We start from the raw sequence: 72,089 nt of genomic DNA, 5'->3' as shown, positions 1-72,089 counted from the left end.
AGACACCAATGATAGCAGCCGGGTCCGGTCTACTGAAGGGGGTGGCTCTCCCATATACACCAATGATAGCAGCTGGGTCCGGTCTACTGAAGGGGTTTGGCTCTCCCATAGACACCAATGATAGCAGCCGGGTCCGATCTACTGAAGGGGGTGGCTCTCCCATAGACACCAATGATAGCAGCTGGGTCCGGTCTACTGAAGGGGTTTGGCTCTCCCATAGACACCAATGATAGCAGCCGGGTCCGATCTACTGAAGGGGGTGGCTCTCCCATAGACACCAATGATAGCAGCCGGGTCCGGTCTACTGAAGGGGGTGGCTCTCCCATAGACACCAATGATAGCAGCTGGGTCCGTTCTACTTAGTTCATTGAGGTTTCACTTCCGTTTCCTTTTCTGTCTCTCTCTTTATCAGCTCACCACTCCCCGCCCCTCCCGCTCAGAGAAAAGGGGTGTATTCATTAGTCTGACAAACCTTTTTTCATCAAAAAAATAATAAGAATTGGCTATGAAAATAGGAGTATCTATTAGACAAATTCAGATAGTTCCCTCCCTGTTCCGATTGGCTCTGTTTTGGTTCTGTTAGGTTCCTAGTGACTACACACCAGAACAGAAGGATCCGGGTGTCTGGCAGGTTCAACTAAATAAAAACTAAATTCAGGGCAGCAGGTAGCTTAGTGGTTAAGAGCGTTGTGCCAGTAACCGAAAGGTCGCTGGTTCTAATCCCCGAGCCGACTAGGAGAAAAATCTGTCGATGTGCCCTTGAGCAAGGCACTTAACCCTAATTGCTCCTGTAAGTCGCTCTGGATAAGAGGGTCTGCTAAATGACCAATTATTTATTACACCATTCTGTACATATGTATAACATTTGCATGTAGCTGTTATGAATGCATAGAGCTGTTATGAATGCATGGAGCTGTTAGGAATGCATGGAGCTGTTAGGAATGCATGGAGCTGTTAGGAATGCATGGAGGTGTTAGGAATGCATGGAGGTGTTAGGAATGCATGGAGCTGTTAGGAATGCATGGAGCTGTTAGGAATGCATGGAGCTGTTAGGAATGCATGGAGCTCTAATGAATTCTTATAGCAAGTTATGATACGCTTTAGGGGCAATTATCACATCATGTTGTCATGGATATATATCAACGTTAGCTGTGCATTGATGAGACGTTACGCCTAAATAGACAGACCAGACAGACAGTTCAGTACCTACATGAATCATTTATTGACCATTTTGATACCTTCTGGAAACAAAGCTTGTATTATAAGGAGGATGGGATCCATCCAAATCATTTGGGTTCCTGGATCATTTCACAGCATTATAAGGCTGCGTTGAGACAATGACTTATCAATGACCCAAGTCCAGCTCATTTAATCAAATCAAATCAAATCAAATCAAATCAAATCAAATTTTATTGGTCACATGCGCCGAATACAACAGGTGCACACATTACAGTGAAATGCTTACTTACAGCCCTTAACCAACAGTGCATTTATTTTAAACAAAAAAAGTAAGAATAAAACAACAACAAAAAAGTGTTGAGAAAAAAAGAGCAGAAGTAAAATAAAGTGACAGTAGGGAGGCTATATATACAGTAAAATAAAATGACAGTAGGGAGGCTATATATACAGGGGGGTACCGTTGCATAGTCAATGTGCGGGGGCACCGGCTAGTTGAGGTAGTTGAGGTAATATGTACATGTGGGTCGCTGAGTTGTCATAATGCTTCAGGAAATGTACATTATCCTAGGGACATTGGAAGACACAATGTAAATAACCTAATTTATGTCCCTCTTACTGCCCGGAATGCCTCTGCTGATCCTACAGCTATTGTATGCAGTACTCATATGCCTATGAACCAGAGTAATACTGTTGCCACTGAGGTGGTGTGCCCTAGTAGGAAGTCCACTGTGTGCAGCTCACCCTGCACTAATAAAAATAACCAGAATATGTCTACCTCTGCTAAGCTTCCCAGTAAAGCAAGAAAAAGAATGAAGCATTCCAGAAAAGTGTTAAAAATAGCCCAAGTTAACATATGTAGCTTAAGAAACAAGGTTCATGAAATCAATAATTTGCTAGTAACAGATGACATTCATATTCTGACAATCTCTGAAACTCACTTAGATAATACCTTTGAGTGTTAGCAACACAGGGTTATTACATTTACAGAAAATACAGAAATGCTAACGGGGCGGTGTTGCTGTCTATATTCAGAACCACATTCCTGTAAAGCTTAGAGAGGATCTGATGTTAAATACTGTTGAAGTAATATGGCTACAGGTTCACCTGCCTAGACCACCAAATGCTAACAGTCAGTATCTGCTATAGACCACCAAATGCTAACAGTCAGTATCTGGATAACATGTGTGAAATGCTTGATAATGTATGTGATATCAATAGAGAGGTATACTTTCTGGGTGATTTAAATATTGACTGGCTTTCATCAGGCTGCCCACTCAAGAGAAAGCTTCAAACTGTAAACTAGTGCCTGCAACCTGGTTCAGGTTATCAATCAACCTACCAGGGTAGTTACAAACAGTACAGGAACTGAAATCATCAACATGTATTGATCACATCTTTACTAATGCTGCAGACATTTGTTTGAAAGCAGTATCCAAAATCCATCGGATGTAGTGATCACAATATATTAGCCATATCTAGGAAAACCAAAGTTCCAAAGGCTGGGCCTAATATAGTGTGTAAGAGGTCATACAATAAGTTTTGTAGTGATTCCTATGTTGCTGATGTAAATAATATTTGTTGGTTCGTGGTGTGTACTGAGGAGCAAACAGACACTGCACTTGACACATTTTTGAAATTGCTTATCCCAGTTACTAATAAGAATGCACCCATTAAGAAAATGACTGTAAAAACTGTTAAATCCCCGTGGATTGATGAGGAATTGAAAAATTATATAATTTAGAGGGATGAGGCAAAAGATATGGCAAATAGGTCTGGCTGTACAACCGATTGGCAAACATACTGCAAATTGAGAAATCATGTGACTGAACTGAATAAAAAGAAGAAACTACACTATGAAACAAAGATAAATGACATTGAATTATAGTAAAAAGCTTTGGAGCACCTTAAATGACATTTTGGGCAAAAAGGCAAACTCCGCTCCCTTCATTGAATCAATGGCTCATTCATCACAAAACCCACTGATATTGCCAACTACTTTAATTATTAGCAAACTTAGGCATGACATGCCAACAACAAACGCTGACACTATACATCCAAGTATATCTGACCAAATTTGAAAGACAAGCATTGTAATTTTGAATTCCGTAAAGTAAGTGTGGAAAAGTATTATTGTCTATCAACAATGACAAGCCACCGGGGTCTGACAACTTGGATGGAAAATTACTGAGGATAATAGAGGTCGATATTGCCGCTCCTATTTTCCATATCTTCAATTTAAGCCTACTAGAAAGTGTGTGCCCTCAGGCCTGGAGGGAAGCAACATTTATACCCCTACCTGAGAATAGTAAAGCCCCCTTAACTGGCTCAAATAGCCGACCAATCAGCCTGTTCCCAACTCTTAGTAAACTTTTGGAAAAAAATGGTAATTGACCAGATAAAATGCTATTTTACAGTAAACAAATTGACAACAAACTTTCAGCACGCTTATAGGGAAGGACATTCAACAAACACAGCACTTACACAAATGACTGAAATTGATGATAAAAAGATTGTGGGGGCTGTTTTGTTTGACTTCAGTGCGGCTTTTGACGTTATCGATCATAGTCTGCTGCTGGAAAAACGTATGTGTTATGGCTTTACACCCCCTGTTATATTGTGGATGAAGAGTTACCTGTCTAACAGAACACAGAGGGTGTTCTTTAATGGAAGCCTCTTCAACATAATCCAGGTAGAATCAGGAATTCCCCAGGGCAGCTGTCTAGGCCCCTTACTTTTTTCAATCTTTAGTAAAGCCAGTGTGTCTGTGTATACGAATGACTCAACACTATACACGTCAGCTACCACAGTGACTGAAATGACAGCAACACTTAACAAAGAGCTGCAGTTAGTTTCAGAATGGGTGGCAAGGAATAAGTTAGTCCTAAATATTTCAAAAATTAAAAGCATTGTATTTGGGACAAATCATTCACTAAACCCTAAACCTCAACTAAATATTGTAAGGAATTATGTGGAAATTGAGCAAGTTGAGGAGACTAAACTGCTTGGAGTAACCCTGGATTGTAAACTGTCATGGTCAAAGCATATTGATACAACAGTAGCTAAGATGGGGAGAACTATGTCCATAATTAAGCGCTGCTCTGCCTTCTTAACAGCACCATCAACAAGGCAGGTCCTACAGGCCCTAGTTTTGTCGCACCTGGACTACTGTTCAGTCATGCGGTCAGGTGCCACAAAGAGGCACTTAGGAAAATTGCAATTGGCTCAGAACAGGGCAGCACGGCTGGCCCTGGATGTAAACAGAGAGCTAACATTAATAAAATGCATGTCAATCTCTCCTGGCTCAAAGTGGAGGAGAGATTGACTTCATCACTACTTGTATTTGTGAGAGGTATTGACATGGCATCGGACACCCATGCATACCCCACAAGACATGCCACCAGAGGTCTCTTCACAGTCCCCAAGTCCAGAACAGACTATGGGAGGAGCACAGTACTATATAGAGCCATGACTACATGGAACTCTATTCCACATCAAGTACCTCATGCCAGCAGTCAAATTAGATTTAAAAACGGATAAAAAATACACCTTATGGAACAGCGGGGACTGTGAAGCAACACAAACATAGACACATGCACACAAACTCATGATAACGTACGCACTATACACACATGTACACATGGATTTTGTGTTCTAGATATGTGGTAGTAGAGTAGAGGCCTGAGGGCACACACTTAATATGTTGTGAAATCTGTTATGAATGCATTGTAAAGTTTGTTGTCATGTTTTTAAAATGTATAACTGCCTTTATTTTGCTGGACCCCAGGAAGAGTAGCTGCTGCCTATGGGGAATCCATAATAAATATAAATGACCATGCTACCAATGGATCTTCATCTGTCATTCATGAACTAAGATACCGAAGGACAATGAAGTCAGGTTACAACAGCAGCCAAACCCCTTCAGTAGAAAACCAGAGGTCCCCCTAAACCTACACAATGTCATTAGTAGAAGATATAATCACAGTCATTTCTTCTAAACCTTGACATGGCCCTAAATGAACGTTACAACAATCTGATGGACCCCTCCTTCTCCTCTTCTGTGTGAATATTGTAGGGCCTTAATGAACATTACAACAATCTGATGGACCCCTCCTTCTCCTCTTCAGTGTGAATATTGAAGGGCCTTAATGAACGTCACAACAATCTGATGGACCCCTCCTTCTCCTCTTCAGTGTGAATATTGAAGGGCCTTAATGAACGTTACAACAATCTGATGGACCCCTCCTGCTCCTCTTCAGTGTGAATATTGAATGCAGGGTAAAGGGGTCCAGTGAACAAGTCATTGTACGTGTGCAGGTGTGTCATAGCGTCAGAGGAGACGCTGTAAAAGGACAGCGTGCTGGCCGGCCAGTCCAGAAACACCCCAATGCAATTAGTGGTAGTGGTGCCTTCTCCTGAATATGCAACTTCATCTATAGCAAACGCGCATTCTTCATTCAAGTCAATCAATATTTTTTATTGTTCTCAGTAAGGTAAGTAGGTCTTCCCATAATGAGAATGACCGATATTGCACGCATTCGACATTTGAGAAAAATAACGTTACTTGGATCATATCGAATCTATTAGATATACAACCAATTTATCGACAATCTAAGATGACTTGCTTCCTCATCATAATTAAGATCTCATTAATCTCATCTGCATTTTCATTGTTTATATTGCATGGTCTTGTTCTATGTAAGGTATAATGTATATTCTTCCCATTTAGATAACTTTTACCAGCATGAATTAATAAAAGATAGATGTACTGCTGTAGACATCTGGTGTTGGGCACTGTGCTCAGTAACCCTCGCTCTTTCTGCAGGGTTTTGGCCAACAAACATTTATAATCAATAAGGCCTCATCACTCTCCATGGAGGAGCAGTACGTTTTTGCCATGAACCAATTCATATCACTCTCTGATTGCCACATTCTAACTGGTTTAGTCACTAATTGAAGACTCTATTGCAGAAAATGCTCAAGAGGCAATTCTGTATGCTGAAAGCCCAGGGAAGGCTCCCACTGGACCTCCCTCTGAGACCAATGAAGGACTGGCTCCTGGCAGGGAAAAGAGTCTTCCTGGAGTAAGTGCAGTGTTCTCTGACTATTTTTAAATACGAAGTACGAAACTTTATACTTCATTTAGGTAACTTGAGTTTATCACATCAGTACACAAGGCCAAATAATAACCTGAATGTATCAAAATATATTAGATGATAGCAATAGTTTGATGGATAGTGTAGACAGACACAGTCTGATACATTTCCATATTCACATGAAGGCGTGAGGCAGAGACATGGAAGAGATGGAGGAAGGTCTCTGTAGCTGAATTGGTGAGGACTCTGTAGAGCAAACAGTACACCCACTGTAAAGCACTTCAAATATCAGCAAGCTCATTTTTGTACCCAGAGAAAAGCAATAGCTATCAGTTCAAATTCATAATTTCCCCCATCATTTCAATGATGGACCAGTGTCCAGTCTCACCTGGTACATCAACAGTCTTTTAATGACATATTATGTTGTTACATAGACTTGGGATGCAAAGAGGGGCCTGGAATTACAGGAAACAGAGACAGAGATAGTTATCCTGCTCAGTGGCCAGAGAGTTCAGGATGAATTAAGGATACCAAATGTCATCGTGGACACTGCGCCCGACAGAGACATCCAGCTTCTGAAAGAGGAGCGTTGGAAGTTGAACTTCTTGCACCTAAAGGATGAGACATGCCTGGCCACTGAGGTAAGACATAAGAGCCATCTACAATGCCAATATTGTTTCTTTGAATAAAATGTCAAGCATCTTTGTCGTTTCTGTGTATAATATGGTGGTAAAAGTTGGTCAATATTACATAGGAGTTACTATCAACGTTGGATGTCTTTGGTTTGTTTTATTTGTGAAACAGCTATAGGATATCAATCAATCACATTTATTTATAAATCCCTTTTTACATCAGCAGATGTCACAAAGTGCTATACAGATAGTTATGTATGTCTCTGTCCATTTACAGCTCTCTGAGCTTTATGGACATTCTGAGACCTCTTCAAAGGAAACTCTAATTGAAGAGAAAAGACCAAAGACCAAGTGCCCGGCCAGTGTCGCTGGGGCTGCTGACATTGACAACACCAACGAGGAGGCTTCAGTGGAGTCTGAACCGCTGAACCGCTGGCCCTGGTCGGTGTGGAGAAAGAGGCTGCTGGAGATGGAAAGGTCCTCAGCAAGGTGGTGAAGCCCAAAGTGTGGCTGAAGGAGGGTTGTAAAGTTCAGCTAACCCGAAAATTCTATGATATGATTGCGGAACTACCAAAGGTAAGGAACAAGAAGCCTGTTTCGTAAGTGTCTTTCCAAGTTGGGTGTATCAGAGTTGTCTCAAACTGGACAATATTACAAATTAGCTTCTATACATTTTGACTTTAGATGTCTGTGGTATGTTTTGTGAAAAAGGACAGATATTGTTTTGTTCTTACTCTTTCATTGCTCTGCATTGTCTATTTAGTCCTATTTCGGATCCACTGAGAGCCTTCCTGAGATGTGTGGCAGAGGTCCTGAGGTGTGTAGCAGAGTGCCTGAGGTGTGCAGCAGAGGTCCTGAGGTGTGCAGAAGAGGTCCTGAAGTGTGGTGAAGAGTTCCTGATGTGAGGTGCAGAGGTCCTGAGGTGAGGTGCAGAGGTGCAGAGGTCCTGAGGTGAGAAGCGGAGGTCCTGAGGTGAGCAGCAGAGGTCCTGAGGTGAGCAGCAGAGGTCCTGAGGTGTGCAGCATAAGTTCACAGGTGTGCAGCACAGGTCCTGAGGTGTGCAGTGGAGTGCCTGAGGTGTCAAATGCAGTGGGAGAGGTGTCAATTGACACAAAGAAGACAGAGGCTACTGGAGCCCTTCGGAACACTGGAAATGGCCTGAGAAAGGTGGTGCAGCTATCCAATGAGAGCCGTCCTGAGGTGTGCAGCAGTCCTGAGGTGTGCATCAGAGTGCCTGAGGTGTTCAGTGGAGGTCCCGAGGTATGAAGTGGAGTGCCTGACATGTGCAGTGGAGTGCCTGAAGTGTTCAATGGAGGTCCTGAGGTGTGCAGGGGAAGTCCTGAGGTGTTCAGTGAGGTGCCTGAGGCACCAAACGCAGTGGAAGAGGTGTCCAGCGACAAAAATAAGACAGCGGCTGCTGAAAACCTTCTGGACACTGAAAATGTCCTTAGCAAGGTGGTGAACCCCAAAGGGTGGCTGAAGGAGGGCTGGGAAGATCAGCTGCACCGAGACTTCAATAATATGATTACAAAACTCCCAAAGGTAATGAACAAGAAGCCTGTTTTGTAAATGAAAGGTCAAGCATCTTTGTAAATTGGGTGTATCAGGGTTGTCTCAATCTGGACAATATTTTAAATTAGCTACTATAATCTTTGACTTTGGATGTCTGTGGTATGTTTTTTGAAAAGCGACAGATGTGTTGTTCTTGCTCTTTCATTACGCTGCATTGTCTGTTTAGTCCTATTTCAGATCCACCGAGAGCCTTCCTGAGGTGTGCAGCAGAGGTCCTGAGGCCTCAAACGCAGTGGAAGAGGTGTGCAGTGACACAAAGAAGACAGAGTCTACTGGAAACCATCTGAAAACGGGAAATGGCCTAAGCAAGGTGGTGCAGCTATCCACTGAGAGCCGTCCTGAGGTGTGCAGCAGTCCTGAGGTGTGCATTAGAGTGCCTGAGGTGTTCAGTGGAGGTCCCGAGGCCTCATACACAGTGGAAGAGGTTCGCAGTGACACAAAGAAGACAGAGGCTACTGTAAACCTTCTGAAAACAGGAAATGGCCTATGCAGGGTTGTGCAGCTATCCACTGAGAACTGTCCTGAGGTGTGCAGCAGACCTGAGGTGTGCATCAGAGTGCCTGAGGTGTTCAGTGGAGGACCCGAGGTATGCAGTGGAGTGCCTGACATGTGCAGTGGAGTGCCTGAAGTGTTCAATGGAGGTCCTGAGGTGTGCAGGGGAAGTCCTGAGGTGTTCAGTGAGGTGCCTGAGGCACCAAACGCAGTGGAAGAGGTGTCCAGTGACAAAAAGAAGACAGCGGCTGCTGAAAACCGTCTGAACACTGGAAATGGCCTCAGCAAGGTGATGCAGCTATCTACTGAGAGCTGTCCTGAGGTGAGCAGCGGAGTGACCGAGGCGTTGAACTCAGTGGCAAAGGTGTCCAGCGAAACAAAGAAGCGGAAGAAAAATGGCGTTCTGCGATTCTTCCGACGTGTGTTGAAGTTCTTCACATGCACCATCAGCCTCCCCAAAGAGGAGTGACTCAAGCACAAACACACACACACACAACTCTGGGCCACACTCTGCATCTGAAAGTCTCCACCATCTCCACCTTTCCTTTGAACTGCCTATTTTTAATAATAAAAATAAAGGGGATCTGAACCCCAACAAAAAAACTGGTTTCATTAGTGTTTTTCATATAACTTGAAATTCATAATGCTTGAAATAACATTTTTATTAATTAATTATCCAGACTATTAAGCTGTTTGAGAAGTACTTATTAAGTACTTATTAATCACAGTATTACTGCATTACACACTAGTAAATATGTACGAAATCTTTTGAGACACTTTGCATATTAATGTAAGTTTGTGGTTGAATGGCTCTACTGTGGGATATGTTCCTGATCAAAACCAAATCAAACTTTATTTTCAGAGCACATTTCTTACAGATTATGCATTTCAAAGTGCTTAGCAAATAAAATAAAAGGTTAGAAAGACACAAATAGGTTTTATAAATTAGACAAATTAAAATAGTAAAACAATAACAGTGGACATGAGAGACTAATGCATTAAAATAAATGAAAATAAATAAGATATATACAACAGATAGTATGACTAAGCAGAAGCATGGCTAAAAAGGTATGTCTTAAGCTCTTCAAACTGTCTACAGTTTCTGAGGCCCTCAGATCCTCCGGCAGGCTGTTCCAAAGGCCAGGACCATAGTGGCTGAAGGCAGCCTCACCAAACGTTTTGGTTCTCAACTTTGGAACAACTAAAAGAGGATCTGAGGGACCGACCGGGCACATACAGTATCTTAAAAGCATATCAGACATGTATTCAGGTGCAGGGCTTTAAAAATCAATACAGCTATTTTAAAATAAATTATAAAACTACAGGCAAGATTTACATTTAAATTTACGTCATTTAGCAGACACTCTTATCCAGAGCGATTTACAAATTGCTGCATTCAACTTGGGATAGCAAGTGGGACAACCACTTTTTATTTTTATTTTTATGGGGTGGGTGGGGGGGGGGGGGGGGTAGAAGGATTACTTTTATACTATTCCAGGTTGTTATGATGAGTTTCTCAGGTATCAAAGAATCAAGGATGCAAGGATATTCTTAGACATTCTGTGGAGATTTAATACCAAGTATTTATTGAATCACAAGCTTGTGGGTTCATCTAACAAACGGACATGGCTTTGCCCTTCGTCAGTTGAACTAACTAGACAAAAAAGACCCTCTGTCTTATATAGCCTTTTGGTTCTCATTCCTTTCACATACATCTGGCAAGTCTCCATGGGCACTCCCTGTCTTTGATGTTCATCACTTTTTACCCCAAGTCAGTATACTAAACATCACTCATGCTATCCTAAACATCACTAATCTACCTTAACATAATGGAATGTAGACTTTATGGCCCCAAACCACTCATTTCTTAATTCTTCCTCTGTCCTCACAACACTATGGCATGACATCATTATACCATAAAAACATCATATCAATCCACTCTTTTTTTTTTCTTTTTTTCTTTGTGGTATGTGACACGACTTAACCCCAACAATGCACATATAACTGTATATAAAATACAATATTCTCCCATTAGTAGTACACACATCTCTGACTAGATCCTAAACTATGCTAGATAACTGAGAATTGATTGCTTCCACCATTCATACCTGAATCCAACTCCATTCTCAATATATTTAATCAACAAAGGTATAAATTCTCAGTCATCTATCTTATGCGATATCAAACCTCTCAAACCTCTATAAACTCAGTCTGAGTAAAAAATAAACACATAATTAACTACTATATATTCATGATAATAATCTATGTAGTCAAAACCCCATTTTTACATATATAAGGAAAAATCCCACATAGATCATTATCCCCCCTTTTAAAATAACCCCTATTTCTGAGACATGCAATCAAAAAAAACATACATAGAAATAAATTGTGACCATCATGACATCATCCCCACAAATACAAAGATCCGTGACACTTTGTAAATTACATGGATATTACAATATATGCAAATGAATATATCAAAAATAGAAATAACTTCAGTCTTCTTACTTTTACTTATTTTTAGGTTCACACCATTCTATGCCAAATTATCCCTTATTATGCATTAAGATACCATCTGTATTTACCTCACTAGAAGACAAAAACACAACAGTTTAATTAATTTCATTTCTAAACCAATAAATCCCTATAAACATTCACCATATGACAAATTATTATGGTTTAACAATTATTCCTAATACCAATTCCTAATATACCTCCCAATTTCTATTATATAAACCCTTTAAATACATATAACCGAATGGAATGACAGTCAGTTGATTGCTGAAAAATCTGAAAAATCTTGAAATTATTGGAGGTATATAACTCTGTTTCTCCACTCAGGTACTCAGCCATAACCCACATCTCATCATTGTCATTCCTCAAACGTCGTCCTCTATCACCTGATAATTGTCATCAACAGTATCCTCATCTCTAATCGTCAATTTCATCGTAGCCTTCTGTATCATTGGTTGACATGATACCTGTTCAATCTCCCCTCTATCCATACCTCCTTTGTGTTAGAAAAGTCCTACAATGTTACATATAGATCTAGGAATCTCTCTTTCTTACTTGCCCCTCCATCAAGGTAGCCATTAACACCTATTACTAACCTTCCCACTTGGGTGTTGTCCATCAATGACTTCATTAATCCTTTACCACCACATAGTCTCCAAGTTGCAAAAAATGTCCAGATTCTCCCGGTAGGTCTGTCAGAGAAGCCATCACCTTTTCTAAAGAAAGTCTGGATAACATTGTTAGTTGAGACACAGCATGCTACTTCAACCTTTCTTCTTATCCTTCCTGATAAGCCTTTTAGATTAGGAAGTTCACATTCTTGCATCTTGTTATAGTCACTAATGTCATAGAAAGGCCTCCTCTAAATTCTGCCTTATACCACAAATACATTTTCCCTTAAAACATTTAATCTAACCCATAACACATGACTTTCTACTGCTCATATTCTTAATACAATATGCAAATATACCAAGAAATCCTCATACCATCAATACTACCCCCTTTTTTGAACACATGAGTCACAACGTGATTCATGCTTTCGAAAACAAAACACCAACATTGTTAATTAAACCCTAAAAAAATGAAATTAAAAAGACAACCTTTGATAATACCTCCATTTACTTCTATCCCGTAAAGTAATCCAAGATTAGTATACATAACTATCAACAGTTATCCCTCATTCAGGATAGCTCTCTCTCTCCCTTGTTATTATCTAGCCCAAATCATATATATTAAAATCAAATTATAAACCACAATCAGTTATAATAAATTACCCTCAACTCAGTAAAATTAACTATCTTACATTTCTCAGCCCTTGTTTCTCGGATTACTAGTGTGGATGATCAGATCACACAAGCACGTCAGAACAGAGTTCAGAGGTCATTGAAATCATTCAACGAATTGATAGTATACTAATCATTACCAACATTCAAAACATCTAATAAATGTTATGTACCCCAAGTTTACATAAAATCCTCATGACATTTATTCTCATAAGAAATCATGTATACCCAAAACTCAGTCAAAAATAAAAATAAAAAGTCATTGTGTGTGCTCCTTTAAGACGTATCACCTTTGACCTGTTGAAATCCCCTTAAATAAAAATAACAACCTTTTATAACATCATCCTAGGTGAGTTGTGTGTTTATTTGAAAAACCCATTTGGAAAACAAATAAAACAAACATGGCCAGGCTTTATTTAATTTGGTAGCTCCCTATTACAACCTAAAAACAAGACTACTTAATTTTACTAACTAGTTCCACCCTAGCTCTGGGCAATATTCCAATGAGATAAAGAAATGCCCTTTCTCCTGGAATAGAAAGTATACATGTTGTTAACATATAATCAACATTCCAAAGATAGTAATTACACACAAAACATGATACATACATCCACAGTCCTATCTCATCAATAATCATTTGTATCAATCTCACTCCTCATAACTACTCAAATAAAAATATTATATAAAACCTTTCACAAAATTAAAACCACTCAAAATTCCTCTGAGTTTACAATGATTCTGTTGAATTGATCACCCTTCAGATCATATCCTCTTTAAATCTCAGCATGATTATTGAACCCCTACATCTGCTCCTTGTGATCCCACATCAAACAAACCGTTATCATTTACTGTATCAACAACATAGGAAATATCAGCTACCCCTTTTAATGTTCCTAACTTCCCTCTAAATGTCCAATTTCATACATTATCCAATACAATCATGTATATAATATAATAATATAATATTATATATAATATAATATATAATATATATAATAATATAATAATATATAATATGCCATTTAGCAGTACTCCTCTTAAGTAAGACTAGATATCTTATCCCCAGCATCGATAAAAAAAAATTGATACGTTGTGTCCGACTTTACCCCTAACATAATATTATAGGAGACTTCCATCAATCCAGGAAAAAAAACTCCCACTTAGAAGACACTAGATAATAACACGTTTTATTAAGTTAAGTACACCTTCCACTATAAACCTACAACCCCTTTTTAGTAATTTAATCATTGCAAACTGTTGCATTGATGTTATTAAAATATAAACCTATTGTTTCATAATCCAAAACCCATAAAAAGATGTCTACTTAATCCATCATGCCAACAACAACAACTATCTCCCATCATTCAACATACCATAAACAGATTATCGTTATCTGAAGTAATGAACCATTTGCATAACACACGGCTTTTTAAACAAACTATATAATGTCATAATAAAATGATCAATTATCAAATATCGTTCCTTATTCAACTATCTAGACATGTTCTTCATTAGTAAATCGTCTCCACAAAGCAATACTACTTAATAACATATTCTCATTCTCCTAAATAGAAATAATTACTTCTATTAAACAATCCAATTCAACATCAAGTCAACCTGTCTCATCAACCAATTAAATTACTTACTTTTTAAACCCTCTACAATATCTATCATACTCTACCGCTAATTTTCCTCATAACGGTACCTCAACAGATGAGACATTAATTTAAAGTTATAGTCAAAACCAATAAAACATCAATTCACCGATATGCAATTTTAATTACTATGTTTTCCTATCTGACATGGATTGGTAGGACAACATCTTTCCTATAATGTTATCAATGAAACCAGTAATTCACGTCAATAGCATCAATGTAAAAGATTAGCTTTCTATCCCTTACTGGATTCGAATCAGGGACCCTCTGCACACATCGACAACAGTCACCCTCGAAGCACCGTTACCCGTCGCTCCACAAAAGCCGCGGCCTTTGCATAGCAACTACTTCCAGTTCATAGAGCAAGTGACGTCACCCAATGAAAACCGCACTAGCTCTCACCGCTAACTAGTTTGCCATTTCCTGCCGATAATATTCAACCTCCTATGACTTCCTACAAAATACGCAATCCTTGTACACCTAACGTAACCCATAATGTCCATTTCAGCGCTCTCGCGTTTCAGCAAGCCCCAATGGTTAATACCCGCAGACAAAAATTGAAATTCTTCCATTTTTACTACCAGTCCTAATAAAACACACTTTCAAACAACGTTCTGCATTTACCTCTATCATAGGGTTTAAAAACTAACTTAACAACATTAACCATCCTAAATTGCCATAGTAACATCATGTTTGGTTCAGTTTATCAACTAAAATCATAGCCACGCAATGAAACCATCACTCCGCCATTTACAGAATGAATGAGATCTAGTCAACTATCCTTTCTAAGTAGGCTACAAGTAACACCAAACACTTGCTGTAGTTTACCATCATATATTGAAATCATCCATTTATCACGATCCAATTTATTTATAGACATATTCCACCATTCTCACTCATTTAATCTATCAAAACCTTATTCAAATGCCAAAAAAATGTACTATCACGCACTCTTCTCTCCATACTCGTTAACATTTTTACATTTTAGTCATTTAGCAGACGCTCGTATCCCAAGCGACCCACAATTAGTAAGCTCTTACATTGTTATACTTATTCCAGCCCACCTTGGGAATAGAACACACAACCCTGGCGTTGCAAGCACCATTCTCCACCAAACGAGCTACAAGAGTCCTGCTATTTAAACCACACACGCTTCAAATCATACATTCAACATCACCAAACCAAATACTCCGTCGTACCCATTCAATCAACACATCAGCAGTGGAATGTACACTCATAAATGCAGATTGATACTCCATGCCTTGAAATGATAAATAGATTTCCACCAATAGCGCCATTACAATGATTTCTCATCTGACCCTCTGATACAAAATGAAGTTCCCTCACTGTACTACGTTAGCTCTACCATGATAATTATTTCAATTGAACCCTCTATTTGCTTTGTACAATATTATACATTACGTCTGAAACAACATTACTTATGGTCAGTTTATTCCACTATCACATGATCCAACAACGGTATAAACTTAGAAAACCCATATTTATTACTTTCTTCACCCACGACGCATGTCTACGTTTGAGTGAAAAAATATAATACAGACATGGCACTCTAATTATGATTTTGTCATTACCATTTCCAAATCGTCACAACTCCTTATAGAACGTTAGAAAGTTCTATATATTCACATGAAATAATCCCTTCAGTTAGTTTAACAATCCTCATTCAACCCAAATTAGCCTCTCCTTCATTCTCTCAGCGGAACCAAAAAAAAACAGACTGTAATTTCCAAGGACACTGCCGTTCCTGTCCCAGAAAACTCAGACTCTTCCACTACTTTCTACAATAACATCAAGCTCTATTTACCCCTTATAAATACTCTTCTGAGGATATTCTTTATCACCCATGCAATGTTAGTAACTTTCAGTGTTAGTAATTTAAATACTTGCATCAAATCCACTTCTGATAATGTTTTTTTTTTAAATGTAGTTCGCCTTTAAATGTCATTTTTGGTGCTATGATTCAATATGTTACCTGTCATTGGCTCCATCTCCTAGCCCTTTTGCGTAATTCATCCACAGTACTTATTGTGACAGGGCTTGTATAACACGGTTGAGGCCTTGAACCTCTTCCCGACTAACACTTAATGATGAATCTTTCACATCAAAGGCCTTAAACCTATTTTATGAACTTTATGGTGATTGTTTCACATCAAAGGCCTTAAACCTATTTTATGAACTTTATTATGATTCTTTCACATCAAAGGCTTTAAACCTATTTTATGAACTTTTTGATGAATATTTCACATCAAAGGCCTCGAACCTATTTTATGAACTTTATGATGATTCTTTCACATCTGTCATGAACCCTGCGTCCTGAGTCGGTTCCTGCCTATGTTGCCATTTTTTCTGCTCTAAATCTCCTGTTCCTGAAGGTTCTTGAACGCTCCCTGCCTGGTTGCCGGGCGACGTTGCTAGGCGGGAGATCTCCCTATTACCCGCACCTGCATCTCATCAGCGATCTGCACACCTGGTCCTGATCATCACCCTTCATAAGCTCTGACCTGACATCCATTCCCTGCCGGATCGTTAGCCATGAACAGTATGTTTGTCAGCGTATCAGCCTTTGAGTTTCTAGCGTTAGTTTTGTTGTTTTGCACCTTGTTGTCTTGCCGTGTACTTACCTCCGTTTTGTTTCTATCTACAGTCAATCTCCCGGAACCTTCACCCAACCCCTGCCTGGTTGTCGGCGGCTGCCGAGCCATTATTGGATCTGCCACTGCACCTCCACCAACTCATCTCCGCCGCCCGCTCTGTCCCCTGGATTATTCTGCATCGTTTTTTTGAATCTGTTAAATAAATACTCACCTTCGTTTCAACTCACCTTGTCCTGGTCTGCTTCTGGGTTCTGGCTTAGTAAACCGTGACAACATCAAAGGCCTCAAAACTATTTTATGAACTTTATGATGAATCTTTCACATCAAAGGCCTCGAACCTATAGCAAGGATTCAATTTTATAATCTCGTCATGTTGAGGACTCGACCCCCGCATCTTCCTACGTTCGTCTACCAAAGACGTTTATCCCTGAGGACTCGAACCTCGCATCTTTCTACGTTCGTCTACCAAAGACGTTTATCGCTTTTCATAATGATACTACACATCTCTCTATTTCATGAATTCTTCCATGATGATACAACACATCAGAGCTTCATCTATTTTACTCCTATGATGATACTACACATCAGAGGTTCATCTATTTTACTCCTATGATGACACAACACATCAGAGCTTCATCTAATTTACTCCTATGATGATACTACACATCAGAGCTTCACATATTTTACTCCTATGATGATACTACACATCAGAGCTTCATCTATTTTACTCCTATGATGATACTACACATCAGAGTCTCATAACCTAATTTACTCCCATGATGATACTACACATCAGAGCTTCATATATTTTACTCCTATGATGACACATCACATCAGAGCTTCATCTATTTTACTCCTATGATGATATTACACATCAGAGTCTCATAACCTAATTTACTCCCATGATGATACTACATATCAGAGTCTCATAACCTAATTTACTCCCATGATGATGCTACATATCAGAGTCTCATAACCTAATTTACTCCCATGATGATACTACACATCAGAGTCTCTCTTTACCAATTTATGCTAATTACTATAAACACACCTTGTTTTGAATCATAGCATCATGTCATTGTGTAATTTAATATTTCTCCTTACATCCCTTTACATCATTCAACACCACTCATCGTCCCCATTTAAAAATATTGCTTTTTACAGTTCGTTACAGCTCAGCTTTACCACAGATAAGCAGATTTTGACAGAATTCAAAAAATGAAAGTCTGCTTACCTGTTAGTTGAGCTGTGAACTGCATCCTGTTCATTTAGACGCCAATCTGTTATGATGAGTTTCTCAGGTATCAAAGAATCAAGGATGCAAGGATATTCTTAGACATTCTGTGGAGATTTCAAACCAAGTATTTATTGAATCACAAGCTTGTGGGTTCATCTAACAAACGGACATGGCTTTGCCCTTCGTCAGTTGAACTAACTAGACAAAGAAGACCCTCTATCTTATATAGCCTTTTGGTTCTCATTCCTTTCACATACATTTGGCAAGTCTCCATGGGCACTCCCTGTCTTTGATGTTCATCACTTTTTACCCCAAGTCAGTATACTAAACATCACTCATGCTATCCTAAACATCACTAATCTACCTTGACATAATGGAATGAAGACTTTATGGCCCCAAACCTCTCATTTCTTAACTCTTCCTCTGTCCTCACAACACTATGGCATGACATCATTATACCATAAAGGTCATACATATTATCACGAGGTCATACATATTGTAGATACTATTGTTTTCGTTGATAATAACCCCAATATCAAACCATCCTGTGGCCTCCACCTGCCAGTAGAAACGTCCAGTAGATAAACCCTTGGTACAATGCACAGACAGGGATCTTGTACAAATTGATGGATCAATCCATTTATTTGATTCTTCCCCTCTGGTAGCTTCGTTTCCTATGCTAACACCGTCCCCACTGTTAGCATTGTTAGCTTCGTTTCCTATGCTAGCACCATCCCCACTGTTAGCATTGTTAGCTTCGTTTCCTATGCTAGCACTACTTTGACTGTTAGCATTGTCCTCTCTCCACAACACTGTCCTCCTATCCTCAGACAGCCTCAGGTCAATGTGTGCAGAATCTGGGTCCAGGGTGAGCTCACTGGAATCTGTAGAAAACACACATGCACAATGAGGAGCCAGGGAAATAAGAAAGTTAAATGTTTTTCTGTTTAGCTGACGGTACTTTCTCATTGTTTTAAAGGAAATGTCAAACTGAAGAAACCCTGTATATCATATTACACATCAGTCAGACTCACATTTCCTCAGGCCTGGTTTGATCCTGCACTCTCCACACAAGTCCACACTGTATTGTTTTAATAGAAATAGTTCATGTCAAGAAATAATCATAATATGCAGAGGAATATTAAAGGAATATTAAAGTAACTAAATAGTGTACACATAACATATTACACTAACTTGAGTTTATCCAGTCTACAGTGTGGATCCTCCAGTCTAGCAGAGAGCAGCTTCACTCCAGAGTCTCCTGGGTGATTGTAGCTCAGGTCCAGTTCTCTCAGGTGGGAGGGGTTTGACCTCAGAGCTGAATCCAGAGAAGCACAGCCTTCCTCTGTGACCAGACAACCAGACAGCCTGCAGAGAACAGTTGGAATGAGTTAGGGTGCCATACTCAATTCAAAAGGGTTTGCTTACATCAATATGTGAGCCTCTCACCCCAAAACCTGCAAGGCACAGCGAGGGTCCCCCAGTGCAGCAGAGAGTCGCTCCACTCCTGAATCCCCCAAGTCGTTGTCTCTCAGGTCCAGCTCTATCAGGGTTGAGTTTGAACACAGGACAGAGGACAGGGACTCACAGGATAACTCTGATAGATTACACTGCCTCAGTCTAAGAGATGAATGAGAGAGATAGCAGGAGAAACAGAGAGAGAGAGAGAGAGAGAGAGAGAGAGAGAGAGAGAGAGATTGAAATTTGAATTTGGTTTTATCCAAATACCTGTGCACAGAAATATAGAATGTTAAATAAAACTGTATGTATGTATACCACACTTTACATTTTTTTTTTTTTTTTTTTTTTACAGCATCATCATTTCTCACCCCTGTTTCTGTATCTGACAGTGTGGATCCTCCAGTCCAGCAGAGAGCAGCTTCAGTCCCATGTCGCCCAGGGTGTTGCAGCTCAGATGCAGTTCCTCCAACTGGGAGGCTGCTAGAGCAGGGGACAAACTTCCACAGGAAGTGACCTCACAACGGACAAGTCTGGCGTGAGAGAATATGGAATTAAAAGGGGCTGTATGGATTGACACGATTCGAAACACTTGTTGTCGTAAATATCGCACCTCAGTATCTTCAGTTCACAGTGTGGACTCATAAGCCCAGTGGAGATCCCCTCCACCCCGGTGTCTGTCAGTTTGTTGTCGCTGAGGTCCAGCTCTCTCAGATGGCTGTTCTCTGACGCCAGAGCTGAAGCCACAATTTCACCGCAGCTCTCGTCGAGCCAACACCCAGGAAACCTATGGATTACAACAAAGTGGATCATCCTTCTACACTTTGTGGACTTACATGCTTTAGTCTCTTACGGAGTGTAATCGTAGTAAACAAGTTTACAGAAGAGTCTTTTAAATGGACTTCAAACAGCTAAACACTTGGCTCACTTCCCCTGTTCCGTCGCCTAACATCACTTAGGTGCCGTTGTTGCATTTCTAGTTGCCAGCAGAAGAAGAAGCTGTAGATCCATCCATTCATGTCACAAACGGCTTCCGTTTCTATTTTTCTTCCACTTTACTAAGAAGCTTTTTCTTGGTTTGCTCTTTTTTTTGTTTTGTTTACTAATAATTGCTCACCTTAGTGTGTGCAGCTGACTGTAAGATTGATTCAGTGCAGCAGTTAGCACCTCCAGCTCAGTTGTTGAAAACCCTTGGATATGACTGATGTCTAGTGACTCTAGTCTGTTGTTGGGACTTGCCAGCGCGTCTAAGAAGGGCTTCTGGTTCTCCAGCTGGCTGTAGATTATGCTGAGTTCTCTCAGGTGTGAGCCAGGCATTTGGATAGCTGATGCCAAAATTTCAGCGCAGTCGTCTGTGAAATAGCAGGCTACTAGCCTTAAGAGGGGAAAACAAAGGGCTTATAAAGGACATAAAAAATAGTGTAAATTATACTAATAGTCGTAAGTGACTACGGGAATCTACCAATCTTAGGAAAGTAAATGGAGGCAGGTAGCTTAGTGGGTAAGAGCGTTTTGCCAGTAACCGAAAGGTCGCTGGTTCTATTCCCCGAGCCGACTAGGTAAAAAATCTATCTGTACCCTTAAGCAAGGCACTTAACCCTAATTGCTCCTGTAAGTCGCTCTGGATAAGAGCGTCTGCTAAATGACGTAAATGTAAATTCACTATCATCTGAACTTACATAGCCTTCCTGCAGTATCTAACTATTGGGAGGAGTCTGCTACGGCCCTGACTTGACGTGTTGTATTTTCTCGTGTCAAATTCATCCAGCACCTCCTCTGACATCAACAGCATGTACACCAGCGCCGAGCACTGAGCAGGTGTCAGCTCAATCTTGGAGAGACTTTGGGAGGTCAGGAACTTTAGAATTTCATTCACCAGGGAGTTGTCCTTCAGCTCAATCAAACAGTAGAGGAGATTGATACACCTCTCTGAGGAAACAAACCATTCAGTCGATAACTTGACCTTGATGTATTGGATGGTATTCTGGATACTCTCTTTGTCTCCCTCTGTCTGGAGCTGTAGGCATTTCAAGAGGATCTGATTGGACTCCAGTGAGATGCCCAGAAGGAAGCGGAGGAAGAGGTCCAGGTGGCCGTTCTTGTTGTGGAACGCTTTATCCACTGCACACCTGTGTAAGTCATGCAATGTATCCAGCTTTCCGAAATATAGTGAAACCCATGGTGAAATCCATGGCAAACCATTGGCATGACAATGGGAAACATAGAGTGCTGCGAAGAACTCCTGAATGCTGAGATGCACAAAGCTATACAACTTCACTCTAAACATTGGGTCCTCCTCTCTGAAGATCTCTGTGCACATCCCTGAGCCCAAAAAGGCTTCATTGATATCAATATCACACTCTCTCAAATCTTCTTCAGAAAACACCAGATTGCTCTTCAACAGGTTATGGGAGGCTAGTTTTCCAAGTTTCAAAATGATCTGTACGTCAGACTCTGACAGTTTCCGAAGGTCTGTTTCATTTTTCCCATGCTTCTTGTTCTCCAGGTTTGTCAGAGTGAGTAGGAAACAAATGTACATCTCAGTCAGAGTTTTAGGGACTTCTTCAGAACAGGATCCTCTCAACATGTTCCCAAGAACCATGGCAGTAATCCAACAGAAGACCGGAATGTGGCACATGATGAAGAGACTCCTCGATGTCTTTATGTGTGAGATGATTTTGCTGGACAGGTTCTCATCATCACTGAATCTCTTCTTGAAGTATTCTTATTTCAATGGGTCGTTGAATCCCCGAACTTCTGTTACACGGTCAAAACAGTCGGAGGGTATCTTATCAACTGCTGCTGGTCGGGAGGTTATCCAGAGGAGAGCAGAAGGAAGCAGATTCCCCTTGATGAGGTTTGTCAGCAGCACATCCACTGATGTTGTCTTGGTTACATTAGACAACCTCTTGTTGTTATGGAAATCCAGTGGAAGTTGGCTTTCATCCAGACCATCCAAGATGAACACGACTTTGCAGTCGACCACCTTCTTTGTGTCTTCCATATCTGAAAGTTCAGGGTGGAAGTCACTCAGCAGCTCCAACAGACTGTACTGGTCGTCTTTGTTTCGATTCAAATCCCTGAATGGAAGGGTGAAGACGAAATCTACATCCTAATTGGCTCGTCCTTCTGCCCAGTCAAGGATGAACTTCTGCACCGAGACTGATTTTCCGATGCCAGCGATACCCTTCGTCAGCAGAGTTCTGACGGATGCCTCTTGTTGGAATATGGATTTGAAGACGTCATTGCAGTTGATTGCATGGTCTTGAAATGCTTTGGTCCGAGCCGTATCGTCCATCTTCCAAACCTCGTGCTCTTTGTTCTCCCCTTCACTCTCTGTGATGTAGAGCTCTGGGTAGATCTTGTTGAGCAACGTTGGATCTCCACGTTTTGCAATGCCCTCAAAGATGTTCCCAGACTTCTTCCTCATTGAGGTTGTTTTTCACTCCTCGCAGGCCTACTTGTAATTACTTCTAATCAGGAGAACAGTAGAGATATTGAGTAGTTTGTTAGTCCGAGTTTGCCGTTCTAGTGTCTGTAATATGTTACTTTTCACACAAAGTTAGTTTGCTATAGTTCTAATCAGAGTTTGATTATTTGTTACATTTTATTTTTTTTCTCCATTTGGTCTGGTCGTGTTCACATTGCCAAATGTCAAACGAATGAAATTGCCTAAACGAAACCATGTGTTCTTCATGCAGGTTGACTCATCATGGGTTGTTTGGTAGAGTACTTAACCTACACCCAATGTAGACGGTGCTAAATAGCCTAATAATGAGAAGATTTGCAAGGTCAATTCATGATGTTTGCATATTCACTTTAAATAGGATAAAGTTTACGTCACTGCTGTGTTTTAAATGGCGCAAAACGCAGACGAAAATTCAACTATAATGGGGATTCACATTCTGTCTTATTTTAGTAGAGCTGTATCTGTTCATCTCAAATAAGTACAGAGGTTTGGTTCACTGAAAATCATTTTTGAGAATGTGCACATTTCTGTGTGACTCACCAGTAGCTGGATGACTTGTCTCTGGAGAGAGACAGGAAACAGTCAAGCTCTTAATAAAAAATTAAAAAATACCCTCTATTATCTTCGTAAATATCTTTATGATCTTCGGTCGTAAAATAATAAACGGAGAAATAAAGTTTCTCACCAGCGCCATGTGAACTCATAGTGATATTAATGTTAATTGGATCCCTCACCATTGCAGCCAACAAGCTGGGGTGCATCGACATTAGAACATGAAGAGTTGGGTTGACAACATTAATGGAGGCTCAAATAATTGAAAGTTTTCCTTGTCTGATGAAAGTGTTCTTTGTCTCTGATTAAATGTTCACTTCCCTCATGACCTCATTTGTAGGCAGGTTTTAATGTCTATGCTTTCTTGCAACACCTGCCAATGCCAACTCATAAATTGTAGTGTCGCAATATCAAAGGTAAAATGCGATAATATAGCCTTGGCACCCCCTTTTAAGTTTAATAATTAATTTTGAGTTACTAAAGGCTTAGCAACACCAGTCAATATACAAGCCATAGACTGTTCACTCTGCTACCGTCCGGCAAACTGTAGCGGAGCATCGGCTCTATGAGCCTGTCCGACAGCTTCTACCCCCAAGCCAGAAGACTGCTAAATAGCCAGAAGACTGCTAAATAGTTAATTAAATGGTTACCCACTGACCCTATCTTGCATTGACTCTATGCACACTCACTATATATACACACTATATACACACTCACTAGACTATATATACACACACTTGACTATATATACACACACTTGACTATATATACATACTATATATACACACTATATACACATATATACACACTCACTAGACTATATATACACACTATATACAGTGGGGGAAAAAGTATTTAGTCAGCCACCAATTGTGCAAGTTCTCCCACTTAAAAAGATGAGAGAGGCCTGTAATTTTCATCATAGGTACACGTCAACTATGACAGACAAATGGAGAATTTTTTTCTCCAGAAAATCACATTGTAGGATTTTTAATGAATTTATTTGCAAATTATGGTGGAAAATAAGTATTTGGTCAATAACAAACGTTTCTCAATACTTTGTTATATACATACTCACTAGACTATATATACACACTATATACACACTGACTAGACTATATACACACTATATACACACTCACTTGACTATATGCACACTATATACACACACACTTGACTATATATACACACTATATACACACTATATACACACTCACTAGACTATATATACATACTATATATACACACTATATACACACTGACTGGACTATACTGTGTATGCAGACTATATACACACTCACTCACACACTACACTGACACTCACACAAAACCCACACACATTCACATAAACCAGAGGAGGATAGGGGAGGAGGAGGAGGAGGAGGAGGGAAGGGGAGGAGGAAAGAGGAGGAGGAGGATAGGGGAATAGGAGGAGGATAGGGGAATAGGAGGAGGAGGATAGGGGAGGAGGATAGGGGAGGAGGAGGAGGAGGAGGAGGGAAGGGGAGGGGAGGAGGAAAGAGGAGGAGGAGGATAGGGGAATAGGAGGAGGATAGGGGAATAGGAGGAGGAGGATAGGGGAGGAAGAGGAGGATAGGGTAGGAGGAGGAGGAGGAAAACACTCCAGGCCATTCTTGAACGTCATCAACTAGATGCTAGATAGAAAGTATAATGGAGCTTTATATTTTATATATATATTATATAGATTTTATATTTTCAAATAAATGCCCTTTTTTCCGTCCCTCAACTTGATTTTGATGAGACAAATCGAACAACTTTTATTTTTATCTGAGACAAAGTTTGCCCACCCCTGCTCTAAAGTATCATCCACCCCTCCTCCCTCGCTCTTCCCTCTATCACTCTCCCTTTCTCCCCCTCCTCCCTCCCACACTCTTCCCTCTATCACTCTCCCTTTCTCCCCCTCCTCCCTCCCACACTCTTCCCTCTATCACTCTCCCTTTCTCCCCCTCCCCCCTCCCTCGCTCTTCCCTCTATCACTCTCCCTTTCTCCCCCTCCTCCCTCCCACGCTCTTCCCTCTATCACTCTCCCTTTCTCCCCCTCCTCCCTCCCACGCTCTTTCCTCTACCACTCTCCCTTTCTCCCCCTCCCCCCTCTATCTCTCTCCCTTTCTCCCCCTCCTCCCTCCCACGCTCTTTCCTCTATCACTCTCCCTTTCTCCCCCTCCTCCCACGCTCTTCCCTCTATCACTCTCCCTTTCTCCCCCTCCTCCCTCCCACGCTCTTTCCTCTATCACTCTCCCTTTCTCCCCCTCCTCCCTCGCTCTTCCCTCTATCACTCTCCCTTTCTCCCCCTCCTCCCTCCCACGCTCTTTCCTCTATCACTCTCCCTTTCTCCCCCTCCTCCCTCCCACGCTCTTTCCTCTATCACTCTCCCTTTCTCCCCCTCCTCCCACACTCTTTCCTCTATCACTCTCCCTTTCTCCCCCTCCTCCCTCCCACGCTCTTCCCTCTATCACTCTCCCTTTCTCCCCCTCCTCCCTCCCACGCTCTTTCCTCTATCACTCTCCCTTTCTCCCCCTCCCCCCTCTATCTCTCTCCCTTTCTCCCCCTCCTCCCTCCCACGCTCTTTCCTCTATCACTCTCCCTTTCTCCCCCTCCTCCCACGCTCTTCCCTCTATCAATCTCCCTTTCTCCCCCTCCTCCCTCCCACGCACCTTCCTCTATCACTCTCCCTTTCTCCCCCTCCTCCCTCGCTCTTCCCTCTATCACTCTCCCTTTCTCCCCCTCCCCCCTCCCACGCTCTTCCCTCTATCACTCTCCCTTTCTCCCCCTCCTCCCTCGCTCTTCCCTCTATCACGCTCCCTTTCTCCCCCTCCTCCCTCCCACGCTCTTCCCTCTATCACTCTCCCTTTCTCCCCCTCCTCCCTCCCACGCTCTTCCCTCTATCAATCTCCCTTTCTCCCCCTCCTCCCTCCCTCGCTCTACCCTCTATCACTCTCCCTTTCTCCCCCTCCTCCCTCCCACGCTCTTTCCTCTATCACTCTCCCTTTCTCCCCCTCCTCCCTCGCTCTCTCTCTTTCCTCTATCACTCTGTAGTATCACCCCCCCCCCCTTTTACACAAATTAATCATTAAAAACATATTAATAATCAAACATGATAACTATAACAACAACAATAATACAATAATAAAAATATAAACAAACAACTTCCAAAGACCATTTCCACCCAAAGCTGAATGATGTGTGAATGGTAAATATTTATTACGTTTATTACATAACATTTTCTAATCAAAACATCATTGTCCTCTCTCTAAGTGAAGGTGTATTTGTGATGAGACAGGTGGATGTCATCTCTCTGAGTGAAGGTGTATTTGTGATGAGACAGGTGGATGTCACCTCCCGAGTGGCGCAGTGGTCTAAGGCACTGCATCGCAGTGCTAGCTGTGCCACTAGAGATCCTGGTTCGAATCCAGGCTATGTCGTAGCAGGCCGCAACCGGGAGACCCATGGGGCGGCGCACAATTGGCCCAGCGTCGTCCAGGGTAGGGGAGGGAATGGCCGGCAGGGGATGTACAGTGGGGAAAAAAAGTATTTAGTCAGCCACCAATTGTGCAAGTTCTCCCACTTAAAAAGATGAGAGAGGCCTGTAATTTTCATCATAGGTACACGTCAACTATGGCAGACAAATTGAGGAAAAAAAATCCAGAAAATTACATTGTAGGATTTTTAATTAATTTATTTGCAAATTATGGTGGAAAATAAGTATTTGGTCACCTACAAACAAGCAAGATTTCTGGCTCTCACAGACCTGTAACTTCTTCTTTAAGAGGCTCCTCTGTCCTCCACTCGTTACCTGTATTAATGGCACCTGTTTGAACTTGTTATCAGTATAAAAGACACCTGTCCACAACCTCAAACAGTCACACTCCAAACTCCACTATGGCCAAGACCAAAGAGCTGTCAAAGGACACCAGAAACAAAATTGTAGACCTGCACCAGGCTGGGAAGACTGAATCTGCAATAGGTAAGCAGCTTGGTTTGAAGAAATCAACTGTGGGAGCAATTATTAGGAAATGGAAGACATACAAGACCACTGATAATCTCCCTCGATCTGGGGCACCACGCAAGATCTCACCCCGTGGGGTCAAAATGATCACAACAACGGTGAGCAAAAATCCCAGAACCACACGGGGGGACCTAGTGAATGACCTGCAGAGAGCTGGGACCAAAGTAACAAAGCCTACCATCAGTAACACACTACGCCACCAGGGACCCAAATCCTGCAGTGCCAGACGTGTCCCCCTGCTTAAGCCAGTACATGTCCAGGCCCATCTGAAGTTTGCTAGAGTGCATTTGGATGATCCAGAAGAGGATTGGGAGAATGTCATATGGTCAGATGAAACTTTTTGGTAAAAACTCAACTCGTCGTGTTTGGAGGACAAAGAATGCTGAGTTGCATCCAAAGAACACCATACCTACTGTGAAGCATGGGGGTGGAAACATAATGCTTTGGGGCTGTTTTTCTGCAAAGGGATCAGGACGACTGATCCGTGTAAAGGAAAGAATGAATGGGGCCATGTATCGTGAGATTTTGAGTGAAAACCTCCTTCCATCAGCAAGGGCATTGAAGATTAAATGTGGCTGGGTCTTTCAGCATGACAAGGATCCCAAACACACAGCCCGGGCAACGAAGGAGTGGCTTCGTAAGAACCATTTCAAGGTCCTGGAGTGGCCTAGCCAGTCTCCAGATCTCAACCCCATATAAAATCTTTGGAGGGAGTTGAAAGTCCGTGTTGCCCAGCGACAGCCCCAAAACATCATTGCTCTAGAGGAGATCTGCATGGAGGAATGGGCCAAAATACCAGCAACAGTGTGTGAAAACCCTGTGAAGACTTACAGAAAACGTTTGACCTGTGTCATTGCCAACAAAGGGTATATAACAAAGTATTGAGAAACTTTTGTTATTGACCAAATACTTATTTTCTACCATAATTTGCAAATAAATTCATTAAAAATCCTACAATGTGATTTTCTGGAATTTTTTTCTCAATATGTCTGTCATAGTTGACGTGTACCTATGATGAAAATTACAGGCCTCTCTCGTCTTTTTAAGTGGGAGAACTTGCACAATTGGTGGCTGACTAAATACTTTTTTTCCCCACTGTAGCTCAGTTGGTAGAGCATGGCGTTTGCAACGCCAGGGTTGTGGGTTCGATAAAATAATGTATGTGCTAACTGTAAGTCGCTCTGGATAAGAGCGTCTGCTAAATGACTAAAATGTAAATGTCATCTCTCTGAGTGAAGGTGTATTTGTGATGAGACAGGTGGATGTCATCTCTCTGAGTGAAGGTGTATTTGTGATGAGACAGGTTGATGTCATCACTCTGAGTGATGATGTGTTTGATGAGACAGGTGGATGTCATCTTCATCACTTGATATAAGACAGAGACACAACAACATGACTCTCAGTTCCATACAAAACTTTATTTACATCATCAATGTATGTAATGTGTGACTATACCATTTCGATTTCCCACCTGGGTATCAATAAAGTTCAATTAAAATCTCCCCCCAAAAAACAGACTAAATCTATTTACAGAAATAAAATTAATTAAAAATGTGTCTGTCAGTTACTCTGGTGATGGCTGCTTTCATTCACAGAGTTTGGATTTTAACTGAGCCAAATATCTCCATCTCATCACACATGATTTTGAACTGAGGGTAAAGGGGCTCAGTGAACGTGGTGTGGAATGTGTACAGGTGGGTCAGTGTACCAGAGGAGACGCTGTAAAAGGACAGAGTGCCAGCCGGAAAGTCCAGATACACTCCTATACACTTTGGGTCCGGCCTGGGTACTGGCACAACTGAGATCCTGATATTATGAATAAATGTGTACTGTTCATTGCAGCAGAAAAGCCTCAAAGACCTCTTGTTCTCAGTAACCGATCTGGATGTATATGTCACCCCAATGTCAACCCAGCCAGTCCATTCAACCTGCCAGTAGAAACGACCATCAGACAGGGGCTCCCTGCAGCGTACTTTGGCCCACTTATCCAACTTTTCTGTCCGATCTGAGTCATCTGAATCCGAGAAATCAAAATAAGGATATCGGTTAACCTGTGTTCTCCTCACCACCCTCGTGTTGTCCTCGGACAGAGTCAGGTCAAAATCTGCTGACATACCGTTCAGCTTGAGCTGGCAGGCATCTGTAGCAAGACAAGGCAGAAATAAACAGAAACACATGTGTTTTATGTTATTTTCACAATTTGCTTATAAAAGTTTAGGTGCTTAAAAAGCCAGCTTTCTTTTCATAAATGTAGTTTGATGACTCACATTTCCTCAGGCCTGGTTTGATTCTGGACTCTCCACCATGGTCCAAACTGTGGGACAAAGAAAGAGTCATGTAGGGCCTATTGAACCTGATTACAATGGAGATTGCCTTGATGATTTCACTATATAAACTAGAGTCTTGAAAGCCCATTGAGCAATGAGGTGTTAACAGAAGCAAAAGTCAAATCAACTACATTTCCTTTTACCTGAGTTTCTCCAGTCTACAGTGTGGATCCTCCAGTCTAGCAGAGAGCAGCTTCACTCCGGAGTCTCCTGGGTGATTGAAGCTCAGGTCCAGTTCGTTCAGGTGGGAGGGATTTGACTCCAGAGCAGAGGCAAGAAACGTACAGCCTTTCTCTGTGACTAGACAACCAGAAAGCCTACAGAGAGAAGAGACAGCATAAAACAATGAACAACTGCTAGAGTATATATTTTTTAAGTTAAAACGTTTAAATTCCATTTAAGTGCAGTGCAGTTCACTAGTTCAATCATTCCTATTTGACTGTTTTCTGAAGTTTACAGTATGCTTTCACAATATCAAATGTGTAATCTACCTAAGAGTCTGTAAGGCACAGTTGGGGTTCCTCAGTCCAATCAATCAATCAATTTTATTTTATATAGCCCTTCTTACATCAGCTAATATCTCGAAGTGCTGTACAGAAACCCAGCCTAAAACCCCAAACAGCTAGTAATGCAGGTGTAGAAGCACGGTGGCTAGGAAAAACTCCCTAGAAAGGCGAAAACCTAGGAAGAAACCTAGAGAGGAACCAGGCTATGAGGGGTGGCCAGTCCTCTTCTGGCTGTGCCGGGTGGAGATTATAACAGAACCATGCCAAGATGTTCAAAAATGTTCATAAGTGACAAGCATGGTCAAATAATAATCAGGAATAAATCTCAGTTGGCTTTTCATAGTCCCGACGTATGGTCCTAGGGCTCAGGTCTCTCAGTTGGCTTTTCATAGCCGATCATTAAGAGTTGAAAACAGCAGGTCTGGGACAGGTAGGGGTTTCGTAACCGCAGGCAGAACAGTTGAAACTGGAATAGCAGCAAGGCCAGGCGGACTGGGGACAGCAAGGTGTCATCATGCCCGGTAGTCCTGACGTATGGTCCTAGGGCTCAGGTTCTCAGAGAGAAAGAGAGAACGAGAGAATTAGAGAGAGCATACTTAAATTCACACAGGACACTGGATAAGACAGGAGAAGTACTCCAGGTATAACCAACTAACCCCAGCCCCCCGACACATAAACTACTGCAGCATAAATACTGGAGGCTGAGACAGGAGCGGTCCGGAGACACTGTGGCCCCATCCGAAGAAACCCCCTGACAGGGCCAAACAGGAAGGATATAACCCCACCCACTCTGCCAAAGCACAGCCCCCGCACCACTAGAGGGATATCCTCAACCACCAACTTACAATCCTGAGACAAGGCCGAGTATAGCCCACAGAGGTCTCCACCACAGCACAAACCAAGGGGGGGCGCCAACCCAAACAGGAAGATCACGTCAGTAACTCAACCCACTCAAGTGACGCACCCCTCCCAGGGACGGCATGAAAGATCACCAGCAAGCCAGTGACTCAGCCCCTGCAACAGGGTTAGAGGCAGAGAACCCCAGTGGAGAGGGGAACCGGCCTGGCAGAGACAGCAAGGGCTGTTCGTTGCTCCAAAGCCTTTCCGTTCACCTTCACACTCCTGGGCCAGACTACACTCAATCATATGACCTACTGAAGAGATAAGTCTTCAGTAAAGACTTAAAGGTTGAGACCGAGTCTGCGTCTCTCACATGGGTAGGCAGACTGTTCCATAAAAATGGAGATCTATAGGAGAAAGCCCTGCCTCCCGCTGTTTGCTTAGAAATTCTAGGGACAATTAGGAGGCCTGCGTCTTGTGACCGTAGCGTACGTATTGGTATGTACGGCAGGACCAACTCGGAAAGATAGGTAGGAGCAAGCCCATGTAACGCTTTATAGGTTAACAGTAAAACCTTGAAATCAGCCCTTGCCTTAACAGGAAGCCAGTGTAGGGAAGCTAGCACTGGAGTAATATGATCAAATTTCTTGGTTCTAGTCAGGATTCTAGCAGCCGTATTTAGCACTAACTGAAGTTTATTTAGTGCTTTATCCGGGTAGCCGGAAAATAGAGCATTGCAGTAGTCTAACCTAGAAGTAACAAATGCATGGATTAATTTTTCTGCATCATTTTTGGACAGAAAATTTCTGATTTTTGCAACGTTACGTAGATGGAAAAAAGCTATCCTTGAAACAGTCTTGATATGTTCGTCAAAAGAGAGATCAGGGTCAAGAGTAACGCCGAGGTCCTTCACAGTTTTATTTGAGACGACTTTACAACCATCAAGATGAATTGTCAGATTTAACAGAAGATCTCTTTGTTTCTTGGGACCTAGAACAAGCATCTCTGTTTTGTCAGAGTTTAAAAGTAAAAAGTTTTCAGCCATCCACTTCCTTATGTCTGAAACACAGGCTTCTAGCGAGGGCAATTTTGGGGCTTCACCATGTTTCATTGAAATGTACAGCTGTGTGTCATCCGCATAGCAGTGAAAGTTAACATTATGTTTTCGAATAACATCCCCAAGAGGTCAAATATATAGTGAAAACAATAGTGGTCCTAAAACGGAACCTTGAGGAACACCGAAATGTACAGTTAATTTGTCGGAGGACAGACCATTCACAGAGACAAACTGATATCTTTCCGACAGGTAAGATCTAAACCAGGCCAGAACTTGTCCGTGTAGACCAATTTGGGTTTCCAGTCTCTCCAAAAGAATGTGGTGATCGATGGTGTCAAAGGCAGCACTAAGGTCTAGTAGCACGAGGACAGATGCAGAGCCTCGGTCTGACGCCATTAAAAGGTCATTTACCACCTTCACAAGTGCAGTCTCAGTGCTATGATGGGGTCTAAAACCAGACTGAAGCATTTCGTATACATTGTTTGTCTTCAGGAAGGCAGTGAGTTGCTGCGCAACAGCTTTTTCTAAAATTTTTGAGAGGAATGGAAGATTCGATATAGGCCGATAGTTTTTTATATTTTCCGGGTCAAGGTTTGGCTTTTTCAGGAGAGGCTTTATCACTGCCACTTTTAGTGAGTTTGGTACACATCCGGTGGATAGAGAGCTGTTTATTATGTTCAACATAGGAGGGCCAAGCACAGGAAGCAGCTCCTTCAGCAGTTTAGTAGGAATAGGATCCAGTATGCAGCTTGAAGGTTTAGAGGCCATGATTATTTTCATCATTGTGTCAAGAGATATAGTACTAAAACACTTAAGTGTCTCTCCCGATCCCAGGCCCTCGCAGAGCTGTGCAGATCCAGGACAGCTAAGCCCTGGAGGAATACACAGATTCAAAGAGGAGTCCGTAATTTGCTTTCTAATGGTCATGATCTTTTCCTCAAAGAAGTTCATGAATTTATTACTGCTGAAGTGAAAGCCATCCTCTCTTGGGGAATGCTGCTTTTTAGTTAGCTTTGCAACAGTATCAAAAATAAATTTAGGATTATTCTTATTTTCCTCGATTAAGTTGGAAAAGTAGGATGATCGAGCAGCAGTGAGGGCTCTTCGGTACTGCACGGTACTGTCTTTCCAAGCTAGTCGGAAGACTTCCAGTTTGGTGTGGCGCCATTTCCGTTCCAATTTCCTGGAAGCTTGCTTCAAAGCTCGGGTATTTTCTGTATACCAGGGAGCTAGTTTCTTATGACAAATGTTTTTCGTTTTTAGGGGTGCAACTGCATCTAGGGTATTGCGCAAGGTTAAATTGAGTTCCTCAGTTAAGTGGTTAACTGATTTTTGTCCTCTGACGTCCTTGGGTAGGCAGAAGGAGTCTGGAAGGGCATCAAGGAATTTTTGTGTTGTCTGAGAATTTATAGCACGACTTTTGATGCTCCTTGGTTGGGGTCTGAGCAGATTATTTGTTGCGATTGCAAACGTAATAAAATGGTGGTCCGATAGTCCAGGATTTTGTGGAAAAACATTAAGATCTACAACATTTATTCCATGGGACAAAACTAGGTCCAGAGTATGACTGTGGCAGTGAGTAGGTCCAGAGACATGTTGGACAAAACCCACTGAGTCGATGATGGCTCCGAAAGACTTTTGGAGTGGGTCTGTGGACTTCTCCATGTGAATATTAAAATCACCAAAAATTAGAATATGATCTGCTATGACTACAAGGTCTGATAGGAATTCAGGAAACTCAGAGAGGAACACTGTATATGGCCCAGGAGGCCTGTAAACAGTAGCTATAAAAAGTGATTGAGTAGGCTGCATAGATTTCATGACTAGAAGCTCAAAAGATGAAAACGCCATATTTTTTTTTTTTTATAGAAATTTGCTATCGTAAATGTTAGCAACACCTCCGCCTTTGCGGGATGCACGGGGAATATGGTCACTAGTGTAACCAGGAGGTGAGGCCTCATTTAACACAGCAAATGCATCAGGCTTAAGCCATGTTTCAGTCAGGCCAATCACATCAAGATTATGATCAGTGATTAGTTCATTGACTATGACTGCCTTTGAAGTGAGGGATCTAACATTAAGTAACCCTATTTTGAGATGTGAGGTATCACGATCTCTTTCAATAATGGCAGGAATGGAGGAGGTCTTTATCCTAATAAGATTGCTAGGGTGAACACCGCCATGTTTAGTTTTGCCCAACCTAGGTCGAGGCACAGACACAGTCTCAATGGGTATGGCTGAGCTGACTACACTGACTATGCTATTGGCAGAGAGGAGCCTCATTCCAGAGTACCACAGGCTGTTGTCTCTCAGGTCCAGCTCTCTCAGTACTGAGTATGACCACAGGACAGGAGCCAGGGAGACACAGGAACGTCTGGAGAGATTACACTCCCTTAGCCTTGGGAGGGAAAAAGGGAGAGAATTTAACGTTATGTTCTCTTGGTGTTTCCATTGTTACGGTATAGTTTTAACAATGCGGTAATAAAAGGTTTCTTCTACTGTAACATGTGGAAGATTAAACAGTCTGTATCTGACAGTGTGGATCCATCAGTCCAGCAGACAGCAGCTTTACTCCAGAGTCGCCCAGTTTGTTGCAGCCCAGACGTAGCTCCTCGAGCTGACAGACTGCTATAGCAGAGGACAAACTTCCACAGGACTCCTCTGTAACCCCACAACCAGTCAGTCTGTCCAACATGAAAAAACATGTATTAAAAAAATGTAAAGGGGAGCTGTCATTAATCAAGAATAAATTAACCTATAGGGCCAGTTTCAAGATACATTAAGCCAAATCCTGGACTAATATAATATGCCATTTAGCAGACGCTTTTATCCAAAGCGACTTAGTCACGCGTGCATACATTTTATTTTTTGTGTATGGGTGGTCCAGGGGATCGAACCCACTACCTTAGCGTTACAAGCGCCATGCTCTACCAGCTGAGCTACAGAGGACCACAGAGACTAAGAAGCTAGCTAACAATCAATGGTAAGTGATAGGGGCATGTGTGCAATGTTTTTACATAAATTAACAAATCACCTAATGTCAAACCACATATGGAGTTGATTTGACAATTTTGAAAAGTGCAGGCATTTCCCTTCTATTGATCCTGACCTTCCCCTTTAAACATGTTCATTACTCACCTCAGTATCTTCAGGTTACAGTGTGGACTCATAAGACCACTGGAGATCTGCTTCACCCCTGTGTCTGTCAGTTTGTTGTAGCTGAGATCCAGCTCTGTCAGACATGAGACAGCTGAATGGAGAGCCGAGGCAACGGTTTCACAAACGTCATCTTTGAGATCACAACTGGTGAGTCTGTGTGAAACAACCCAATTTTTTTTTTGAATTGTTCAAACTTGCCAACATGCATACCACCATCATTTAAAGTTGTTTATCATTATATGTATTGCTTGTTTTCTTTGCCAGAGTAGATTTTGAAGGTTACTGACTGTTGAAAAGTGTTCTGCTGTGTGTTGTTCCAGGCATAGCACTCACCTCAACACAAGTGGCTGGCTGTGAGCACCCATCAGCACAGCCTTTAGAAGCTCTGGTCCCGATCTTCCCATGTTGATATGGCTAAGGTTAAGTGAATCCAGTCGGCAGTTGGGACTCCTCAGTCCAACAGAGAGGGACTTCAGGTCCAACAGGGCGTTGCCGCTGAGGTCCAGCTCTCTCAGCTGGGAGTCGGGCAGCTGTAGTGCAGATGCCACCGTTTCACAGCAACTCGTTGTAAGGCGGCAGTCCGCTAGTCTACAGAGGAGAGACGTTTATTATGGGAGATGTGGATGTAGTATAGGACTAATTAAATGGCTGTAAGACATACAGTGACATACTGTACACATCAACACTTCAACTCACATAGCCTTTCGGCAGCATCGAACAGCAGGGACCAGCCTCTTACGCCCCTCATCTGACGTTGTACTCTCTCACGTCCAGTTTGTCCAACACTTCCAATGCAAGGGCCGCGACGGGTAACGGTGCTTCGAGGGTGACTGTTGTCGATGTGTGCAGAGGGTCCCTGATTCGAATCCAGTAAGGGATTGAAAGCAAATCTTTTACATTGATGCTATTGACGTGAATTACTGGTTTCATTGATAACATTATAGGAAAGATGTTGTCCTACCAATCCATGTCAGATAGGATAACATAGTAATTAAAATTGCATATCGGTGAATGGATGTTTTATTGGTTTTGACTATAACTTTAAATTAATTTCTCATCTGTTGAGGTACTGTTATGAGGAAAATTAGCGGTAGAGTATGATAGATATTGTAGAGGGTTTAAAAAGTAAGTAATTTAATTGGTTGATGAGACAGGTTGACTTGATGTTGAATGGGATTGTTTAATAGAAGTAATTATTTATATTTAGGAGAATGAGAATATGTTATTAAGTAGTATTGCTTTGTGGAGACGATTTACTAATGAAGAACATGTCTAGATAGTTGAATAAGGAACGATATTTCATAATTGATAATTTTTTTATGACATTATATAGTTTGTTTAAACAGCCGTGTGTTATGCAAATGGTTCATTACTTCAGATAACGATAATCTGTTTATGGTACGTTGAATGATGGGAGATAGTTGTTGTTGTTGGCATGATGGATTAAGTAGACATCTTTTTATGGGTTTTGGATTATGAAACAATAGGTTTATATTTTAATAACATCAATGCAACAGTTTGCAATGATTAAATTACTAAAAAGGGGTTATAGGTTTATAGTGGAAGGTGTACTTAACTTAATAAAACGTGTTATTATCTAGTGTCTTCTAAGTGGGAGTTTTTTTTCCTGGATTGATGGAAGTCTCCTATAATATTATGTTAGGGGTAAAGTCGGACACAACGTATCAATTTTTTTTTATCGATGCTGGGGATAAGATATCTAGTCTTACTTAAGAGGAGTACTGCTAAATGGCATATTATATATTATTATATTATTATATATATTATATATTATATTATATATAATATTATATTATTATATTATATACATAATGTATTGGATAATGAAATTTGACATTTAGAGGGAAGTTAGGAACATTAAAAGGGGTAGCTGATATTTCCTATGTTGTTGATACAGTAAATGATAACGGTTTGTTTGATGTGGGATCACAAGGAGCAGATGTAGGGGTTCAATAATCATGCTGAGATTTAAAGAGGATATGATCTGAAGGGTGATCAATTCAACAGAATCATTGTAAACTCAGAGTAATTTTGAGTGGTTTTAATTTTGTGAAAGGTTTTATATAATATTTTTATTTGAGTAGTTATGAGGAGTGAGATTGATACAAATGATTATTGATGAGATAGGACTGTGGATGTATGTATCATGTTTTGTGTGTAATTACTATCTTTGGATTGTTGATTATATGTTAACAACATGTATACTTTCTATTCCAGGAGAAAGGGCATTTCTTTATCTCATTGGAATATTGCCCAGAGCTAGGGTGGAACTAGTTAGTAAAATTAAGTAGTCTTGTTTTTAGGTTGTAATAGGGAGCTACCAAATTAAATAAAGCCTGGCCATGTTTGTTTTATTTGTTTTCCAAATGGGTTTTTCAAATAAACACACAACTCACCTAGGATGATGTTATAAAAGGTTGTTATTTTTATTTAAGGGGATTTCAACAGGTCAAAGGTGATACGTCTTAAAGGAGCACACACAATGACTTTTTATTTTTATTTTTGACTGAGTTTTGGGTATACATGATTTCTTATGAGAATAAATGTCATGAGGATTTTATGCAAACTTGGGGTACATAACATTTATTAGATGTTTTGAATGTTGGTAATGATTAGTATACTATCAATTCGTTGAATGATTTCAATGACCTCTGAACTCTGTTCTGACTTGCTGGTGTGATCTGATCATCCACACTAGTAATCCGAGAAACAAGGGCTGAGAAATGTAAGATAGTTCATTTTACTGAGTTGAGGGTAATTTATTATAACTGATTGTGGTTTATAATTTGATTTTAATATATATGATTTGGGCTAGATAATAACAAGGGAGAGAGAGAGCTATCCTGAATGAGGGATAACTGTTGATAGTTATGTATACTAATCTTGGATTACTTTACGGGATAGAAGTAAATGGAGGTATTATCAAAGGTTGTCTTTTTAATTTCATTTTTTTAGGGTTTAATTAACAATGTTGGTGTTTTGTTTTCGAAAGCATGAATCACGTTGTGACTCATGTGTTCAAAAAAGGGGGTAGTATTGATGGTATGAGGATTTCTTGGTATATTTGCATATTGTATTAAGAATTTGAGCAGTAGAAAGTCATGTGTTATGGGTTAGATTAAATGTTTTAGAGGAAAATGTATTTGTGGTATAAGGCAGAATTTAGAGGAGGCCTTTCTATGACATTAGTGACTATAACAAGATGCAAGAATGTGCACTTCCTAATCTAAAAGGCTTATCAGGAAGGATAAGAAGAAAGGTTGAAGTAGCATGCTGTGTCTCAACTAACAATGTTATCCAGACTTTCTTTAGAAAAGGTGATGGCTTCTCTGACAGACCTACCGGGAGAATCTGGACATTTTTTGCAACTTGGAGACTATGTGGTGGTAAAGGATTAATGAAGTCATTGATGGACAACACCCAAGTGGGAAGGTTAGTAATAGGTGTTAATGGCTACCTTGATGGAGGGGCAAGTAAGAAAGAGAGATTCCTAGATATATATGTAACATTGTAGGACTTTTCTAACACAAAGGAGGTATGGATAGAGGGGAGATTGAACAGGTATCATGTCAACCAATGATACAGAAGGCTACGATGAAATTGACGATTAGAGATGAGGATACTGTTGATGACAATTATCAGGTGATAGAGGACGACGTTTGAGGAATGACAATGATGAGATGTGGGTTATGGCTGAGTACCTGAGTGGAGGAACAGAGTTATATACCTCCAATAATTTCAAGATTTTTCAGATTTTTCAGGAATCAACTGACTGTCATTCCATTCGGTTATATGTATTTAAAGGGTTTATATAATGGAAATTGGGATGTATTGTCACGGCCGTCTACGGAAGGAGTGGACCAAAGCGCAGCGTTTGTAGCGAACATGACTTTATTAAAGTTAAAGTGCACGAACGAGAAAACAATAAACAATGACGGATAGTGAAGTCCTCAGTACACAGACTGAAACATGGAACAAAAACCCACAACCCTAAGGTGAACACTGACAGTATAAATATGGCTCCCAATCAGAGATAACGAGCCGACAGCTGACACTCGTTACCTCCGATTGGGAGTCACATGACGAGACAAGACACTACAACCAAAACCAAACACAACCAAATGAACACACCCTATACCCAACACAACCAAATGAATACACCCTGGCTCAAACTACACAGTCCCGGAGCCAGAGCGTGACATGTATATTAGGAATTGGTATTAGGAATAATTGTTAAAGCATAATAATTTGTCATATGGTGAATGTTTATAGGGATTTATTGGTTTAGAAATGAAATTAATTAAACTGTTGTGTTTTTGTCTTCTAGTGAGGTAAATACAGATGGTATCTTAATGCATAATAAGGGATAATTTGGCATAGAATGGTGTGAACCTATAAATAAGTAAAAGTAAGAAGACTGAAGTTATTTCTATGTTTGATATATTCATTTGCATATATTGTAACATCCATGTAATTTACAAAGTGTCACGGATCTTTGTATTTGTGGGGATGATGTCATGATGGTCACAATTTATTTCTATGTATGTTTTTTTTGATTGCATGTCTCAGAAATAGGGGTTATATCGCATAATGACTGAGAATTTATCCTTGATTCTTTGATACCTGAGAAACTCATCATAACAACCTGGAATAGTATAAAAGTAATCGTTCTACCCCCACACCCACCCCATAAAAATAAAAATAAAAAGTGGTTGTCCCACTTGCTATCCTAAGTTGAATGCACCAATTTGTAAATCGCTCTGGATAAGAGTGTCTGCTAAATGATGTAAATTTAAATGTAAATGTTGCCTGTAGTTTTATAATTTATTTTAAAATAGCTGTATGGGATTTTTAAAGTACTACGTGGCCCTGCACCTGAATACATGTCTGACATGCTTTTAAGGTACTGTATGTGCCCGGTCGGTCCCTCAGATCCTCTTTTAGTTGTTCCAAAGGTGAGAACCAAAACGTTTGGTGAGGCTGCCTTCAGCCACTATGGTCCTGGCCTTTGGAACAGCCTGCCGGAGGATCTGAGGGCCTCAGAAACTGTAGACAGTTTGAAGAGCTTAAGACATACCTTTTTAGCCATGCTTCTGCTTAGTCATACTATCTATTGTATATATCTTATTTATTTTCATTTATTTTAATGCATTAGTCTCTCATGTCCACTGTTATTGTTTTACTATTTTAATTTGTCTCATTTATAAAACCTATTTGTGTCTTTCTAACCTTTTATTTTATTTGCTAAGCACTTTGAAATGCATAATCTGTAAGAAATGTGCTCTGAAAATAAAGTTTGATTTGGTGTTGATCAGGAAAATGTCCCACAGTAAAGCCATTCAACCACAAACTTACATTAATATGCAAAGTGTCTCAAATGATTTCGTACATATTTACTAGTGTGTAATGCAGTAATACTGTGATTAATAAGTACTTAATAAGTACTTCTCAAACAGCTTAATAGTCTGGATAATTAATTAATAAAAATGTTATTTCAAGCATTATGAATTTCAAGTTATATGAAAAACACTAATGAAACCAGTTTTTTTGTTGGGGTTCAGTCCCCTTTATTTTTATTATTAAAAATAGGCAGTTCAAAGGAAAGGTGGAGATGGTGGAGAAATTCAGATGCAGAGTGTGGCCCAGAGTTGTGTGTGTCACTCCTCTTTGGGGAGGCTGATGGTGCATGTGAAGAACTTCCACACACGTCGGAAGAATCGCAGAACGCCATTTTTCTTCCGCTTCTTTATTTCGCTTTACACCTTTGCCACTGAGTTCAACGCCTCGGTCACTCCGCTGCTCACCTCAGGACAGCTCTCAGTAGATAGCTGCATCACCTTGCTGAGGCCATTTCCAGTGTTCAGAAGGTCTCCAGTTGTCTCCGTCTTCTTTGTGTCAATGCACACCTCTTCCACTGCGTTCAACACCTCAGGCACTCCTATGCTCACCTCAGGAAGCCTCTCGGTGGATCCGAAATAGGGCTAAACAGACAATGCAGCGTAAGGAAAGAGCAAAAACAACACATCTGTCGTTTTTCAAAAAACATACCACAGACATCCAAAGTCAAAGATTATAGTAGCTAATTTATAATATTGTCCAGTTTGAGACAACCCTGACACACCCAATTTACAAAGATGCTTGACCTTTCATTTACAAAAAAGGCTTCTTGTTCATTACCTTTGGGAGTTTTACAATCGTATTATTGAAGTCTCTGGACAGCTGATCTTCCCAGTCCTCCTTCAGGCACCCTTTGGGGTTCACCACCTTGCTAAGGACATTTTCAGTGTCCAGAAGGTTTTCAGCAGCCGCTGTCTTCTTTTTGTCACTGGACACCTCTTCCACTGCGTTTGGTGCCTCAGACACCTCACTGAACACCTCAGGACTTCCCCTGCACACCTCAGGACCTCCATTGAACACTTCAGGCACTCCACTGCACATGTTAGGCACTCCACTGCATACCTCGGGACCTCCACTGAACACCTCAGTCACTCCGATGCACACCTCAGGACTGCTGTACACCTCAGGACTGCTGTACACCTCAGGACGGTTCTCAGTGGATAGCTGCACAACCTTGCATAGGCCATTTCCCGTTTTCAGAAGGTTTACAGTAGCCTCTGTCTTCTTTGTGTCACTGCACACCTCTTCCACTGTGTTTGAGGCCTCGGGACCTCCACTGAACACCTCAGTCACTCTGATGCACACCTCAGGACTGCTGCACACTTCAGGACGGCTCTCAGTGGATAGCTGCACCACCTTGCTTAGGCCATTTCCCGTTTTCAGATGGTTTCCAGTACACTCTGTCTTCTTTGTGTCACTGCACACCTCTTCCACTGCGTTTGAGGCCTCAGGACCTCTGCCACACCTCAGGAAGGCTCTCGGTGGATCCGAAATAGGACTAAACAGACAATGCAGCGTAATGAAAGAGCAAGAACAACACATCTGTCGCTTTTCTAAAAACATACCACAGACATCCAAAGTCAAAGATTATAGTAGCTAATTTAAAATATTGTCCAGATTGAGACAACTCTGATACACCCAACTTGGAAAGACACTTACGAAACAGGCTTCTTGTTCCTTACCTTTGGTAGTTCCGCAATCATATCATAGAATTTTCGGGTTAGCTGAACTTTACAACCCTCCTTCAGCCACACTTTGGGCTTCACCACCTTGCTGAGGACCTTTCCATCTCCAGCAGCCTCTTTCTCCACACCGACCAGGGCCAGCGGCTCAGCCTGGACATCCACCACATTGTTATTCGGAGACTCCACTGAAGCCTCCTCGTTGGTGTTGTCAATGTCAGCAGCCCCAGCGACACTGGCCGGGCACTTGGTCTTTGGTCTTTTCTCTTCAATTAGAGTTTCCTTTGAAGAGGTCTCAGAATGTCCATAAAGCTCAGAGAGCTGTAAATGGACAGAGACATACATAACTATCTGTATAGCACTTTGTGACATCTGCTGATGTAAAAAGGGCTTTATAAATAAATGTGATTGATTGATATCCTATAGAAGTTTCACAAATAAAACAAACCAAAGACATCCAACGTTGATAGTAACTCCTATGTAATATTGACCAACTTTTACCACCATATTATACACAGAAACGACAAAGATACTTGACATTTTATTCAAAGAAACAATATTGGCATTGTAGATGGCTCTTATGTCTTACCTCAGTGGCCAGGCATGTCTCATCCTTTAGGTGCAAGAAGTTCAACTTCCAACGCTCCTCTTTCAGAAGCTGGATGTCTCTGTCGGGCGCAGTGTCCACGATGACATTTGGTATCCTTAATTCATCCTGAACTCTCTGGCCACTGAGCAGGATAACTATCTCTGTCTCTGTTTTCTGTAATTCCAGGCCCCTCTTTGCATCCCAAGTCTATGTAACAACATAATATGTCATTAAAAGACCGTTGATGTACCAGGTGAGACTGGACACTGGTCCATCATTGAAATGATGGGGGAAATTATGAATTTGAACTGATAGCTATTGCTTTTCTCTGGGTACAAAAATGAGCTTGCTGATATTTGAAGTGCTTTACAGTGGGTGTACTGTTTGCTCTACATAGTCCTCACCAATTCAGCTACAGAGACCTTCCTCCATCTCTTCCATGTCTCTGCCTCACGCCTTCATGTGAATATGGAAATGTATCAGACTGTGTCTGTCTACACTATCTATCAAACTATTGCTATCATCTAATATATTTTGATACATTCAGGTTATTATTTGGCCTTGTGTACTGATGTGATGAACTCAAGTTACCTAAATGAAGTATAAAGTTTCGTACTTCGTATTTAAAAATAGTCAGAGAACACTGCACTTACTCCAGGAAGACTCTTTTCCCTGCCAGGAGCCAGTCCTTCATTGGTCTCAGAGGTAGGTCCAGTGGGAGCCTTCCCTGGGCTTTCAGCATACAGAATTGCCTCTTGAGCATTTTCTGCAATAGAGTCTTCAATTAGTGACTAAACCAGTTAGAATGTGGCAATCAGAGAGTGATATGAATTGGTTCATGGCAAAAACGTACTGCTCCTCCATGGAGAGTGATGAGGCCTTATTGATTATAAATGTTTGTTGGCCAAAACCCTGCAGAAAGAGCGAGGGTTACTGAGCACAGTACCCAACACCAGATGTCTACAGCAGTACATCTATCTTTTATTAATTCATGCTGGTAAAAGTTATCTAAATGGGAAGAATATACATTATACCTTACATAGAACAATGAAAATGCAGATGAGATTAATGAGATCTTAATTATGATGAGGAAGCAAGTCATCTTAGATTGTCGATAAATTGGTTGTATATCTAATAGATTCGATATGATCCAAGTAACGTTATTTTTCTCAAATGTCGAATGCGTGCAATATCGGTCATTCTCATTATGGGAAGACCTACTTACCTTACTGAGAACAATAAAAAATATTGATTGACTTGAATGAAGAATGCGCGTTTGCTATAGATGAAGTTGCATATTCAGGAGAAGGCACCACTACCACTAATTGCATTGGGGTGTTTCTGGACTGGCCGGTCAGCACGCTGTCCTTTTACAGCGTCTCCTCTGATGCTATGACACACCTGCACACGTACAATGACTTGTTCACTGGACCCCTTTACCCTGCATTCAATATTCACACTGAAGAGGAGCAGGAGGGGTCCATCAGATTGTTGTAACGTTCATTAAGGCCCTTCAATATTCACACTGAAGAGGAGAAGGAGGGGTCCATCAGATTGTTGTAATGTTCATTAAGGCCCTACAATATTCACACAGAAGAGGAGAAGGAGGGGTCCATCAGATTGTTGTAACGTTCATTTAGGGCCATGTCAAGGTTTAGAAGAAATGACTGTGATTATATCTTCTACTAATGACATTGTGTAGGTTTAGGGGGACCTCTGGTTTTCTACTGAAGGGGTTTGGCTGCTGTTGTAACCTGACTTCATTGTCCTTCGGTGTCTTAGTTCATGAATGATAGATGAAGATCCATTGGTAGCATGGTCATTTATATTTATTATGGATTCCCCATAGGCAGCAGCTACTCTTCCTGGGGTCCAGCAAAATAAAGGCAGTTATACATTTTAAAAACATGACAACAAACTTTACAATGCATTCATAACAGATTTCACAACATATTAAGTGTGTGCCCTCAGGCCTCTACTCTACTACCACATATCTAGAACACAAAATCCATGTGTACATGTGTGTATAGTGCGTACGTTATCATGAGTTTGTGTGCATGTGTCTATGTTTGTGTTGCTTCACAGTCCCCGCTGTTCCATAAGGTGTATTTTTGATCTGTTTTTAAATCTAATTTGACTGCTGGCATGAGGTACTTGATGTGGAATAGAGTTCCATGTAGTCATGGCTCTATATAGTACTGTGCTCCTCCCATAGTCTGTTCTGGACTTGGGGACTGTGAAGAGACCTCTGGTGGCATGTCTTGCGGGGTATGCATGTGTGTCCGATGCCATGTCAATACCTCTCACAAATACAAGTAGTGATGAAGTCAATCTCTCCTCCACTTTGAGCCAGGAGAGATTGACATGCATTTTATTAATGTTAGCTCTCTGTGTACATCCAGGGCCAGCCGTGCTGCCCTGTTCTGAGCCAATTGCAATTTTCCTAAGTGCCTCTTTGTGGCACCTGACTGCATGACTGAACAGTAGTCCAGGTGCGACAAAACTAGGGCCTGTAGGACCTGCCTTGTTGATGGTGCTGTTAAGAAGGAAGAGCAGCGCTTAATTATGGACATAGTTCTCCCCATCTTAGCTACTGTTGTATCAATATGCTTTGACCATGACAGTTTACAATCCAGGGTTACTCCAAGCAGTTTAGTCTCCTCAACTTGCTCAATTTCCACATAATTCCTTACAATATTTAGTTGAGGTTTAGGGTTTAGTGAATGATTTGTCCCAAATACAATGCTTTTAGTTTTTGAAATATTTAGGACTAACTTATTCCTTGCCACCCATTCTGAAACTAACTGCAGCTCTTTGTTAAGTGTTGCTGTCATTTCAGTCGCTGTGGTAGCTGACGTGTATAGTGTTGAGTCATTCGCATACACAGACACACTGGCTTTACTAAAGATTGAAAAAAGTAAGGGGCCTAGACAGCTGCCCTGGGGAATTCCTGATTCTACCTGGATTATGTTGAAGAGGCTTCCATTAAAGAACACCCTCTGTGTTCTGTTAGACAGGTAACTCTTCATCCACAATATAACAGGGGGTGTAAAGCCATAACACATACGTTTTTCCAGCAGCAGACTATGATCGATAACGTCAAAAGCCGCACTGAAGTCAAACAAAACAGCCCCCACAATCTTTTTATCATCAATTTCAGTCATTTGTGTAAGTGCTGTGTTTGTTGAATGTCCTTCCCTATAAGCGTGCTGAAAGTCTGTTGTCAATTTGTTTACTGTAAAATAGCATTTTATCTGGTCAATTACCATTTTTTCCAAAAGTTTACTAAGAGTTGGGAACAGGCTGATTGGTCGGCTATTTGAGCCAGTTAAGGGGGCTTTACTATTCTCAGGTAGGGGTATAAATGTTGCTTCCCTCCAGGCCTGAGGGCACACACTTTCTAGTAGGCTTAAATTGAAGATATGGCAAATAGGAGCGGCAATATCGACCTCTATTATCCTCAGTAATTTTCCATCCAAGTTGTCAGACCCCGGTGGCTTGTCATTGTTGATAGACAATAATACTTTTCCACACTTACTTTACGGAATTCAAAATTACAATGCTTGTCTTTCATAATTTGGTCAGATATACTTGGATGTATAGTGTCAGCGTTTGTTGTTGGCATGTCATGCCTAAGTTTGCTAATAATTAAAGTAGTTGGCAATATCAGTGGGTTTTGTGATGAATGAGCCATTGATTCAATGAAGGGAGCGGAGTTTGCCTTTTTGCCCAAAATGTCATTTAAGGTGCTCCAAAGCTTTTTACTATAATTCAATGTAATTTATCTTTGTTTCATAGTGTAGTTTCTTCTTTTTATTCAGTTCAGTCACATGATTTCTCAATTTGCAGTATGTTTGCCAATCGGTTGTACAGCCAGACCTATTTGCCATATCTTTTGCCTCATCCCTCTAAATTATACAATTTTTCAATTCCTCATCAATCCACGGGGATTTAACAGTTTTTACAGTCATTTTCTTAATGGGTGCATTCTTATTAGTAACTGAGATAAGCAATTTCAAAAATGTGTCAAGTGCAGTGTCTGTTTGCTCCTCAGTACACACCACGAACCAACAAATATTATTTACATCAGCAACATAGGAATCACTACAAAACTTATTGTATGACCTCTTACACACTATATTAGGCCCAGCCTTTGGAACTTTGGTTTTCCTAGATATGGCTACTATATTGTGATCACTACATCCGATGGATTTTGGATACTGCTTTCAAACAAATGTCTGCAGCATTAGTAAAGATGTGATCAATACATGTTGATGATTTCAGTTCCTGTACTGTTTGTAACTACCCTGGTAGGTTGATTGATAACCTGAACCAGGTTGCAGGCACTAGTTTACAGTTTGAAGCTTTCTCTTGAGTGGGCAGCCTGATGAAAGCCAGTCAATATTTAAATCACCCAGAAAGTATACCTCTCTATTGATATCACATACATTATCAAGCATTTCACACATGTTATCCAGATACTGACTGTTAGCATTTGGTGGTCTATAGCAGATACTGACTGTTAGCATTTGGTGGTCTAGGCAGGTGAACCTGTAGCCATATTACTTCAACAGTATTTAACATGAGATCCTCTCTAAGCTTTACAGGAATGTGGTTCTGAATATAGACAGCAACACCGCCCCGTTAGCATTTCTGTATTTTCTGTAAATGTAATAACCCTGTGTTGCTAACACTGTATCATCAAAGGTATTATCTAAGTGAGTTTCAGAGATTGTCAGAATATGAATGTCATCTGTTACTAGCAAATTATTGATTTCATGAACCTTGTTTCTTAAGCTACATATGTTAACTTGGGCTATTTTTAACACTTTTCTGGGATGCTTCATTCTTTTTCTTGCTTTACTGGGAAGCTTAGCAGAGGTAGACATATTCTGGTTATTTTTATTAGTGCAGGGTGAGCTGCACACAGTGGACTTCCTACTAGGGCACACCACCTCAGTGGCAATAGTATTACTCTGGTTCATAGGCATATGAGTACTGCATACAATAGCTGTAGGATCAGCAGAGGCATTCCGGGCAGTAAGAGGGACATAAATTAGGTTATTTACATTGTGTCTTCCAATGTCCCTAGGATAATGTACATTTCCTGAAGCATTATGACAACTCAGCGATCCACATGTACATATTACCTCAACTACCTCAACTAGCCGGTGCCCCCGCACATTGACTATGCAACGGTACCCCCCTGTATATATAGCCTCCCTACTGTCACTTTATTTTACTGTATATATAGCCTCCCTACTGTCACTTTATTTTACTTCTGCTCTTTTTTTCTCAACACTTTTTTGTTGTTGTTTTATTCTTACTTTTTTTGTTTAAAATAAATGCACTGTTGGTTAAGGGCTGTAAGTAAGCATTTCACTGTAATGTGTGCACCTGTTGTATTCGGCGCATGTGACCAATAAAATTTGATTTGATATGATTTGATTTGATTTGATTAAATGAGCTGGACTTGGGTCATTGATAAGTCATTGTCTCAACGCAGCCTTATAATGCTGTGAAATGATCCAGGAACCCAAATAATTTGGATGGATCCCATCCTCCTTATAATACAAGCTTTGTTTCCAGAAGGTATCAAAATGGTCAATAAATGATTCATGTAGGTACTGAACTGTCTGTCTGGTCTGTCTATTTAGGCGTAACGTCTCATCAATGCACAGTTAACGTTGATATATATCCATGACAACATGATGTTAAATTACTCCTATAGCGTATCATAACTTGCTATAAGAATTCATTAGAGCTCCATGCATTCCTAACAGCTCCATGCATTCCTAACAGCTCCATGCATTCCTAACAGCTCCCTGCATTCCTAACAGCTCCATGCATTCATAACAGCTCTATGCATTCCTAACAGCTCCCTGCATTCCTAACAGCTCCATGCATTCCTAACAGCTCCCTGCATTCCTAACAGCTCCATGCATTCCTAACAGCTCTATGCATTCCTAACAGCTCCCTGCATTCATTACAGCTCCATTCGTTTATAACAGCTCCATGCATTCATAACAGCTCTATGCATTCATAACAGCTACATGCAAATGTTATACATATGTACAGAATTGTGTAATAAATAATTGGTCATTTAGCAGACGCTCTTATCCAGAGCGACTTACAGGAGCAATTAGGGTTAAGTGCCTTGCTCAAGGGCACATCGACAGATTTTTCACCTAGTCGGCTCGGGGATTAGAACCAGCGACCTTTCGGTTACTGGCACAACGCTCTTAACCACTAAGCTACCTGCTGCCCTGAATTTAGTTTTTATTTAGTTGAACCTGCCAGACACCCGGATCGTTCTGTTCTGGTGTGTAGTCACTAGGAAACTAACAGAACCAAAACAGAGCCAATCGGAACAGGGAGGGAACTATCTGAATTCGTCTAATAGATACTCCTATTTTCATAGCCAATTCTTATTATTTTTTTGATGAAAAAAGGTTTGTCAGACTAATGAATACACCCCTTTTCTCTGAGCGGGAGGGGCGGGGAGTGGTGAGCTGATAAAGAGAGAGACAGAAAAGGAAACGGAAGTGAGACCTCAATGAACTAAGTAGAACGGACCCAGCTGCTATCATTGGTGTCTATGGGAGAGCCACCCCCTTCAGTAGATCGGACCGGCTGCTATCATTGGTGTCTATGGGAGAGCCACCCCCTTCAGTAGACCGGACCCGGCTGCTATCATTGGTGTCTATGGGAGAGCCACCCCCTTCAGTAGATCGGACCCGGCTGCTATCATTGGTGTCTATGGGAGAGCCAAACCCCTTCAGTAGACCGGGCCCGGCTGCTATCATTGGTGTCTATGGGAGAGCCACCCCCTTCAGTAGACCGGACCCGGCTGCTATCACTGGTGTCTATGGGAGAGCCACTCCCTTCAGTAGACTGTGGGATTATTTAAGATACTGTTCGAAGAGGTAGGGTTTCAGGTGCTTTCGAAAGAGTGACAGGGACTCTGCTGTCCTAGCTTCAGAGGGAAGCTGGTTCCAGCATTGGGGTGCCAGGACAGAGAAGAGCTTGGACTGGGCTGAGCGGGAGCTGCCCTCCCATAGGGGAGGGAGGGCCAAAAGACCAGAGGTGGCAGAACAGAGTTCTTGGGTTGGGGTGTAGGGTTTGAGCAGAGCCTGAAGGTAGGGAGGGGCAGTTCCTCTTGCTGCTCCGTAGGCAAGTACCATGGTCTTGTAGTGGATGAGAGCTTCGACTGGAAGCCAGTGGAGTGTGCGGAGGAGCAGGGTGACAGGAGAGATCTTGGGAAGGTTGAAAACCAGGCAGGCTGCTGCGTTCTGGATAAATTGGTTTGATGGCACAAGTGCCTGGATTAGTACATGGCCAAAAGAAGAAACAGGACTCAGTGTTGACCTGGAGTGAACTGAAGGGGGCGCTATCCAGTAAGAAACAGAAGAGAAGCATCATTCTTCCTACTCTGGACAAACTGTCAGTGGAGATCCTAAAGAGGGAGGTCCTTACTCCCAAGAAGAGGTTTTCATTGGCCGGGAAGAGGACGGAGTCACCCTCAATCAAGAGGCTGTCATTGGGTAACTCTAGGAAGGAGTCTGTGTCACTGAAGAGTCTCTCTCCGGGTAAGAGGAAGAAAGAGGTGAAGAAAGGAGAACTGAAGATATTCTCTCTGGGTTACATTGGAAAGGAATCACCTTCACCACCACCCAGAAATATATTCTCTCTGGTTAACATCAAGAAGGAATCACCTCCTCCACCAACCAAAAATAGACTACATGGCCAAAAGTATGTGGACACCTGCTCGTCAAACATCTCATTCCAAAATCATGGGCATTAATATGGAATTGGTCCCCATTTGCAGCTATAACAGCCTCCACTCTTCTGGGAAGGCTTTCCACTAGATGTTGGAACATTGCTGCTGGGACTTGCTTCCATTCAGCCACAAGAGCATTAGTGAGATCGGGCACTGATGTTGGGCGATTAGGCCTGTCTCGCAGTCGGCGTTCCAATTCATCCCAAAGGTGTTCGAAGGGGGTTGAGTTCAGGGCTCTGTGCAGGCCAGTCAAGTTCTTCCACACCGATCTCTAAACACCATTTCTGTATGGACCTCGCTTTTTTCACGGGGGCATTGTCATGCTGAAACAGGAAAGGGCCTTCCCCAAACTGTTGCCACAAAGTTGGAAGCACAGAATGGTCTAGAATGTCATTGTATGCTATAGCGTTAAGATTTCCCTTCACTGGAACTAAGGAGCCTGAACCATGAAAAACAGCCCCAGACCATTATTCCTCCTCCACCACCACCACCCAAAAATATATTTCCCAAATTAACATCAAGGAGTCAAATCCCAAAGATTATACCTGGCAAATGTTAATCCCTTAATTTAAACATGACCTAGGCCCTAGACAGACAGAGAGAGAGATAGATGGACAGACAGAGAGAGAGAGAGAGACAGACAGACAGATGGACAGACAGAGACAAACAGCTTCAGACAGACACACACACACACACACACACACACACACACAGCTTTGTAATACAAGCTAAGACACGCCTCTCTGCCTATTTGTTTGAATTTATTTCTATCCAATCACCAAGCCTGTTAGAACAGAACCGTTGCCAAAGGTTATGAAACTTTGCGGTTAACAGGAAGGAGCCTACCCTACAACGCCCAGAGTAGACAGAACAACAAGACAACTTACATGCGGTACGTGTCGTCTTTTTAGGGATTCAAAGCTCTATATAACCGTTATATAGATATGTGTTACATCCTACCCAGTGTTGTACATTTGTCTTTTACCTTTTCTGTTTATGTGTTGAGTTTCAAAGAACTGTCTGCTTTGATACACGGTGTATCGCTCTTATCGTGGTCAGGTCGTTATTGTTAAAGAAAATGTGTAAACTGGGTAGTTCGAGCCCTGAATGCTGATTGGCTGAAAGCCATGGTATATGAGACCGTATACCACGGGTATGACAAAACACTTATTTTTACTGTTCTAATTATGTTGGTAACCATTTTACAATAGCAATAAGGCACCTCTGGGGTTTGTGGTATATCGGCCATATACCACACCCCCTTGGACCTTATTGCTTAAGTATACTCAATGACGTACCTGGTTAAATAAGAGCAAATAAAATACATTTACTACGGCATCGTTCTGTAAATCAACTAGTATCCTATGTATCCTACATGTATTCTACATGTTTTTTAAAAATATTTATATTTTTACGTCATTTAGCAGACACTCTTATCCAGAGCGACTTACAGTTAGTGCATACATTATTATTTTTTATTTATTTTCATACTGGCCCCCCGTGGGAATCGAACACACAACACTGGCGTTGCAAACGCCATGCTCTACCAACTGAGCTACCTCCCTGCCGGCCATTCCCTCCCCTACCCTGGACGACGCTGGGCCAATTGTGCGCCGCCCCATTGGTCTCCCGGTTGCGGCCGGCTACAGCAGAGCCTGGATTCGAACCAGGATCTCTAGTGGATCAGCCTTAGACCACTGCGCCACTCGGGAGAAGCGCATGGCCTTATATATTGAATATCCCAATGATGAAGAGAGAGAGAAAGAAAAACAGACAGACTGATGGACAGAGAGAGACAGACTAACAGACAGACTGACTGACAGATAGACAGACTGACAGACAACAGACAGACTGACAGACAGACTAACAGACTGACAGACAGAAAAATCAACTTCATTAATTAATTCATGCTTTAAATACAAAGTATATAAAACAGACAGACAGACTGATAGACTGACTGACAGAAAAATCAACATGTTTTTAAAAATATTTATATATTTTATTTTTGAATATCCCTACTATGAAGAGAGAGAGAAAGAAACACATACAGACAGATGGATGGACAGAGAGACAGACCGACAGACAGACTGATAGAAAAATCAACTTTATTAATACATTTGTGCTTTAAATACAAAGTATATAAAACAGACAGACAGACACAGTTTTGTATTATAAACTAAGACACGCCTCTCTGACTATTCCTTTGAATTAATTTCTATCCAGTCACCAAACCCTGTCAGTACAGAGATGATGAAACTTTGCGGTTAACTGCAAAGTTCAGGAAGTTAACATTGCCAATTTAGCGACTTTGTCGCTATATTTAGCGAGTATTCAGAGCAGAAGATGTTCACCACTCCGCGTCCAGACTGCAAATGAATCGCGCATGCGAGAAGCCGCCGCTGGCTGATCCCGCCCTTATTTTTTTGTGGTCCATTTAGATTGTTAATGTAGATTGTATACAAAAAAAATTCTCTCTCACGAAGTTATTCCTCTCTCCTACAGCGTCCATCACAATTACAAGCGCATGACCAATGATGCAAATTGAGTGTTGACGTAATTTAGCGACTTCTAGTGACTTTTAGGACAGCCAATAGCTACTTTACTTACTGAGGAGTTGGCAACACTGAGGAAGTATCCTCCTCTACAACGCCCAGAACATGAAACAGACCAAAGAAAGTAGGAGGAAGAAAGAGCACCATTGTAGACGGCACAACAAGACAACTTACATGCGGTAAGTGTCGTCTTTTTAGGGATTCAAAGCTCTATATAACCGTTATATAGATATGTTTTACATCCTACCGAGTGTTGTGCATGAGTTTTTTTCGTTTTCTGTTTATGTGTTGAGTTTTAAAGAATTGTCTGCTTTGCTGCACGGTGTCTCGCTCTTATCGTGGTCAGGTTGTTATTGTTAAAGAAAATGTATACTCAATGGCGTACCTGGTTAAATAAAATAAATATACTAGGGAATCTTTCTGTAAGTCAACTATGTATCCTTTGTGATGACCATTCTAGCCTTCTGTGGTTATGGCATAGGACTACAATACTGATACCGAATTGAGACTGTACTGAGGGCAAAAGGGGGTACAACTCAATATTAGGAAGGTGTTCTGAGGGCAAAAGGGGGTACAACTCAATATTAGGAAGGTGTACTGAGGGCAAAAGGGGGTACAACTCAATATTAGGAAGGTGTTCTGAGGGCAAAAGGGGGTACAACTCAATATTAGGAAGGTGTTCTGAGGGCAAAAGGGGTGTAACTCAATATTAGGAAGGTGTTCTGAGGGCAAAAGGGGTGCAACTCAATATTAGGAAGGTGTTCTGAGGGCAAAAGGGGGTGCAACTCAATATTAGGAAGGTGTTCTGAGGGCAAAAGTGGTGCAACTCAATATTAGGAAGGTGTTCTGACGGCAAAAGGGGGTGTAACTCAATATTAGGAAGGTGTTCTGAGGGCAAAAGGGGGTGTAACTCAATGTAAGGAAAGTGTTCAGTGTATATTGTCTGTTCTCTCTTTGCTTCTGGCTCTCTCAGGGGGAGGAGACTGACTGTCTTATATCATGGATCAGACTCCTCAGTCCCTCGTTCCAGCCCAGGACTCTGGTCCGCTGTCCTCCATTACGGCTCAGCCTGCCCCACCACAGTCCTCCATTACGGCTCAGCCTGCCCCACCACAGTCCTCCATTACGGCTCAGCCTGCCCCACCACAGTCCTCCATTACAGCTCAGGGTGGTTCTGTTGTTGTTGCACCCCAACTTGTTGGCTGCAATCTCGGAGGTTCAGTTTATGAAAACATCAGTGTTACTATGCCTTCACATGGTGCTGGTAAGACAATTCTTTATTGTTATTTTTGTTATAATAGAAAATAATGCAAAAAAACAAAACAAATTATTACAGAAATGTTGATTAGTTAATATGCAGTGTCCCTGTCAAATAATACTATACAATTAAGCATATATTTTTTGTTTTGATAGGGTACGACAGTTGAACTAAGCTCATGAGGTATTTGTAAGTTGTATTCTTCAAGAATCAAATGGGTACACAGTATATAATTAATTTTAAAGTAAAAAAATGGATGTACCAGTTGTAGATTAACACACACACACAGACTCATAAAAGTCTGAAAAAAAAAAATATGGCACGCCCATGCAGGAAATCGGACTTTGAAACCAGTAACTGAAAGTATTGTGTTCGTTACGGTACTGAATACTGCAGATAAAAAAACAGAAGTAAAGATATATTTTATGCATCCCACAACACTATCAATGTTCTTTCCTCATTAGATGAAGATCTGCAAAAAGTCAAGGGCAAACACAAGTCCAACATGAAGAAGAAGTTTGGGAGCATCTTTGAGAGGCTTGGAAAACGGGGAAACCCAACATTGCTGGACAATATTTACACCGAGCTCTACATCACAACTGGGGAGAGTGAAGGGGTTAATAAAGAGCATGAGGTATGGCAGATTGAAGATACGGCTCGGACCAAAGCATTTCAAGACCATGCAATCAACTGCAATGACATCTTTAAATCTTTAGACCCTAAGACAGAGGAACATAATGACAAATCCCAATCCAAACAAGCGGTACCCGTCAGAACTGTGCTGACAAAGGGAATCGCTGGCATTGGAAAAACGGTCTCAGTGCAGAAGTTCATCCTTGACTGGGCAGAAGGAATAGCCAATCGGGATGTAGATTTTGTCTTCGCACTTCCATTCAGGGACTTGAATTTCATCAAAGATGACTACAATCTCTTGGCGCTCCTGAGTGACTTCCACCCTGAACTAACAGATATCAAGGATGCAAAGAAGGTGGTCGACTGCAAAGTCGTGTTCATCTTGGATGGTCTGGATGAAAGCCAACTTCCACTGGATTTCCATAACAACAAGAGGTTGTCTAATGTAACCAAGACAACATCAGTGGACGTGCTGCTGACAAACCTCATCAAGGGGAATCTGATTCCTTCTGCTCTCCTCTGGATAACCTCCCGACCAGCAGCAGTTGATAAGATACCCTCCGACTGTTTTGACCGTGTAACAGAAGTTCGGGGATTCAACGACCCACAGAAAGAAGAATACTTCAAGAAGAGATTCAGTGATGATGAGAACCTGTCCAGCAAAATCATCTCACACATAAAGACATCGAGGAGTCTCTTCATCATGTGCCACATTCCAGTCTTCTGTTGGATTACTGCCATGGTTCTTGGGAAAATGTTGAGTGAAAATGACCATGGAAAAGTCCCTAAAACTCTGACTGAGATGTACATTCGTTTCCTTCTCACTCTGACAAGCATGAAGAACAAGAAATATAATGGGAAAAACGAACCAGATCCTCGTATTCTGTCAGAGTCTGACGTACAGATAATTCTGAAGCTTGGAAAACTAGCCTTCCAAAACTTGGAAAAGAGCAATCTGGTGTTTTCTGAAGACGATCTGAGAGGGTGTGGCATTGATGTCAAAGAAGGCTTCTTGCTCTCAGGGATGTGCACAGAGCTCTTCAGAGAGGAGGACCCAATGTTTAGAGCAAACAAGTACAGCTTTGTGCATCTCAGCATTCAGGAGTTCTTCGCTGCACTCTATGTTGCCTACCTCTTTGTCAGTGAAAATGTCAACCCCGTTTGCATCAAGAGAGAACAGGCTACCAAGATCGAATTACGGGTATTTTGGAGAAGGTGATGACTAAGATTACAGGCCACAACCCAGAGGTTCTCAGCAGCAGCAGAAAACACTGCATGACTTGCAGAGGAGTGCGGTGGATGAAGCTTTGAAGAGCAAGACCGGTCATCTAGACCTCTTCCTCCGCTTCCTTCTGGGCATCTCACTGGAGTTCAATCAGATCCTCTTGAAATGCCTACAGCTCCAGACATAGGGAGACAAAGAGAGTATCCAGAATACCATCCAATACATCAAAGACAAGCTCTCAGACGAAAAACAAAGACAATATCCCTCCCCAGAGAGGTGCATCAATCTCTTCCACTGTTTGATTGAGTTGAACGATACCTCATTTGTAAATGAAATTCAAAGGTTCTTGACATCCAAAAACCCTGCTGAGAAGAAGCTGACGCCTGCACAGTGCTCGGCGATGGCATACGTACTCTTGATGTCAGAGGAAGTGTTGGACAAACTGGACGTGAGAGAGTACAACACGTCAGATGAGGGGCGTAAGAGGCTGGTCCCTGCTGTTCGATGCTGCCGAAAGGCTATGTGAGTTGAAGTGTTGATATGTACAGTATGTCACTGTATGTCTTACAGCCATTTAATTAGTCCTATACTACATCCACATCTCCCATAATAAACGTCTCTCCTCTGTAGACTAGCGGACTGCCGCCTTACAACGAGTTGCTGTGAAACGGTGGCATCTGCACTACAGCTGCCCGACTCCCAGCTGAGAGAGCCGGACCTCAGCGGCAACGCCCTGTTGGACCTGAAGTCCCTCTCTGTTGGACTGAGGAGTCCCAACTGCCGACTGGAGTCACTTAACCTTAGCCATATCAACATGGGAAGATCGGGACCAGAGCTTCTAAAGGCTGTGCTGATGGGTGCTCACAGCCAGCCACTTGTGTTGAGGTGAGTGCTATGCCTGGAACAACACACAGCAGAACACTTTTCAACAGTCAGTAACCTTCAAAATCTACTCTGGCAAAGAAAACAAGCAATAAATATAATGATAAACAACTTTAAATGACGGTGGTATGCATGTTGGCAAGTTTGAACAATTCAATAATTTTTTTGGGTTGTTTCACACAGACTCACCAGTTGTGATCTCAAAGATGACATTTGTGAAACCGTTGCCTCGGCTCTCCAGGCAGCTGGCTCATGTCTGACAGAGCTGGATCTCAGCTACAACAAACTGACAGACACAGGGGTGAAGCAGATCTCCAGTGGTCTTATGAGTCCACACTGTAACCTGAAGATACTGAGGTGAGTAATGAACATGTTTAAAGGGGAAGGTCAGGATCAATAGAAGGGAAATGCCTGCAATTTTCAAAATTGTCAAATCAACTCCATATGTGGTTTGACATTAGGTGATTTGTTCATTTATGTAAAAACATTGCACACATGCCCCTATCACTTACCATTGATTGTTAGCTAGCTTCTTAGTCCAGGATTTGGCTTAATGTGTCTTGAAACTGGCCCTATAGGTTAATGTATTCTTGATTAATGACAGCTCCCCTTTACATTTAGTTAATACATTTTTTTCATGTTGGACAGACTGACTGGTTGTGGGGTTACAGAGGAGTCCTGTGGAAGTTTGTCCTCTGCTATAGCAGTCTCTCAGCTCGAGGAACTACGTCTGGGCTGCAACAAACTGGGCGACTCTGGAGTAAAGCTGCTGTCTGCTGGACTGATGGATCCACACTGTCAGATACAGACTCTGGGGTGAGAAATAAACCGTTATGTTTAATCTTCCACATGTTACAGTAGAAGAAACCTTTTATTACCGCATTGTTAAAACTATACCGTAACAATGGAAACACCAAGAGAACGTAGCGTTAAATTCTCTCCCTTTTTCCCTCCCAAGGCTAAGGGAGTGTAATCTCTCCAGACGTTCCTGTGTCTCCCTGGCTCCTGTCCTGTGGTCATACTCAGTACTGAGAGAGCTGGACCTGAGAGACAACAGCCTGTGGTACTCTGGAATGAGGCTCCTCTCTGCTGGACTGAGGAACCCCAACTGTGCCTTACAGACTCTTAGGTAGATTACACATTTGATATTGTGAAAGCATACTGTAAACTTCAGAAAACAGTCAAATAGGAATGATTGAACTAGTGAACTGCACTGCACTTAAATGGAATTTAAACGTTTTAACTTAAAAAATATATACTCTAGCAGTTGTTCATTGTTTTATGCTGTCTCTTCTCTCTGTAGGCTTTCTGGTTGTCTAGTCACAGAGAAAGGCTGTACGTTTCTTGCCTCTGCTCTGGAGTCAAATCCCTCCCACCTGAAAGAACTGGACCTGAGCTTCAATCACCCAGGAGACTCCGGAGTGAAGCTGCTCTCTGCTAGACTGGAGGATCCACACTGTAGACTGGAGAAACTCAGGTAAAAGGACATTTAGTTGATTTGACTTTTGCTTCTGTTAACACCTCATTGCTCAATGGGCTTTCAAGACTCTAGTTTATATAGTGAAATCATCAAGGTAATCTCCACTGTAATCAGGTTCAATAGGCCCTACATGACTCTTTCTTTGTCCCACAGTTTGGACCATGGTGGAGAGTCCAGAATCAAACCAGGCCTGAGGAAATGTGAGTCATCAAACTACATTTAGGAAAAGAAAGCTGGCTTTTTAAGCACCTAAACTTTTATAAGCAAATTGTGAAAATAACATAAAACACATGTTTCTGTTTTTCTGCCTTGTCTTGCTACAGATGCCTGCCAGCTCAAGCTGAACGATATGTCAGCAGATAGTGACCTGACTCTGTCCGAGGACAACACGAGGGTGGTGAGGAGAACACAGGTTAACCGATATCCTTATTTGGATTTCTCTGATTCAGATGACTCAGATCGGACAAAAAAGTTGGATAAGTGGGCCAAAGTACGCTGCAGGGAGCCCCTGTCTGATGGTCGTTTCTACTGGCAGGTTGAATGGACTGGCTGGGTTGACATTGGGGTGACAAATACATCCAGATCGGTTACTGAGAAGAAGAGGTCTTGGGGGCTTTTCTGCTGCAATGAACAGTACACATTTATTCATAATATCAGGATCTCAGTTGTGCCAGTACCCAGGCCGGACACAAAGTGTATAGGAGTGTATCTGGACTTTCCGGCCGGCGCTCTGTCCTTTTACAGCGTCTCCTCTGGTACACTGACCCACCTGTACACATTCCACACCACGTTCACTGAGCCCCTTTACCCTAGTTCAAAATCATGTGTGATGAGAGGGAGATATTTGGCTCAGTTAAAATCCAAACTCTGTGAATGAAAGCAGCCATCACCAGAGTAACTGACAGACACATTTTTAATTTAATTTTATTTCTGTAAATAGATTTAGTCTGTTTTTTGGGGGGAGATTTTAATTGAACTTTATTGATATCCAGGTGGGAAATCGAAATGGTATAGTCACACATGTCTCTGTCTGATATCAAGTGATGAAGATGACATCCACCTGTCTCATCAAACACATCATCACTCAGTGATGACATCAACCTGTCTCATCACAAATACACCTTCACTCAGAGAGATGACATCCACCTGTCTCATCACAAATACACCTTCACTCAGAGAGATGACATTTACATTTTAGTCATTTAGCAGACGCTCTTATCCAGAGCGACTTACAGTTAGCACATACATTATTTTATCGAACCCACAACCCTGGCGTTGCAAACGCCATGCTCTACCAACTGAGCTACATCCCCTGCCGGCCATTCCCTCCCCTACCCTGGACGACGCTGGGCCAATTGTGCGCCGCCCCATGGGTCTCCCGGTTGCAGCCGGCTACGACAGAGCCTGGATTCGAACCAGGATCTCTAGTGGCACACTAGACCACTGCGCCACTCGGCAGGTGACATCCACCTGTCTCATCACAAATACACCTTCACTCAGAGAGATGACATCCACCTGTCTCATCACAAATACACCTTCACTTAGAGAGAGGACAATGATGTTTTGATTAGAAAATGTTAGGTAATAAACGTAATAAATATTTACCATTCACACATCATTCAGCTTTGGGTGGAAATGGTCTTTGGAAGTTGTTTGTTTATATTTTTATTATTGTATTATTGTTGTTGTTATAGTTATGTTTGATTATTAATATGTTTTTAATGATTAATTTGTGTAAAAGGGGGGGGGGGGGGGGGTGATACTACAGAGTGATAGAGGAAAGAGAGAGAGCAAGGGAGGGAGGAGGGGGAGAAAGGGAGAGTGAAAGAGGGAGGAGGGGGAGAAAGGGAGAGTGATAGAGGAAAGAGCAAGGGAGGGAGGAGGGGGAGAAAGGGAGAGTGATAGAGGGAAGAGCGAGGGAGGGAGGAGGGGGAGAAAGGGAGAGTGATAGAGGGAAGAGCGAGGGAGGGAGGAGGGGGAGAAAGGGAGAGTGATAGAGGAAAGAGCGTGGGAGGGGGAGAAAGGGAGAGTGATAGAGGGAAGAGCGTGGGAGGGAGGAGGGGGAGAAAGGGAGAGTGATAGAGGGAAGAGCGAGGGAGGGAGGAGGGGAGAAAGGGAGAGTGATAGAGGGAAGAGCGAGGGAGGGAGGAGGGGGAGAAAGGGAGAGTGAGAGAGGAAAGAGTGTGGGAGGGAGGAGGGGGAGAAAGGGAGAGTGATAGAGGGAAGAGCATGGGAGGGAGGAGGGGGAGAAAGGGAGAGTGATAGAGGGAAGAGCGTGGGAGGGAGGAGGGGGGAGAAAGGGAGAGTGATAGAGGGAAGAGCGAGGGGGGGAGAAAGGGAGAGTGATAGAGGGAAGAGCGTGGGAGGGAGGAGGGGGAGAAAGGGAGATTGATAGAGGGAAGAGCGAGGGAGGGAGGAGGGGGAGAAAGGGAGAGTGATAGAGGAAAGAGCGTGGGAGGGAGGAGGGGGAGAAAGGGAGAGTGATAGAGGGAAGAGCGAGGGAGGGAGGAGGGGGAGAAAGGGAGAGTGATAGAGGGAAGAGCGAGGGAGGGAGGAGGGGGAGAAAGGGAGAGTGATAGAGGAAAGAGCGTGGGAGGGGGAGAAAGGGAGAGTGATAGAGGGAAGAGCGTGGGAGGGAGGAGGGGGAGAAAGGGAGAGTGATAGAGGGAAGAGCGAGGGAGGGAGGAGGGGAGAAAGGGAGAGTGATAGAGGGAAGAGCGAGGGAGGAGGGGTGGATGATACTTTAGAGCAGGGGTGGGCAAACTTTGTCTCAGATAAAAATAAAAGTTGTTCGATTTGTCTCATCAAAATCAATTTGAGGGACGGAAAAAAGGGCATTTATTTGAAAATATAAAATCTATATAATATATATATAAAATATAAAGCTCCGTTATACTTTCTATCTAGCATCTAGTTGAAGACGTTCAAGAATGGCCTGGAGTGTTTTCCTCCTCCTCCTCCTACCCTATCCTCCTCTTCCTCCCCTATCCTCCTCCTCCTATTCCCCTATCCTCCTCCTCCCCTATCCTCCTCCTCCTCTGTCCTCCTCCCCTTCCCTCCTCCTCCTCCTCCTCCCCTATCCTCCTCCTCCTCCCCTATCCTCCTCTGGTTTATGTGAATGTGTGTGGGTTTTGTGTCAGTGTAGTGTGTGAGTGAGTGTGTATATAGTCTGCATACACAGTATAGTCCAGTCAGTGTGTATATAGTGTGTATATATAGTCTAGTGAGTGTATATATAGTCTAGTGAGTGTGTATATAGTGTGTATATATAGTCAAGTGTGTGTGTATATAGTGTGCATATAGTCAAGTGAGTGTGTATATAGTCTAGTCAGTGTGTGTATATAGTGTGTATATATAGTCTAGTGAGTATGTATATAACAAAGTACAGTGGGGAAAAAAAGTGTTTAGTCAGCCACCAATTGTGCAAGTTCTCCCACTTAAAAAGATGAGAGAGGCCTGTAATTTTCATCATAGGTACACGTCAACTATGACAGACAAATTGAGGAAAAAAAATCCAGAAAATCCCATTGTAGGATTTTTAATGAATTTATTTGCAAATTATGGTGGAAAATAAGTATTTGGTCACCTACAAACAAGCAAGATTTCTGGCTCTCACAGACCTGTAACTTCTTCTTTCAGAGGATTCTCTGTCCTCCACTCGTTACCTGTATTAATGGCACCTGTTTGAACTTGTTATCAGAAAAAAATACACCTGTCCACAACCTCAAACAGTCACACTCCAAACTTCACAATGGCCAAGACCAAAGAGCTGTCAAAGGACACCAAAAACAAAATTGTAGACCTGCACCAGGCTGGGAAGACTGAATCTGCAATAGGTAAGCAGCTTGGTTTGAAGAAATCAACTGTGGGAGCAATTATTAGGAAATGGAAGACATACAAGACCACTGATAATCTCCCTCGATCTGGGGCTCCACGCAAGATCTCACCCCGTGGGGTCAAAATGATCACAAGAACGGTGAGCAAAAATCCCAGAACCACACGGGGGGACCTAGTGAATGACCTGCAGAGAGCTGGGACCAAAGTAACAAAGCCAACCATCAGTAACACACTACGCCGCCAGGGACTCAAATCCTGCAGTGCGAGACGTGTCCCCCTGCTTAAGCCAGTACATGTCCAGGCCCGTCTGAAGTGCATTTGGATGATCCAGAAGAGGATTGGGAGAATGTCATATGGTCAGATGAAACCAAAATATAACTTTTTGGTAAAAACTCAACTCGTCATGTTTGGAGGACAAAGAATGCTGAGTTGCATCCAAAGAACACCATACCTACTGTGAAGCATGGGGGTGGAAACATCATGCTTTGGGGCTGTTTTTCTGCAAAGGGACCAGGACGACTGATCCGTGTAAAGGAAAGAATGAATGGGGCCATGTATCGTGAGATTTTGAGTGAAACCCTCCTTCCATCAGCAAGGGCATTGAAGATGAAACGTGGCTGGGTCTTTCAGCATGACAATGATCCCAAACACACCGCCCGGGCAACGAAGGAATGGCTTCGTAAGAAGCATTTCAAGGTCCTGGAGTGGCCTAGCCAGTCTCCAGATCTCAACCCCATAGAAAATCTTTGGAGGGAGTTGAAAGTCTGTGTTGCCCAGCGACAGCCCCAAAACATCACTGCTCTAGAGGAGATCTGCATGGAGGAATGGGACAAAATACCAGCAACAGTGTGTGAAAACCTTGTGAAGACTTACAGAAAACGTTTGACCTGTGTCATTGCCAACAAAGGGTATATAACAAAGTATTGAGAAACTTTTGTTATTGACCAAATACTTATTTTCCACCATCATATGCCAATAAATTCATAAAAAATCCTACAATGTGATTTTCTGGATTTTTTTTCCTCATTTTGTCTGTCATAGTTGACGTGTACCTATGATGAAAATTACAGGCCTCTCTCATCTTTTTAAGTGGGAGAACTTGCACAATTGGTGGCTGACTAAATACTTTTTTTCCCCACTGTATTGAGAAACGTTTGTTATTGACCAAATACTTATTTTCCACCATAATTTGCAAAAAAATTCATAAAAAATCCTACAATGTGATTTTCTGGAGAAAAAAAATCTCAATTTGTCTGTCATAGTTGACGTGTACCTATGATGAAAATTACAGGCCTCTCTCATCTTTTTAAGTGGGAGAACTTGCACAATTGGTGGCTGACTAAATACTTTTTTCCCCCACTGTATATAGTGTGTATATATAGTCTAGTGAGTGTGTATATAGTGTGTATATAGTGTGTATATATAGTATGTATATATAGTCAAGTGTGTGTATATATAGTCTAGTGAGTGTGTATATAGTGTGTATATATAGTCTAATGAGAGTGTATGTAGTGTGTATATATAGTGAGTGTGCATAGAGTCAATGCAAGATAGGGTCAGTGGGTAACCATTTAATTAACTATTTAGCAGTCTTCTGGCTATTTAGCAGTCTTCTGGCTTGGGGGTAGAAGCTGTCGGACAGGCTCATAGAGCCGATGCTCCGCTACAGTTTGCCGGACGGTAGCAGAGTGAACAGTCTATGGCTTGTATATTGACTGGTGTTGCTAAGCCTTCAGTAACTCCAAATTAATTATTAACCTTAAAAGGGGGTGCCAAGGCTATATTATCGCATTTGACCTTTGATATTGCGACACTACAATTTATGAGTTGGCATTGGCAGGTGTTGCAAGAAAGCATAGACATTAAAACCTGCCTACAAATGAGGTCATGAGGGAAGTGAACATTTAATCAGAGACAAAGAACACTTTCATCAGACAACGAAAACTTAGGCTGAGTGTGGTGAGTGTCTTTAGATTAAGTCTCTTTTCAATTATATGAGCCTCCGTTAATGTTGTCAACCCAACTCTTCATGTTCTAATGTCGCTGCACTCCAGCTTGTTGGCTGCAATGGTGAGGGATCCAGTTAACATTAATATCACTATGAGTTCACATGGCGCTGGTGAGAAACTTTATTTCTCCGTTTATTATTTTACGACCGAAGATCATAAAGATATTTACGAAGATAATAGAGGGTATTTCTTTTTTTTTTATTAAGAGCTTGACTGTTTCCTGTCTCTCTCCAGAGACAAGTCATCCAGCTATTGGTGAGTCACACAGAAATGTGCACATTCTCAAAAATGATTTTCAGTGAACCAAACCTCTGTACTTATTTGAGATGAACAGATACAGCTCTACTAAAATAAGACAAAATGTGAATCCCCATTATAGTTGAATTTTCGTCTGCGTTTTGCGCCATTTAAAACACAGCAGTGACGTAAACTTGATCCTATTTAAAGTGAATATGCAAACATCATGAATTGACCTTGCAAATCTTCTCATTATTAGGCTATTTAGCACCGTCTACATTGGGTGTAGGTTAAGTACTGTACCAAACAACCCATGATGAGTCAACCTGCATGAAGAACACATGGTTTCGTTTAGGCAATTTCATTCCTTTGACATTTGGCAATGTGAACACAACCAGACCAAATGGAAAAAAAATACAATGTAACAAATAATCAAACTCTGATTAGAACTATAGAAAACTAACTTTGTGTGAAAAGTGACATATTACAGACACTAGAACGGCAAACTGGGACTAACAAACTACTCAATATCTCTCCTGTTCTCCTGATTAGAAGTAGGCCTGAGAGGAGTGAAAAACAACCTCAAGTCCAACATGAGGAAGAAGTCTGGGAACATCTTTGAGGGCATTGCAAAACGTGGAGATCCAACGTTGCTCAACAAGATCTACCCAGAGCTCTACATCACAGAGAGTGAAGGGGAGAACAGAGAGCACGAGGTTTTGAAGATGGACGATACGGCTCGGACCAAAGCATTTCAAGACCATGCAATCAACTGCAATGACGTCTTCAAATCCATATTCCAACAAGAGGCATCCGTCAGAACTCTGCTGACGAAGGGTATCGCTGGCATCGGAAAATCAGTCTCGGTGCAGAAGTTCATCCTTGACTGGGCAGAAGGACGAGCCAATCAGGATGTAGATTTCGTCTTCACCCTTCCATTCAGGGATTTGAATCGAAACAAAGACGACCAGTACAGTCTGTTGGAGCTGCTGAGTGACTTCCACCCTGAACTTTCAGATATGGAAGACACAAAGAAGGTGGTCGACTGCAAAGTCGTGTTCATCTTGGATGGTCTGGATGAAAGCCAACTTCCACTGGATTTCCATAACAACAAGAGGTTGTCTAATGTAACCAAGACAACATCAGTGGACGTGCTGCTGACAAACCTCATCAAGGGGAATCTGCTTCCTTCTGCTCTCCTCTGGATAACCTCCCGACCAGCAGCAGTTGATAAGATACCCTCCGACTGTTTTGACCGTGTAACAGAAGTTCGGGGATTCAACGACCCACTGAAAGAAGAATACTTCAAGAAGAGATTCAGTGATGATGAGAACCTGTCCAGCAAAATCATCTCACACATAAAGACATCGAGGAGTCTCTTCATCATGTGCCACATTCCGGTCTTCTGTTGGATTACTGCCATGGTTCTTGGGAACATGTTGAGAGGATCCTGTTCTGAAGAAGTCCCTAAAACTCTGACTGAGATGTACATTTGTTTCCTACTCACTCTGACAAACCTGGAGAACAAGAAGCATGGGAAAAATGAAACAGACCTTCGGAAACTGTCAGAGTCTGACGTATAGATCATTTTGAAACTTGGAAAACTAGCCTCCCATAACCTGTTAAAGAGCAATCTGGTGTTTTCTGAAGAAGATTTGAGAGAGTGTGAAATTGATATCAATGAAGCCTTTTTGGGCTCAGGGATGTGCACAGAGATCTTCAGAGAGGAGGACCCAATGTTTAGAGTGAAGTTGTATAGCTTTGTGCATCTCAGCATTCAGGAGTTCTTCGCAGCACTCTATGTTTCCCATTGTCATGCCAATGGTTTGCCATGTATTTCACCATGGGTTTCACTATATTTCGGAAAGCTGGATACATTGCATGACTTACACAGGTGTGCAGTGGATAAAGCGTTCCACAACAAGAACGGCCACCTGGACCTCTTCCTCCGCTTCCTTCTGGGCATCTCACTGGAGTCCAATCAGATCCTCTTGAAATGCCTACAGCTCCAGACAGAGGGAGACAAAGAGAGTATCCAGAATACCATCCAATACATCAAGGTCAAGTTATCGACTGAATGGTTTGTTTCCTCAGAGAGGTGTATCAATCTCCTCTACTGTTTGATTGAGCTGAAGGACAACTCCCTGGTGAATGAAATTCTAAAGTTCCTGACCTCCCAAAGTCTCTCCAAGATTGAGCTGACACCTGCTCAGTGCTGGCGTACATGCTGTTGATGTCAGAGGAGGTGCTCGATGAATTTGACACGAGAAAATACAACACGTCAATTCAGGGCCGTAGCAGACTCCTCCCAATAGTTAGATACTGCAGGAAGGCTATGTAAGTTCAGATGATAGTGAATTTACATTTACGTCATTTAGCAGACGCTCTTATCCAGAGCGACTTACAGGAGCAATTAGGGTTAAGTGCCTTGCTTAAGGGTACAGATAGATTTTTCACCTAGTCGGCTCGGGGAATAGAACCAGCGACCTTTCGGTTACTGGCACAACGCTCTTACCCACTAAGCTACCTGCCTCCATTTACTTTCCTAAGATTGGTAGATTCCCGTAGTCACTTACGACTATTAGTATAATTTACACTTTTTTTTAATGTCCTTTATAAGCCCTTTGTTTTCCCCTCTTAAGGCTAGTGGCCTGCTATTTCACAGACGACTGCGCTGAAATTTTGGCATCAGCTATCCAAATGCCTGGCTCACACCTGAGAGAACTCAGCATAATCTACAGCCAGCTGGAGAACCAGAAGCCCTTCATAGACGCGCTGGCAAGTCCCAACAACAGACTAGAGTCACTAGACATCAGTCATATCCAAGGGTTTTCAACAACTGAGCTGGAGGTGCTAACTGCTGCACTGAATCAATCTTACAGTCAGCTGCACACACTAAGGTGAGCAATTATTAGTAAACAAAACAAAAAAAAGAGCAAACCAAGAAAAAGCTTCTTAGTAAAGTGGAAGAAAAATAGAAACGGAAGCCGTTTGTGACATGAATGGATGGATCTACAGCTTCTTCTTCTGCTGGCAACTAGCAATGCAACAACGGCACCTAAGGGATGTTAGGGGACGGAACAGGGGAAGTCAGCCAAGTGTTTAGCTGTTTGAAGTCAATTTAAAAGACTCTTCTGTAAACTTGTTTACTACGATTACACTCCGTAAGAGACTAAAGCATGTAAGTCCACAAAGTGTAGAAGGATGATCCACTTTGTTGTAATCCAAAGGTTTCCTGGGTGTTGGCTCGACGAGAGCTGCGGTGAAATTGTGGCTTCAGCTCTGGCGTCAGAGAACAGCCATCTGAGAGAGCTGGACCTCAGCGACAACAAACTGACAGACACCGGGGTGGAGGGGATCTCCACTGGGCTTATGAGTCCACACTGTGAACTGAAGATACTGAGGTGCGATATTTACGACAACAAGTGTTTCGAATCGTGTCAATCCATACAGCCCCTTTTAATTCCATATTCTCTCACGCCAGACTTGTCCGTTGTGAGGTCACTTCCTGTGGAAGTTTGTCCCCTGCTCTAGCAGCCTCCCAGTTGGAGGAACTGCATCTGAGCTGCAACACCCTGGGCGACATGGGACTGAAGCTGCTCTCTGCTGGACTGGAGGATCCACACTGTCAGATACAGAAACAGGGGTGAGAAATGATGATGCTGTAAAAAAAAAAAAATAAAAAAAAAATAAAAAATGTAAAGTGTGGTATACATACATACAGTTTTATTTAACATTCTATATTTCTGTGCACAGGTATTTGGATAAAACCAAATTCAAATTTCAATCTCTCTCTCTCTCTCTCTCTCTCTCTCTCTCTCTGTTTCTCCTGCTATCTCTCTCATTCATCTCTTAGACTGAGGCAGTGTAATCTATCAGAGTTATCCTGTGAGTCCCTGTCCTCTGTCCTGTGTTCAAACTCAACCCTGATAGAGCTGGACCTGAGAGACAACGACTTGGGGGATTCAGGAGTGGAGCGACTCTCTGCTGCACTGGGGGACCCTCGCTGTGCCTTGCAGGTTTTGGGGTGAGAGGCTCACATATTGATGTAAGCAAACCCTTTTGAATTGAGTATGGCACCCTAACTCATTCCAACTGTTCTCTGCAGGCTGTCTGGTTGTCTGGTCACAGAGGAATGCTGTGCTTCTCTGGATTCAGCTCTGAGGTCAAACCCCTCCCACCTGAGAGAACTGGACCTGAGCTACAATCACCCAGGAGACTCTGGAGTGAAGCTGCTCTCTGCTAGACTGGAGGATCCACACTGTAGACTGGATAAACTCAAGTTAGTGTAATATGTTATGTGTACACTATTTAGTTACTTTAATATTCCTTTAATATTCCTCTGCATATTATGATTATTTCTTGACATGAACTATTTCTATTAAAACAATACAGTGTGGACTTGTGTGGAGAGTGCAGGATCAAACCAGGCCTGAGGAAATGTGAGTCTGACTGATGTGTAATATGATATACAGGGTTTCTTCAGTTTGACATTTCCTTTAAAACAATGAGAAAGTACCGTCAGCTGAACAGAAAAACATTTAACTTTCCTATTTCCCTGGCTCCTCATTGTGCATGTGTGTCTTCTACAGATTCCTGTGAGCTCACCCTGGACCCAGATTCTGCACACATTGACCTGAGGCTGTCTGAGGATAGGAGGACAGTGTTGTGGAGAGAGGACAATGCTAACAGTCAGAGTAGTGCTAGCATAGGAAACGAAGCTAACAATGCTAACAGTGGGGATGGTGCTAGCATAGGAAACGAAGCTAACAATGCTAACAGTGGGGACGGTGTTAGCATAGGAAACGAAGCTACCAGAGGGGAAGAATCAAATAAATGGATTGATCCATCAATTTGTACAAGATCCCTGTCTGTGCATTGTACCAAGGGTTTATCTACTGGACGTTTCTACTGGCAGGTGGAGGCCACAGGATGGTTTGATATTGGGGTTATTATCAACGAAAACAATAGTATCTACAATATGTATGACCTCGTGGTAATATGTATGACCTTTATGGTATAATGATGTCATGCCATAGTGTTGTGAGGACAGAGGAAGAATTAAGAAATGAGTGGTTTGGGGCCATGAAGTCTACATTCCATTATGTCAAGGTAGATTAGTGATGTTTAGGATAGCATAAGTGATGTTTAGTATACTGACTTGGGGTAAAAAGTGATGAACATCAAAGACAGGGAGTGCCCATGGAGACTTGTCAAATGTATGTGAAAGGAATGAGAACCAAAAGGCTATATAAGATAGAGGGTCTTCTTTGTCTAGTTAGTTCAACTGACGAAGGGCAAAGCCATGTCCGTTTGTTAGATGAACCCACAAGCTCGTGATTCTATAAATGCTTGGTATGAAATCTCCACAGAATGTCTAAGAATATCCTTGCATCCTTGATTCTTTGATACCTGAGAAACTCATCATAACAACCTAGAATAGTATAAAAGTAATCCTTCTACCCCCCCCCCCCCCCCCCCACCCACCCCATGAAAATAAAAATAAAAAGTTGTTGTCCCACTCGCTATCCTAAGTTGAATGCACCAATTTGTAAATCGCTCTGGATAAGAGTGTCTGCTAAATGACGTAAATGTAAATGTAAATGTTGCCTGTAGTTTTATAATTTATTTTAAAATAGCTGTATGGGATTTTTAAAGTACTACGTGGCCCTGCACCTGAATACATGTCTGACATGCTTTTAAGATACTGTATGTGCCCGGTCGGTCCCTCAGATCCTCTTTTAGTTGTTCCAAAGGTGAGAACCAAAACGTTTGGTGAGGCTGCCTTCAGCCACTATGGTCCTGGCCTTTGGAACAGCCTGCCGGAGGATCTGAGGGCCTCAGAAACTGTAGACAGTTTGAAGAGCTTAAGACATACCTTTTTAGCCATGCTTCTGCTTAGTCATACTATCTGTTGTATATATCTTATTTATTTTCATTTATTTTAATGCATTAGTCTCTCATGTCCACTGTTATTGTTTTACTATTTTAATTTGTCTAATTTATAAAACCTATTTGTGTCTTTCTAACCTTTTATTTTATTTGCTAAGCACTTTTGAAATGCATAATCTGTAAGAAATGTGCTCTGAAAATAAAGTTTGATTTGGTTTTGATCAGGAACATATCCCACAGTAGAGCCATTCAACCACAAATTTACATTAATATGCAAAGTGTCTCAAAAGATTTCGTACATATTTACTAGTGTGTAATGCAGTAATACTGTGATTAATAAGTACTTAATAAGTACTTCTCAAACAGCTTAATAGTCTGGATAATTAATTAATAAAAATGTTATTTCAAGCATTATGAATTTCAAGTTATATGAAAAACACTAATGAAACCAGTTTTTTTGTTGGGGTTCAGATCCCCTTTATTTTTATTATTAAAAATAGGCAGTTCAAAGGAAAGGTGGAGATGGTGGAGAAATTCAGATGCAGAGTGTGGCCCAGAGTTGTGTGTGTGTGTGTTTGTGCTTGAGTCACTCCTCTTTGGGGAGGCTGATGGTGCATGTGAAGAACTTCAACACACGTCGGAAGAATCGCAGAACGCCATTTTTCTTCCGCTTCTTTGTTTCGCTGGACACCTTTGCCACTGAGTTCAACGCCTCGGTCACTCCGCTGCTCACCTCAGGACAGCTCTCAGTAGATAGCTGCATCACCTTGCTGAGGCCATTTCCAGTGTTCAGAAGGTTTTCAGCAGCCGCTGTCTTCTTTTTGTCACTGGACACCTCTTCCACTGCGTTTGGTGCCTCAGGCACCTCACTGAACACCTCAGGACTTCCCCTGCACACCTCAGGACCTCCATTGAACACTTCAGGCACTCCACTGCACATGTCAGGCA

General features: G+C 41.9%; 1 protein-coding gene, 1 long non-coding RNA gene and 3 pseudogenes across 5 annotated transcripts; 2 read left to right on the top strand and 3 right to left on the bottom strand.

Annotated features, from left to right (window-relative positions):
- Window positions 1-18,725: 18,725 nt before the first annotated feature.
- LOC311115781 (ribonuclease inhibitor-like) lies at window positions 18,726-21,047 on the bottom strand (the record flags this gene model as incomplete). The annotated part of the gene is made up of 7 exons (XM_084190917.1): window positions 18,726-19,156; window positions 19,307-19,353; window positions 19,467-19,640; window positions 19,722-19,892; window positions 20,102-20,263; window positions 20,344-20,517; window positions 20,848-21,047. 7 exons carry the CDS (start codon window positions 21,045-21,047, stop codon window positions 18,726-18,728), a joined length of 1,359 nt encoding a protein of 452 aa, XP_084047043.1.
- Window positions 21,048-21,405: 358 nt separating this feature from the next.
- Window positions 21,406-23,160, bottom strand: LOC311115780 (protein NLRC3-like; annotated as a pseudogene). The gene has a single exon. The product of its transcript is annotated as a protein NLRC3-like (transcript).
- Window positions 23,161-29,182: 6,022 nt separating this feature from the next.
- Window positions 29,183-44,119, bottom strand: LOC311115779 (annotated as a pseudogene). Its single transcript has 14 exons — window positions 44,010-44,119; window positions 43,761-43,812; window positions 43,357-43,563; window positions 42,768-43,088; window positions 41,449-41,669; window positions 36,364-36,523; window positions 36,001-36,255; window positions 35,647-35,820; window positions 35,025-35,192; window positions 34,761-34,906; window positions 30,597-30,630; window positions 30,249-30,422; window positions 30,046-30,092; window positions 29,183-29,918 (listed from the first exon to the last, which is right to left on the bottom strand). The product of its transcript is annotated as an uncharacterized misc_RNA (transcript).
- Window positions 44,120-53,779: 9,660 nt separating this feature from the next.
- LOC311115788 (NACHT, LRR and PYD domains-containing protein 3-like) lies at window positions 53,780-60,039 on the top strand (annotated as a pseudogene). Its single transcript has 10 exons — window positions 53,780-53,867; window positions 54,662-54,952; window positions 55,411-57,326; window positions 57,435-57,689; window positions 57,870-58,043; window positions 58,335-58,502; window positions 58,645-58,815; window positions 58,990-59,163; window positions 59,320-59,366; window positions 59,490-60,039. The product of its transcript is annotated as an NACHT, LRR and PYD domains-containing protein 3-like (transcript).
- Window positions 60,040-69,397: 9,358 nt separating this feature from the next.
- Window positions 69,398-70,278, top strand: LOC311115786. The gene is made up of 3 exons (XR_014611311.1): window positions 69,398-69,531; window positions 69,645-69,691; window positions 69,842-70,278. It is a non-coding gene; the product is annotated as an uncharacterized lncRNA (long non-coding RNA).
- The last annotated feature ends 1,811 nt before the right edge of the window (window positions 70,279-72,089 follow it).

The sequence above is a fragment of the Coregonus lavaretus genome, assembly GCF_964263955.1.
Source record: "Coregonus lavaretus genome assembly, contig: HAP1_SCAFFOLD_351, whole genome shotgun sequence".
Classification (NCBI taxonomy): domain Eukaryota; kingdom Metazoa; phylum Chordata; class Actinopteri; order Salmoniformes; family Salmonidae; genus Coregonus; species Coregonus lavaretus.
This window is presented reverse-complemented; position numbering and strand designations above follow the sequence as displayed.